The sequence below is a fragment of the Rutidosis leptorrhynchoides genome, chromosome 8 (genome assembly GCF_046630445.1).
Source record: "Rutidosis leptorrhynchoides isolate AG116_Rl617_1_P2 chromosome 8, CSIRO_AGI_Rlap_v1, whole genome shotgun sequence".
NCBI classification, from domain to species: domain Eukaryota; kingdom Viridiplantae; phylum Streptophyta; class Magnoliopsida; order Asterales; family Asteraceae; genus Rutidosis; species Rutidosis leptorrhynchoides.
The window spans coordinates 358,877,309-358,949,397 of NC_092340.1; the positions used below are offsets into that span (position 1 = coordinate 358,877,309).

The 72,089-nt window shown below is 33.7% G+C and overlaps 6 protein-coding genes and 1 long non-coding RNA gene across 7 annotated transcripts; 4 read left to right on the forward strand and 3 right to left on the reverse strand.

The window, feature by feature from the left end:
• Positions 1-26,378: 26,378 nt before the first annotated feature.
• On the reverse strand, positions 26,379-27,830 carry LOC139864664 (UDP-glucosyltransferase 29-like). The gene has a single exon (XM_071853239.1). It carries the CDS (start codon positions 27,828-27,830, stop codon positions 26,379-26,381), a length of 1,452 nt encoding a protein of 483 aa, XP_071709340.1.
• A 3,443-nt stretch (positions 27,831-31,273) lies between these two features.
• Positions 31,274-37,290, reverse strand: LOC139862533 (large ribosomal subunit protein uL22y-like). The gene is made up of 7 exons (XM_071851150.1): positions 37,188-37,290; positions 37,053-37,089; positions 32,344-32,384; positions 31,993-32,223; positions 31,802-31,904; positions 31,639-31,706; positions 31,274-31,489 (listed from the first exon to the last, which is right to left on the reverse strand). The coding sequence occupies exons 1-7, from the start codon at positions 37,188-37,190 to the stop codon at positions 31,445-31,447; spliced, it is 528 nt and encodes a 175-aa protein (XP_071707251.1). The 5' UTR covers positions 37,191-37,290; the 3' UTR covers positions 31,274-31,444.
• Positions 37,291-41,168: 3,878 nt separating this feature from the next.
• On the forward strand, positions 41,169-44,870 carry LOC139864665 (protein DUF642 L-GALACTONO-1,4-LACTONE-RESPONSIVE GENE 2-like). The gene is made up of 5 exons (XM_071853240.1): positions 41,169-41,375; positions 41,461-41,505; positions 42,066-42,117; positions 42,220-42,750; positions 44,248-44,870. The coding sequence occupies exons 1-5, from the start codon at positions 41,169-41,171 to the stop codon at positions 44,868-44,870; spliced, it is 1,458 nt and encodes a 485-aa protein (XP_071709341.1).
• A 2,824-nt stretch (positions 44,871-47,694) lies between these two features.
• On the forward strand, positions 47,695-49,368 carry LOC139864993 (protein BIIDXI-like). Its single transcript, XM_071853546.1, has 3 exons — positions 47,695-47,776; positions 47,901-48,431; positions 48,711-49,368. Exons 2-3 carry the CDS (start codon positions 47,966-47,968, stop codon positions 49,319-49,321), a joined length of 1,077 nt encoding a protein of 358 aa, XP_071709647.1. The 5' UTR covers positions 47,695-47,776; positions 47,901-47,965; the 3' UTR covers positions 49,322-49,368.
• A 4,951-nt stretch (positions 49,369-54,319) lies between these two features.
• LOC139862251 (transcription and mRNA export factor ENY2) lies at positions 54,320-57,359 on the forward strand. Its single transcript, XM_071850823.1, has 5 exons — positions 54,320-54,455; positions 54,564-54,654; positions 54,806-54,900; positions 55,677-55,753; positions 56,973-57,359. Coding segments are annotated over exons 1-5 (339 nt in total). The 5' UTR covers positions 54,320-54,453; the 3' UTR covers positions 57,047-57,359.
• Positions 57,360-67,100: 9,741 nt separating this feature from the next.
• On the reverse strand, positions 67,101-68,595 carry LOC139864667 (uncharacterized). Its single transcript, XM_071853241.1, has 2 exons — positions 68,553-68,595; positions 67,101-67,579 (listed from the first exon to the last, which is right to left on the reverse strand). Exons 1-2 carry the CDS (start codon positions 68,593-68,595, stop codon positions 67,101-67,103), a joined length of 522 nt encoding a protein of 173 aa, XP_071709342.1.
• A 1,243-nt stretch (positions 68,596-69,838) lies between these two features.
• Positions 69,839-71,411, forward strand: LOC139861809 (uncharacterized). Its single transcript, XR_011763973.1, has 3 exons — positions 69,839-69,910; positions 70,297-70,367; positions 71,281-71,411. It is a non-coding gene; the product is annotated as an uncharacterized lncRNA (long non-coding RNA).
• The last annotated feature ends 678 nt before the right edge of the window (positions 71,412-72,089 follow it).

Genomic DNA, 72,089 nt, shown 5'->3' on the forward strand with positions numbered 1-72,089 from the left:
TTAAAATAATTAATAAAAATTAATCATGAATGTAAATAATATTTGAAAATATTATTCGTGAAAAGTTCGTGTGTCACAAAGACGTGTCGGGCAATTAATAGTCAATCGCGGTAACAAGTAAATGTATATAAACAATACATTCATTAAATCACAAGTATTAATAATAAATATTAATAATTAAACGTTGGAAAATCCAGGGTCGTTACATTACCCACCTGTTAAAGAAAATTTCGTCCTAAAATTTTAAGCTGAGGTAGATGGAGGAGTTGGGAAAAGGTGAGGATACTTTTGCATCATTTGATCCTCTCGCTCCCAGGTAAACTCGGGTCCTCGTTTGGCATTCCACCGTACTCGAACGATCGGAATCTTGTTGTGTTTCAAAGTTTTGACCTCACGGTCCATAATTTCAACAGGCTCTTCCACGAAGTGGAGTTTGTCGTCAATCGTAAGTTCCTCCAAAGGTATGACATGTTCCGGTTCAGCAAGACACTTCTTCAAATTCGATACATGAAAAGTAGGATGAACTGAGCTCAATTGTGCTGGTAGATTCAAATGGTATGCAACGGGTCCAACACGTTCCAAGATTTCAAAAGGACCAATATATCGCGGGTTTAACTTTCCGCGCTTTCCAAAACGAATCACACCTTTCCAAGGTGGAACCTTCAACATTACACGGTCACTCACATTGAATTCAAAGTCTTTACATTTACGGTCAGCATAACTCTTTTGACCATCACGGGCCGTCTTAAGTCTAGCTTGAATCTGGGCAATCTTCTCTGTTGTTTCATGGACTACCTCGGGTCCGGTGATTTGCTTTTCGCCTACTTCGGCCCAACAAATAGGATATCGGCACTTGCGGCCATACAATGCTTCAAAAGGTGCGGCATTAATGCTCGAGTGATAACTGTTGTTGTAAGAAAATTCAGCGAGCGGCAAATGCCTTTCCCAGGCCTTCTCGAAATCAATAACACATGCACGCAACATGTCCTCCAAAGTCTGAATCGTGCGTTCACTTTGTCCATCGGTCTGTGGGTGATAAGCAGTACTCATGTCGAGACGAGTTCCCAAGGCTTCTTGCAAAGAACGCCAAAATCTAGAAGCAAAACGGGGATCGCGATCTGAGATGATCGATAAAGGTACACCATGATGAGATACAACCTCCTTTATGTATAGTTGTGCGAGTCTCTCCATCGTATTAGTTTCCTTCATAGCTAGGAAGTGTTCAGATTTGGTAAGACGGTCAACAATAACCCAAATGGTATCGTATCCGCCCACCGTCTTTGGTAGCTTGGTAATGAAATCCATCGTTATCCTTTCCCACTTCCATTGTGGGATTTCCGGTTGTTGAAGTAACCCAGAAGGTCTCTGATGTTCGGCCTTAACCTTCGGACAAGTCAAACACTTACCAACATAATTTGCAACGTCCTTCTTAAGATTAGGCCACCAATACTGTTCTTTAAGATCGTGGTACATTTTACCCGCTCCGAGGTGAATCGAATATCTCGACTTGTGGGCTTCATCTAATATAAGGTTCCGTAGATCTCCATAACGAGGTACCCAAATTCTTCTGGCATAGCATCGGAGTCCAGTCTCCTTAACTTCAAATCGAGAAACGAGAATATTCAAGTATTCATGAGATATATTCTCCTCCTTGAGAGCCTCATCTTGGGCTACTCGGATCTGTCTATTGAGGTTCGAATGAATGGTGATGTTTAGTGCCCGAACACGAAGAGGTGTCATCCTCTCCTTGCGGCTCAAAGCGTCAGCTACAACATTGGCCTTGCCAGGGTGATAACGAAGTTCACAATCATAGTCGTTCAGCGTCTCGATCCATCGATGCTATCTCATATTCAGTTGCTTCTGATTGAAGATGTGTTGGAGGCTTTTATGATCGGTGAAAATAGTGCTCTTAGTTCCATAAAGATAGTGTCTCCACATTTTGAGCGCAAAGACAACGGCTCCAAGTTCAAGATCGTGAGTAGTGTAGTTCCGCTCGTGAATCTTCAATTGACGAGAGGCGTAAACGATAATCTTTGTGTGTTGCATCAGTACACAACCAAAACCACATTTCGATGCATCACAATAAACAACAAAGTCGTCACTACCCTCAGGAAGTTATAAGATAGGTGCGGTGGTTAACTTCTTCTTCAAAGTTTGAAATGCTGATTCCTGTTCAGGTTCCCAAATGAACTTCTTCCCTTTGTGAGTCAGCGCGATCAAAGGACGCGCAATCAGAGAGAAACCTTTAATAAATCTTCAGTAGTAACCGGCGAGACCTAAAAATTGGCGGATGTGAGTTGGAGTAGTGGGAGTCTCCCACTTGCTGATAGCTTCAATCTTGGCAGGATCAACCTTGATACCCTGGTCGCTCACAACATGACCCAGAAATTGGACTTCCTTCAACCAAAATTCACACTTGGAGAATTTGGCGTAAAGTTGTTCTTGTCTCAAGAGTTCAAGTACTAATATAAGATGTTATTCATGCTCTTCTTCGCTCTTGGAGTAGATGAGGAACTTATCTAGGTATGGCTTGCAGACACAATTCATGAGATCTATGAACACGGATCCAGGTATGGCTTGCAGACACGATTCATGAGATCCATGAACACGGCAGGTGCGTTCGTTAAACCAAATGGCATCACGAGAAACTCATAATGACCATAACAAGTTCTGAATGCAGTCTTCATCACATCGCTTTCTTTTACCCTCAACTGGTGATAACCGGATTGCAAATAGATCTTGGAGTAAACGCTCGATCCTTGTAGTTGATTAAAAAGATCGTCAATACGGGGAAGAGGATACCGATTCTTGATCATCAATTTGTTGAGTTCACAGTAGTCGATACACATGCGGAAGGATCCATCCTTCTTCTTCACAAATAAAACAGGCGCGCCCCAAGGCGAGAAACTTGGTTGGATGAATCCACGGTCTAGCAGTTCTTGTAGTTGGCTCTGTAACTCTTGCATTTCGGAAGGTGCGAGTCGATAAGGTGCGCGAGCTATAGGTGCAGCTCCTAGCATTGTCGATCTGAAACTCTACTGCTCTTGGTGGCGGCAATCCAGGCAATTCCTCTGGGAAGACATCGGAAAATTCGTTCACAATTCGAACATCGACCACGCTCTTCACCTCGGTTTCTAACATCTTCACATGTGCTAGCACAGCAAGACCTCCTTTTTTCATGATCTTTTTCTCTTTCACGTAACTAATGAGGTTCAGCTTCGAGGTACATCTCTCTCCGTATATGATCAGTGGCTCGCCGTCTCCGTGCGGTATACGAAGAGCTTTATCTCCACAGATAATGTCGGCCCTTATCTTTGTCAACCAGTCAATACCGACAATAACATCAAAGCTTCCCAACTTAATGGGTATCAGGTCAATCTCGAAATCCACGCCAGCTATGTTGATAATGGCTCCTCGGCTAATATGGTCAACCTCAAGTTTTCCATTGGCTACCTCTACAAGCATACTTTCCTTTAAAGGAACTAACGACCAATTTATCTTATCGCAAAAGTGTCTACATACATAACTTCTATCGGCACCCGTATCAAATAGGACAGAGGCTAATAGATTGTTGATACTGAATATACCTGTCACCAAGTCGGGGTTCTCACGTGCATCCCTTGCATTTACATTAAAAGCTCTGCCACGCGGTGGTCCGCTGTCCTTTCGCTTGTTGGGACACTCATTTCTGAAGTGGCTCGTTTGCCCACATTCGTAACACTTTCTCGGTCCAGTGGGGCTCGGCTTTCCAGTCATGGTGGTGATCTTGCAGTCCCTGCCAATATGCCTGGTCTTTTTGCATTTCTCACAAACAACATTACAGTACCCGGTATGGTGCTTGTAGCACCTCTTGCTCTGTGGTAGGGTACCTCTGTAGTTGGGGTTCAAGTTGTTGTTCGGATTGGGATTCCCACCGTTGTTGTTTCCTTTGAAACCCTCATGTCGCTTCGCCGGGTTTTGATCATAGGCTCTACCCTTGTTGTTATCCCACTTACGCTTATCACTACTACCCGCTTCGGACTTAGCCTTCTCCGGTTCATCGATGATGATTTGGTTCATTAAAGTATGCGCCATGCGCATTGCCTCTGGGACATTAGGGGGCTTAGACGAAGTGACATTTCCCTTAATGGACTGAGGAAGTCCCCACAAGTATCTCTCCATACGCTTGAATTCCGGGGTGACCATGGTAGGACACATCAGGGCTAGTTCCAAATACCTACGATTGTACCCATCGAGATCATTCCCCACAACCTTCAACTGCATAAACTCAATCTCCATCTGATGTATCTCAGTTCTCGGACAATACTCTTCAATCATGGCCGCTTTGAATTCTTCCCATAGCGTGGCATACGCCTCATCAATGCCCTTTACTTGAGCCAATGTGTTCCGCCATGTTAGTGCGCCATCAGACAGCGTACATGAAGCAAACTTGGTTTTGTTCGCCTCTGAGCAGTTACTAACTGGAAACACAGATTTTAATTTTTCAAACCACCTAGTGAGACCAACAGGCCCCTCCGTTCCACTAAAGTTATGGGGCTTGCAGCTTTGGAACTCTTTGTACGTGCACCCATTACGAATGGGCTGAATAACTGGTGGCGGCGGGGCTTGGGGTTGCATTTCTGCTAAAGCTGCGGTGACTCGTTCATTGATCATTTCCTCGATTTGGGCTATGGTCGGTGTTGATCTTCCGTTGGCCATGTTGTTCTAAACAAAAATTTTGACTCAAGTCAAAATCCGGTATTCAAATAGTAATAATACAGTATATGGTAACCAACATGGAATCAACACATCACATGTTTATTAAGTAATGCAACCATGTACAAATACCACATAATCATCATACAGTAACGTAAATAGAACACTGTGCAAGAATTAAATAACGCAAAGTTTCATTCATTAATAATAATAAATTGCATACATTCGCATAGGTTAGTACAATACATAAGTGAAACATGAAACTACAACTAGATTACATAATGAAATCTACTACAAAAGCCCTACGGTGACGGTGGGTGTAGGATGTCCAATACGTGGGACATCTGGTCCTCGAGCTCAGTTACCCGAGCACGGAGGATCTCCACCTCCCTCATCAGTTCCTCGACAGAGGGGGATGGTGGGGCAGGTGGTGCAGTCGGTACAGGTGGTGCTGGTGGAGCTGGTGGTGCAGACGGTCCGGCTCCAAAAGTAGAGGCTACAAAGCGGTAAGGCTTACGGATGAAGGGATCAGCAGGATACGGCACAAGTCGCTTATGGGCGATAACCCTACGACGCCGACCATATGCGTCAGTGAATGCTCAACCTTCATTAATCCCTGGAATGACGGTACCATCGAAATGGTACCGCTTCTTCGGCGGGGTGGATGGTGGCTGTACAGGTGCATCATCAGGGTCCTCATCAGAATTATCGTCACTGAAGTCGTCTGAGGAGGTGTCATCGGATAAAGAGTCAGCGGAGGATGGGTCGTCCGAATCATGTGGAGGTGGCTGCACGGGTGGCTGTACTGGCTCTCCTCGGGCGACCATCATCTGTCGGTATCTGGCGGGTCCGATCGGCACGAGACGTCCATCAAGAGCGCGTCGGCACCAATGGTTATGCTCATTACGGACTGGACCTTCCCCAAGATCCGTAGGAATCACCGCACCACCGGGATGGTGCTGTGGCTCCGAGGGTCCGGGGACAAGTGGAGCTGGAATCTCCTGGAGGTCCTCGGCTCCGTCAGAGGTAACCACTGGGGCAGGTGCATGACTACTGCCACCAGAGGATGAAGCGCTAGGGTCACTGGTGGGTGTCGACGACGGCATCTGGGAATCGGCAACAACGGTCGGTGAAGTGGCGGACGAGTCTGAGTCACTGTCCAAAATGATGACAGGTGGAATATCCGACATCTGAACAAGGAAAAATAACTTTTTCCACGTCAGTAAGTCATAAAGCAAGCACGTATTAGGCAAAGTAACTACGACAATCTAGATCATGTGTAACAGTAAATAGCATGGCAATAATAACGAATCGTACAGAAGTAGCATGCAATCGAAAGCAAATAATAGCATGCAGTAGTGAAAACAAGTAGCATACGGCATATATCAGTAAAAGTAAACAGTAGCATGCAGTAAGTTTCGCGGAAACAAGTAAACTAGCAAGTTATAGATTAGTCCTATTAGTGAATCCTACTCGGGTCGGTCCAGACTCACTAATGCATCCTAATTCCCTACAACCAATGCTCTGATACCAAATGTGACGCCCCGTACTAAATCATCATGTACGGACCATCAACAACAGGATCATTACAAGGTCAAACACTATATGCTATTTTAAAATACGTTTGCATTCATGATAAAAGGTGATGTCTTAACCAACATCAATGTTTAACAACCAAAAGTATGCTTCAATGAATAGAAGCAAGGATAATAGTATGTGACCCATAGGTCGTTACAAATCATTGTTTTAAAAGTATTAAAGTTTGAATGCAAGATAAAGTGTTTCATGCGGTGACATCTCCAGTAAAGCACATCGGAAGTCTACGAGGCATGACTAGTACAACAGCGGAAGCAACCTTAAGCACCTGAGAAAAACATGCTTAAAAACGTCAACACAAAGGTTGGTGAGCTATAGTTTAAGTATAACAGTATGTAAGGTAGGCCACGAGATTTCAGTGCTTCAACAGCGTTTCAAAACAGTATGTAAAGTATATGTTTAACCGTGGGCACTTGGTAACTAACTTAACGTTTATAACCCCCTGAAAGTACACTTGGCGAGTGTGTATGTTTACGAAGTATTAAACACCCATTAAATGCTAGCGCTACTAGCCCGAGTGGGGATGTCAAACCCTATGGATCCATATCTAAGATTCGCGTTCACAGGTTCAAAAACCAATGACTAAACGTTACCGAGCTAAAGGGAATGTTTATGCCGTTGTATAACCTACACATATATAAGTTTAAGTACTCGTGCCTAGTACGTAAAACGTAAAACATGCATGTATTCTCAGTCCCAAATAGTTAAAGTAAAAAGAGATGCTATAACTCACAGTGGTAAAGTAGTAGTAAAGTTGAGTCGGGAAGTAAGCAAGTATGTAGGTCCGGAAAGTCCTCAACCTAAGTTAAATATTACTAAGTCAGTAAATCGTTCCAATAGGTTTAAATGTATGTAAATTAGGTCTTAAGTATCATCATCATTCATCATTAAGTCAAAAGGGTAAAGTAAGTTTTCAATCAAGTAAAGAGTTTAAAACAAAGGCTGACTTCGATCAGTCACCACGGCCTCTATACCTACTGAAATAAGGTGAGACCAGTAGCCATGGCTCCGTATATGAGTCCTTTAGTTTTTGTAAAAATTCCAGAAGCTAACTCGTCTTTGTTTGACCGTGGCGACGGTTTAAGTGCGAGTAGGTCAAAATTTTCAGCACAACGTTAAAAGGACATAGTGACGTTCGGAGGGCCATAGATCCTAAACCGTAACTCAGATTAAGACGAGTCTTGAATGAAAAATTATCTACTCGAACAGGGCTAACTGAAAATCAACTCTACAGTAGCCCAGGTATTCTGATTAGTTCCAGAAAACAGTAAACAGTGTGTTCCGGTGGGTTCTTGGTGCTCGATGCTCATCACGGTTCTCATCCTTGATGCGTATAGCTTCAAGTGTACAACTCGTTGATGTGTTTGCATCATCTTAACCAAGGTTTGACCATCATAAAACTTGTGTAAGTCTAAGACATGTAGCACAACTCATTTAAGTGTTGCAAGTAGCTTGATGAACCAAAGTTACATCAAAATCTTAGATCCGACACATACATGAACTATAAAAGTAATATTGAACTACAAACTTGAAAGTAAACTAACTAATCAAGATCTTAAGTTGTAGAACATAGTTCTTAGTTGGATCTTGAAGATCCTAGACCCAAAAGTCTATATCTAAAGTTATTAAGTTAAATCCTAAGTAATAACACTTGAATCTTTACTTTAATGAAACCATAAGCTATAAAACTTAGATTTTCATCTTGTAAAGTATATGTAAGCTTTCAAGCTTTTGTTTATGACAAAATAAGTAGACCATAAGATATAGAAACTTAGATCTTTCATATGTATGTGAAGTTATAACTAGAAAGTTATACTTCCATGTTCTTGAACTTATAAAGTTAACTTTTGTTCAAGAAAAATGAGATCAAGATTAACTAGTAATACTTGACCACTCAAAACAATAATCACGAATTTAAGATGCAAGAAAATGAAGAAATAAACTAAATAAACAAGTAACAAGTTCATGGTTGCTCATACTTTTAAAGATTCAAGCCAAGGCTTTGATCTTTAAGAAAGTAAACTTTTAAGTTTACAACATGAACTTCAAGTATGATTTTAACTCATGAACTTTCTTTAACAAGTTTTATAGAAGAATCAAAACATAAACTTGATTCTCTTAGGTTCTTTATGTTCTTGAATAAACAAGGTGATATGAAGAACAAACTAGAGAGTTTGATTCTTACAACAACAAACAACAAACTAACAAAGTAAGTGATTAAACAATAACAAGTAATTAAACAAGTGAGAAGTAAATTGATGATGATGATGATGAATGCATATGCTATGGTTTTAAAGAGAGAAAGAAAAGAAAGATTTGTTCAAGTTGCTTACAAGGTAGAGAGAAAAATGAGAGAAAAAGGGAAGTAGCAAGTAAGTGTGTGTGTGAGAAATGAAGATGCAAGAGAATAAGTAATCAAAAAAAAAAAGATTTTGAACTCCTCCACCCCTAAAAGAGGCCAACGGTTTTACAAGAAAGGGGGGAAGGAAAAATCCACTAGTTTCATGCATGTAAAGATGAAGATGCTCTCCAAAAATGGTAATAAAGCTAGTTTGCATGGGAAAGGTGTGTAATGGTACAAGTAACTAGTCTTTCCTTTACTTAATCAATCTAGTTTCATCTAAGTATAATACTTGCATAATAAGATGGGCTAACTTAGTCCATTAAGTGTGTAGGGTGGGCTTCTAAATCCATGTACAAATATAAAGCCCAAGTATGTATGTAAGTAACAAATTAAATAAAATAAGCCCAAGTAATTAACTAGTAACCTTAGTTAATTAAAATGATTAATAAAAATTAATCATGAATGTAAATAATATTTGAAAATATTATTCGTGAAAAGTTCGTGTGTCACAAAGACGTGTCGGGCAATTAATAGTCAATCGCGGTAACAAGTAAATGTATATAAACAATACATTCATTAAATCACAAGTATTAATAATAAATATTAATAATTAAACGTTGGAAAATCCAGGGTCGTTACATCATCAAAATCTGAATTCAGATGATGAACATAGCACTAGCTTTGAAGAACACGATAAAAGTTAATCACATGTGATTGTAAAACACAATCATATGTGATTCTGCATGACAATCACCTGTGATTGTAAAACCCAATCACATGTGATTCTGCCTGTCAAATCCAATCACATTACACATGTGATTGTAAAACCCAATCACATGTGATTGTAAAAAAAAATTGAAAAAAAAATTCGGGAAAAAAAAATTTTGAAATTTTTTTTCGAAAATAAAATTTTTTTTTTTATTCAATCACATATGATTGTCGCGCCACATGTCAATTTCAAGTGATTACAACTCATGAAGTAGATTACAACTTATAAGAAAATTGATTCACGTTGGTCCAAATGACTAACCCATTATTTATTTATATTTTACTATTTTTATACACCAATCTCATGCATAAAATTAGTTTATTGTTTAATTATGTTCAAATATATACTTTCAAGATTATGATTTATGAGTTAACGTACCTGCTAAGGATGAAGAGAGCAACTTTTCTGAAGATAAAGTACCAAACAATGTTAATATTATATCAATTTGAAAAATACTTTGAGTAGCTAGCAACATGCCTAGTACAGATCGAAGACCTTCCCTTTGTGATTTGCTCCCTCAAATCCAACCAATTCAATTCTCAAATCTTATTTGAAGTAACTTGAAATGATTTTTCTCTCTTCCGTTCAGATAAGCCCAACGATAATGGGCCAGCCCATTTCATTTATGATGTAGAAATTTCATATATGCAACCCTTCTTTCTTTCATCAAGGCACTTACATGAAAATTAAAATTTTCATCAATTTTCTTGAAAATTAAGTACTTAAAACGAGTTGAATTTAAATGTTTTTAGACCCTAAGGAATAATATAATTTATTTAAAAAATAACAAATAACAAAATATCAAAAAACATAAAGAATATAACATTTGAATTGAATACCGTAGTAGCTAATCAATGATTCTTGAAGCTCTCCTCGCATCCTTTATATATACTCTGCAACAGTGGCGGATCCAGAAAATTGGATAATAAGGGGCACAAAAGATTATTATAAATTTAATTTTATAAATGTAGAGGCGAAATAAATAGTAAAAGGTTTTAAAGAAACTAAAAACTTACTTAAATACCTACAAAACATTGTAAACTTTCAAAATAATGATTATTGTATTAAAAAAGACAAAATCGCTGAAATGGTCCTTGTGGTTTGTATCAAAATGTTGATTTAGTCCATATACTTTTTTTTGACTGAGTTCATCCTCGTGGTTTACAAATGTTGCTGATTTCATCCCTCAGACTGACGGCCGTTAAAAAAATCTGTTAACTCATGTCACATGCTACGCATGAGGGTAAATCCGTCTTTTAAATTTTCTTCTATTTTTCCTTTTCATTATTACCTGCTCTTCTTCCCCAAATTAAATTGTCACCTACACACACATAATAACCCCAAATTTTGTTTTAATTAAAGCCTTTATCCTTTGTTTTTCTCTACATCTATACAAGAAATAAGGATTAAATCAAAAAGCCAACCAACAAAGATTGAATCCCTGTTAACAATTACAATATTAAAAACCCACCAATCACAAAAATTCCTCAATTTCTCTTATATTAATACCCATCTTAACAATTACAAAATGCGAAGTAATACTTATTGACTAAGGTTCCAGATCTGTAAATTTAGACGAAGCCATGTAATAAGAGCAGTAGCGTTTAATCCCAACATTCATAACAAGATCAAATCAAACCCAAACTTACCGTCACCGCCGTTTTCCAAACTTACCGGCATCACCGTCGCCGCCGTTAAATTTACACGCTGGTACGAAGCTCGATGAAAGGACCCGTCCTAATCCATCCGGACGAAGTCCATATCGATTATAAACGATTCACAACAGTTGATTACATCGCGAGGTACTTGACCTCTATATGATACATTTACAAATATTGCATTCGTTTTTGAAAAGACAATCTTTCATTACATCGAAAGTTGACGGCATGCATACCATTTCATAATACATCTAACTATAATTGACTTAATAATAATCTTGACGAACTCAACGACTCGAATGCAACGTCTATGGAAATATGCCATAAATGACTCCAAGTAATGTCTCTAATATGAGCTAATGCACAGCGGAAGATTTCTTTCATACCTGAGAATAAACATGCTTTAAAGTGTCAACCAAAAGGTTGGTGAGTTCATTAGTTTAACATAAATAATCATTTCATAATTTTAATAGACCACAAGATTTCATATTTTCATTTCTCATAAACATACGTCCCATGCATAGAGATAAAAATATCATTCATATGGATTGAACAACTGGTAACCGACATTCACAATATACATATAAGAATATCCCCATCATTCCGGGATCCTCCTTCGGACATGATATAAATTTTGAAGTACTAAAGCATCCGATACTTTGGATGGGGCTTGTTGGGCCCGATAGATCTATCTTTAGAGTTCACGTCAATTAGGGTGTCTATTCCCTAATTCTTAGATTATCATACTTAATAAAAAGGGGCATATTCGGTTTAATAATCCAGCCATAGAATGTAGTTTTAAGTACTTGTGTCTATTTCGTAAAACAGTTATAAAAAACAGCGCATGTATTCTCAGTCCCAAAAATATATATTGCAAAAGCATTTAAAAAGGGAGCAAATGAAACTCACGCATATAAATATTGTAAAACAGTTAATAAAGCATTTGCATGTATTCTCAGTCCAAAAACATAAAGAGTAAAAGGGAGCAAATGAAACTCACCTAATGTATTTTGTAGTAAAAATACATAGAACGACATTGAACAAGTATAGGGTTGGCCTTGGATTCACGAACCTATATCATTTGTATATTTATTATTACATATAATCGTAATCGAATAAGTTTATATATATTTACTTTATTAATTATAACATTTTTATCTTAATAAAGTATGTATATTTCATATATTCATTCTTGTATATGAAAATATTATTTTTGTTAAGTCATATGTATTAAATATATTGATATGTACATATATATATATATATATATATATATATATATATATATATATATATATATATATATATATATATATATATATATATATATATATATATATATATATATATCTTTTGTTTATCATGCCCGTATTATATATATATATATATATATATATATATATATATATCTTTTGTTTATCATGCCCGTAGTTATAATAATACTAGTATAATTTTAGCAGAAGTAGTTATAATAATGATAATACTAATATTAACATTAATGATAATCATATTAATAATTCTATAAATGATAATTTTAATAATAAACAGTAGTTTTTAATAAAAAAATAAACTTAATAATAATTGTAATGAGAATAATAATTTTTGATAATTAATACCTAATGTTTAATATTAATAATAATTCTAACAATTTTTATTACAAATGATAACTTTAATAATACTTAAGTTAATAATAGATACTAATTCTAAAAATTATGAAATTATTCTAATTTTAGTATTTATGAAATAACAATAAATTTTATTATGTTCATAGTAATAATAATCATATTTATGATAATAATACAAATATTCATAATAATAATAATAATACTATTAATGATAATGGTAATGAAAATAATAATAATAATAATAATAATAATAATAATAATAACAATAATAATAATAATAATAATAATAATAATAATATTAATAATAATAGAAATAATAATAATATTAGTTATACCTTTGTAGCGTTAAAAAGAGTTAAACTGCCCGAGACGGGACTCGAACCCGAGACCTCCCGCTCATGCACAAACACCCTTAACCATCCATCTAGTTCTGTTTATCTGATTTATTTCGCTGCCTAAGTCTATTTAACTCGTTTTAAAGAGCCCAATCGTTAATAATCTTTGGCCGAAGAACAAATTACGACCCAACAACCATTTATGGCCCAACTAGTATAAACAGATTCATGGTCCGATTCAGAAACTGAATAAGCCCAACTCAAAACCTAATTAATCTATCTAGTTCATTAACCAAATAATCCTGTGAAAGTGATCGATGGAAAATGGGATGGGGGTTCGCCTGGGACACCAATGCATCATCATCATATCAAAATCATCGGACATCATCTTTAATCATCATCACGATCACTTCATCATCATTATATAAATTACAGTCGCCATCATCACCATCATGGAACGCTTATCATCATCACATCATTACATCATCGATCATCTTACCTTCTTCATCATATTCGATCCAAAAGCAAAAAGAAGATAGAATTCGGTATACATCGCTTTCACAGAAAATTTTGGCCGATAGAAGTTAAAGAACATACAGCTACCTTATGACCAACTCCCACTCATTTGTCTTGGATTCTAAAATAACAATTTATGTAGGATTCTCAATCAATAAAATTGCCAAAGCATTAAACCATGTTCAATTGGCATCATATGTTACAGCCCACTATCATTATCAATATCAACTTTGACGTTGTATCATAATCACCATCATAAAAAAATTGCACGCCACATATGTGACCCATTATGGGTCGGCCACATCCCTTTGGGTGGGATCCTTGTGGAATAAAAATCATACGCATCATAATATGTAAAGGGTTTTACAGCGAAAAGGAACAAGAATACAAAAGTGGAAAATTCGATTATCATTATTAAAGGAACAAGTGGGTTTTGTATTTGGTAGTTGTTGGTACAAAAAGAATTTTATATATATATATATATATATATATATATATTTATATATATATATATATATAAAGGCAGCTGGTTCCTCGATTTAGGTTGACAGCAAAATAGAAAATAAAACTGAAATAGTTCGGTGGTGAAAAAAAATGACGCAGGTGTAGCAGGCTTTTGTCAATGGTTTTTCAATTGTAATACTCAGCTAAGTGGTGAATTTATGGTGGTGTTGCAGTGGTGGTTCTAACGGTTAGTAACAGAAAATCAAAAAGAAGAGAAGAAAAGAAAATTTGTAGAGAGAGAGAAGTGAGAGAGACGAAAGAGATAGTCTTGCCGGTTGACTGTAACAGAAAAGAGGACAGTAGCGATGACAGTGGGACAACAACAATAATACGCGTATTGCATTAAAACAGAAAGAAGATGAATCAAAGGTTTTGGGCTGCAGAAAGAAAAAGAGAGAGAAATTAACGATGATGTTTGCTCGTGATTTGCAAGGTAGTTCGTGATTGTAGTGGTTTCATGGTTGTTGTTGCTCGAAGTGTACCAGAACAGAAATACATAATCAACAAGTGAAGTCAGATGGTTGTCGATTGATGAATGAAAGTGATGAGGGTGAAAGTGGTTTTGTCAAGGGTGGTGTTCTTGGTTCATATGATTTATGTTCTCTTAACGAATTTGCAGCAATAGATTAGGTATAATATAGGACGTAATCTAGATATTAGCACAGTATTTGATTCATTTGCAATTTGTTTTGTAGCAAGGTGAAATCAACAAGATCATAAATCGTACAGAAAGAATAAAATAAAATAACATAAAGTGTTTAGCAGGTGATATAATTGAATGTATCTAATATATGATTGACTTTCTAACAGACAAAAACAAAAATTGGAAAGAAAAAAATATCCTAATCGATTAAGATGGCTAACAGCTTTTGGTTTGCATTACATTTGATTTGTATTAGCAGCAATCGTACACCGGAACGAATCTTCAACTGAATACGTGATTTATAAATTATTTAAGTATAAATCGTTTATATACATTAATATACTGTATCCTTATTTTATTCATATATCTTATATGTAATGTATATCATCTGTATGATATAATTAACCTTATTAATCAATAATTATCATATTAATATTCTTAATATAATAATAATGACCATTTATAAAAATAATAATATTTTTGGTAATAATAATATCTATATCTATATCTATAAAATTTATAACAATAATATTTATAATCCTGATTTTTAATATTTATTTTACTAATAATACTAAAAATAATAATTATATATATAGTAGCTTACATTGAGTAATAAATCCTTACATATATACATATTATAATAACTATCTATAGAAATCATACATATATATATGAATTCATTTTAAGTACAACATAATGATTTTATATCTTATTTTACATATTAAATTTTTAAATGTTTAAATTATAATTTATAATATTAAAGTATTATATATATATATATTACATTTATGTATATATACATATTTATTTACAAATAATTATTCTTGAATCGTCGGGATTAGTCAAATGTCAAATGTATACATGAACACAGTTAAAAGGTTTTGAGACTTCAACATTACAGATTTTGCTTATCGTGTCGAAACCATATAAGATTCAAGTTTAAATTTGGTCAGAAATTCCCGGATCATCACAGTACCTACCCGTTAAAGAAATTTCGTCCCGAAATTTGAGTGAGGTCGTCATGGCTAACAATAAATATGTTTTCCTGACGAATATGAGCTGATAAATAGAGTTTTATCATTATTGAATAATACAAATAAAATAATTCGATTATTCGAAGAGCACGAATGAAGCTATCACAAAAAAAAAATGAAATGAATAAATGAAGTTTCGTTTTAACTTGTGACGTTGCCTTGGTTGAATTCCGAAATTCAAGGGATTTAAAGAAAATCTTCGAAATCTAAAAGATTTGATTCCTCGGCGAGTAAGGAAATTAAGATCTCTATAATTAAAAGCGATTATCTGTCTCGACTGCTTTGTCTGGTATTATTACTATAAATGAATTTCTTCCGATCCATTATTTTCACCACTCCTATACTTTCTTTCTCAATTCAAACTTCCAAATGATTTTTCAATATGCTTAATCCTGTATTGATCCTTGCTATTATATTAACCATATTTACAATCATTTTTTTTTTCATTTTCCACCAGAGAAATCTGCTTACTTCTACTTTGCCCTTGGAGTTATAATGCTTTTAATCCTCCGGTGTCTTTATGTTGCTATAAACATTGATATACACGGTTTGTAATTTATGTGTTGTTATCGGGATTTATATCTTCCCTTATACTTTGGAGCTTTGTCCCTTCGTTTCTTCTTCTTGCGATTAAACACCGCTTGTAATGGTTCAGAATTCGCAGATATAAACTTCGGAATGAACATTGTTAATGTTCTAAGAAGGAAATCGTAATGACACGATTTGATTTGTCAAATTACCAGAATTACTGAGAATAGAACTATCAAGAATATATTTTCTTGATATGTTCGGAGGTGAAGTAGAATGAACGAGTCGTGTAGCATGGCACATGATGACATTATGATCTGTGAATCATCACGTTCCAATAGAAACTCATCATGACTTACTGTAATATAATCACGTTGATCAAGTGTCATTATATTATACTAACTCATGCATCAATTCCCAACACTACTTCAAAAACATTCATAATTTAAACTCGAATTTTAAAGAATTTTAGAAACTAAAGTAGTTTCCTTTATGATGTACTATAGATAGCACGAAGAGTTAAATAATTTCGGATGAGAATATTTATGAAAATATCTTCAGAAATATCGAAGATATTTATGATGATATTTTGGAATTTCTAAGTTCGATGGTTGATGAGGAAGATTTTTCGCAAGATTTTAACATGAGTACGGAGCAAGATATTCGTTGAAGGTTTCATCGGATCCAGAATTACCTAGATTCTTTGAATATATGGTATGGTCCTTGTATTTGTCCTTGGTCTCCTTCGTGGTTAGCTCAATTCGTTTTCCAGTTCTAACTTTTCTGAGCTTTTCCAACATACTATTCTTTATCATCAAACTTCTGATGATTAAGATCGTTTACCGTCTTTGTTGCTTCATTCAACTTTTCAAGATTCATAGAATTAATTCACAGACTGGGTGTTTTTTTTTCAGAATTTCAGAATGGAAGATCATAGTTCTAAGAGATAAATGTTATATGGATACATATAACTGTTGATGTGGAAACGTTGCGAGACTCACAATACAGATTTGTTGATTCCTGGTAATTGGTATGGCAATTCTCATTACAAGATGCGGATGGGTATAAGATATAGTTTTTAATGAGCAAATATAATAGTTCTTCGGAGAGACTTAAGTAAATGAGTAATGATGTTGCTGGTAAGTTTACTGCTAATGCGGTGGAATATAAACGGTTCTCCGATAATGATGACGAAATGTAGACTTATATAACAAAGTTATAATAAGACTTATTCGAATGAAAGGTCGATGTTAATTTGTTGGAGCTGTGACAAAATTAGCTAATTTGAAAAGAAATTATAAAGTTATTTTTGCTACTAAATGCCAAAGAATCTGACGCGACTACGTGTTAAACTTTTACTCAGTTGCCGAGAGTTTCTCAAGTGCAATACTATATACATAAATCTTTCCTTCCGTAGATGAAGTGCGGTTGGTTCATCCTCTCGATTGAGGTGTTTTCAAGAATCATGAAAGGTTTGAACGCAGAATGTAATCGTGAAGATACTAATGAGGTTTAGGATGAACTCAAGTGGCAAACTTGAAGAAATGTTTAGTTTCATATGTTATAATCAGTATTTTAATTCATTTTAATTGTCCAATGTTTTTAGTCCACAGTCGATAGTCCACAGTTAACAGTCCAATAACTCATATATAGTTTAATTTATAATATTCGAATTAATTAATACATATCGTGACCCGTGTACATGTCTCAGACTCGATCACAACTCAAATTATATATATTATTATAGAATCAACCTCAACCTTGTATAGAGAACTCGATCATTACTGCATATAGAGTGTCTATGGTTATTCCAAATAATATATATAAATGCGTCGATATGATATGTCAAAACTTTGTATACGTGTCCCGATATTTAAAGTGCGTAACATAAATAACAGAAATTAAATGACGATAAATAAAATTGCGAGAATTAAAATTGCGATAAATAAATTGCGATAATTAAAATGTAATACGAAATTAACAGTTAGCTAGGAACAGTTAGCTAGGATTTTGTTAGCGTGAATTCTTAACAAAATTCTTCATAATTAAATTGTTTGTTTCTAATAAATTTTATTTTGTCCAATGTTTTCTTCATTATGCTACTTGTTGGATTCTGATAGATCAAAATCAAAATATGAAATTGAATGAAAATGGTTATTCTGCGGTGAACTGATACGTATATCGGTGGTTGTAAATAGGATAGTAAATGACTGTTGAATTAGATTTGAAAGAATGTACAGTTTACTTATTAATGTGAAATCTAAATATTCCTCGGGTATTACCTAACCGTTAAAATATTTTCACCATTAACAGTTTGTACAAAAGAATTTTTAATTACAATCTTTATGAAAACATATATACATATATTTTTTCTTCAGATGTAATCATGGATTTAATGAGACAATATGATATTAAACTCATTTGATTTATCGTTAGAACCAGAATATATAATCTCTAAAATATTAGAAATTATATAATCGTCACGTAGAATGAAGATAATTGATGTAGAACGATTCGTAGAACGATAATTATATTCGAGGTACAGAATGAGATGTTGAGGCGTGTGATGTTGAAACTTGGGTTGTTGGTGGTACTGGTGTTGCCGGTGCTGTTGCTGGAGCTGGTAGGTTTTGCACCACGTTTTTCAAATTGATTACTCGAGCGCGAAGTTCGTTGACTTCTTCGATTACTCCGGGATGATTGTCGGTAAGAACGAGTGAATGAATAAGGTTTAGAATTTTAGATAGAATATAATCATAGCAAGATATTCGAGAAATGAGGGTGAAAATGGTGTTTCGGACTATTTCACTAGTAAATGCTTCCGGTTCTTCGTCAAGAGGCAAATTTGGTTGGTGAAAAGAATCGCCTTCTTCGCGTCTCCATTGATTAAGTCGACTACGAACCCATCTTCAATTCATCCGGAATAGATGATGGCTAAATGGTTGATCCATTCCGGTTATACTGCTTTCAGAGCTCGAGTGAAAATCCATGTCAGAATAACTGTCGGAATAACTATCGGAATAGCTATCGGAATCTGAGGGGACTCGAACTGGTTGCAGGATTCATCTCGTACGATCAGCTGAAGGATTTTCGATAAGAAATAGATTATAGGATGTAGATTAGTACCCTGCAATACATAATTTACATATGCATATATAATACTAAAATCCCATAAGTTACGGAGGAATCTACGGAATATGTTAGGCAAAGTTTACAATAACAGATATGCTAAGATATGAATTAGCAGATACGCTAAGATATGAATTTATCTATACACTGTCTATGCAATAGAGGCAGTAAGGCGTGTCTAAACTTTAAGGATGATAAGCAATTGATTCTCTAAGAATGATAAGCAGGTAATTTTCGACACGAAATGATAAGCAAAACTTTTAACATGCAGACACGGTCGAAGTCCAGATCCACTAATGCATCTAAACAACTACCAGTTTGACACACTAATGCAAGACTTGGTTCGCTAAGACCACCGCTCTGATACTAATTGAAAGGACCCGTCCTAATCCATCCGGACGAAGTCCATATCGATTATAAATGATTCACAACAGTTGATTACATCGCGAGGTACTTGACCTCTATATGATACATTTACAAATATTGCATTCATTTTTGAAAAGACAATCTTTCATTACATCGAAAGTTGACGGCATGCATACCATTTCATAATACATCTAACTATAATTGACTTAATAATAATCTTGACGAACTCAACGACTCGAATGCAACGTCTATGGAAATATGCCATAAATTACTCCAAGTAATGTCTCTAATATGAGCTAATGCACAGCGGAAGATTTCTTTCATACCTGAGAATAAACATGCTTTAAAGTGTCAACCAAAAGGTTGGTGAGTTCATTAGTTTAACATAAATAATCATTTCATAATTTTAATAGACCACAAGATTTCATATTTTCATTTCTCATAAACATACGTCCCATGCATAGAGATAAAAATATCATTCATATGGATTGAACACCTGGTAACCGACATTCACAATATACATATAAGAATATCCCCATCATTCCGGGATCCTCCTTCGGACATGATATAAATTTCGAAGTACTAAAGCATCCAGTACTTTGGATGGGGCTTGTTGGGCCCGATAGATCTATCTTTAGAGTTCGCGTCAATTAGGGTGTATGTTCCCTAATTCTTAGATTACCAGACTTAATAAAAAGGGGCATATTCGGTTTAATAATCCAGCCATAGAATGTAGTTTTAAGTACTTGTGTCTATTTCGTAAAACAGTTATAAAAAACAGCGCATGTATTCTCAGTCCCAAAAATATATATTGCAAAAGCATTTAAAAAGGGAGCAAATGAAACTCACGCATATAAATATTGTAAAACAGTTAATAAAGCATTTGCATGTATTCTCAGTCCAAAAACGTAAAGAGTAAAAGGGAGCAAATGAAACTCACCTAATGTATTTTGTAGTAAAAATACATAGAACGACATTGAACAAGTATAGGGTTGGCCTTGGATTCACGAACCTATATCATTTGTATATTTATTATTACACATAATCGTAATCGAATAAGTTTATATATATTTACTTTATTAATTATAACATTTTTATCTTAATAAAGTATGTATATTTCATATATTCATTCTTGTATATGAAAATATTATTTTTGTTAAGTCATATGTATTAAATATATATATATATATATATATATATATATATATATATATATATATATATATATATATATATATATATATATTTTGTTTATCATGCCCGTAGTTATAATAATACTAGTATAATTTTAGCAGAAGTAGTTATAATAATGATAATACTAATATTAACATTAATGATAATCATATTAATAATTCTATAAATGATAATTTTAATAATAAACAGTAGTTATTAATAAAAAAAATAAACTTAATAATAATTGTAATGAGAATAATAATTTTTGATAATTAATACCTAATGTTTAATATTAATAATAATTCTAACAATTTTTATTACAAATGATAACTTTAATAATACTTAAGTTAATAATAGATACTAATTCTAAAAATTATGAAATTATTCTAATTTTAGTATTTATGAAATAACAATAAATTTTATTATGTTCATAGTAATAATAATCATATTTATGATAATAATACAAATATTCATAATAATAATAATAATACTATTAATGATAATGGTAATGATAATAATAATAATAATAATAATAATAATAATAATAATAATAATAATAATAATAATAATAATAATAATAATAATAATAATAATAATAATAATAATAATAATAATAATAATAATAGAAATAATAATAATATTAGTTATACCTTTGTAGCATTAAAAAGAGTTAAACTGCCCGAGACGGGACTCGAACCCGAGACCTCCCGCTCATGCACAAACACCCTTAATCATCCATCTAGTTCTGTTTATCTGATTTATTTCGCTGCCTAAGTCTATTTAACTCGTTTTAAAGAGCCCAATCGTTAACAATCTTTGGCCGAAGAACAAATTACGACCCAACAACCATTTATGGCCCAACTAGTATAAACAGATTCATGGTCCGATTCAGAAACTGAATAAGCCCAACTCAAAACCTAATTAATCTATCTAGTTCATTAACCAAATAATCCTGTGAAAGTGATCGATGGAAAATGGGATGGGGGTTCGCCTGGGACACCAATGCATCATCATCATATCATAATCATCGGACATCATCTTTAATCATCATCATGATCACTTCATCATCATTATATACATTACAGTCGCCATCATCACCATCATGGAACTCTTATCATTATCACATCATTACATCATCGATCATCTTACCTTCTTCATCATATTCGATCCAAAAGCAAAAAGAAGATAGAATTCGGTATACATCGCTTTCACAGAAAATTTTGGCCGATAGAAGTTAAAGAACATACAGCTACCTTATGACCAACTCCCACTCATTTGTCTTGGATTTTAAAATAACACTTTATGTAGGATTCTCAATCATTAAAATTGCCAAAGCATTAAACCATGTTCAATTGGCATCATATGTTACGGCCCACTATCATTATCAATATCAACTTTGACGTTGTATCATAATCACCATCATAAAAAAAAATTGCACGCCACATATGTGACCCATTATGGGTCGGCCACATCCCTTTGGGTGGGATCCTTGTGGAATAAAAATCATATGCATCATAATATGTAAAGGGTTTTACAGCGAAAAGGAACAAGAATACAAAAGTGGAAAATTCGATTATCATTATTAAAGGAACAAGTGAGTTTTGTATTTGGTAGTTGTTGGTACAAAAAGAATTATATATATATATATATATAAAGGCAGCTGGTTCCTCGATTTAGGTTGACAGCAAAATAGAAAATAAAACTGAAATAGTTCGGCGGTGAAAAAAAATGACGCAGGTGCAGCAGGCTTTTGTCAATGGTTTTTTAATTGTAATACTCAGCTAAGTGGTGAATTTATGGTGGTGTTGCAGTGGTGTTTCTAATGGTTAGTAACAGAAAATCAAAAAGAAGAGAAGAAAAGAAAATTTGTAGAGAGAGAAGTGAGAGAGACGAAAGAGATAGTCTTGCCGGTTGACTATAACAGAAAAGAGGACAGCAGCGATGACAGTGGGACAACAACAATAATACGCGTATTGCATTAAAACCAAAAGAAGATGAATCAAAGGTTTCGGGCTGCAGAAATAAAAAGAGAGAGAAATTAACGATGATGTTTGCTCGTGATTTGCAAGGTAGTTCGTGATTGTAGTGGTTTCATGGTTGTTGTTGTTGCTCGAAGTGTACCAGAACAGAAATACAGAATCAACAAGTGAAGTCAGATGGTTGTCGATTGATGAATGAAAGTGATGAGGGTGAAAGTGATTTTGTCAAGGGTGGTGTTCTTGGTTCATATGATTTATGTTCTCTTAACGAATTTGCAGCAATAGATTAGGTATAATATAGGACGTAATCTAGATATTAGCACAGTATTTGATTCGTTTGCAATTTGTTTTGTAGCAAGGTGAAATCAACAAGATCATAAATCGTACAGAAAGAATAAAATAAAATAACATAAAGTGTTTAGCAGGTGATATAATTGAATGTATCTGATATATGATTGACTTTCTAACAGACAAAAACAAAAATTGGGAAGAAAAAAATATCCTAATCGATTAAGATGGCTAACAGCTTTTGGTTTGCATTACATTTGATTTGTATTAGCAGCAATCGTACACAGGAACGAATCTTCAACTGAATACGCGATTTATAAATTATTTAAGTATAAACCGTTTATATACATTAATATACTGTATCCTTATTTTATTCATATATCTTATATGTAATGTATATCATCTGTATGATATAATTAACCTTATTAATCAATAATTATCATATTAATATTCTTAATATAATAATAATGACCATTTATAAAAATAATAATATTTTTGGTAATAATAATATCTATATCTATATCTATAAAATTTATAACAATAATATTTATAATCCTGATTTTTAATATTTATTTTACTAATAATACTAAAAATAATAATTATATATATAGTAGCTTACATTGAGTAATAAATCCTTACAAATATACATATTATAATAATTATCTATAGAAATCATACATATATATATATATATATATATATATATATATATATATATATATATATATATATATATATATATATATATATATATATATATATATATGAATTCATTTTAAGTACAACATAATGATTTTATATCTTATTTTACATATTAAATTTTTAAATGTTTAAATTATAATTTATAATATTAATGTATTATATATATATATATATATATATATATATATATATATATATATATTACATTTATGTATATATACATATTTATTTACAAATAATTATTCGTGAATCGTCGGGATTAGTCAAATGTCAAATGTATACATGAACACAGTTCAAAGGTTTTGAGACTTCAACATTACAGACTTTGCTTATCGTGTCGAAACCATATAAGATTCAAGTTTAAATTTGGTCAGAAATTCCCGGGTCATCACACTCGATTCCTTTAAAATCGAAGCCTGATTTTTCATTCTTGGACATGAAGCCTGAATCTGAATAACGAAACCACTTTGAAGTTACAGTACCTGAGTTCGATGATGATGATGATGATGATGATGATGAGTGGTGTTGCAGTTCGATGATGATGAGGAGTGTTGCAGTTCGATGATGAATCCACATATATTGAAGATATAGTACCTAATTTCGTTGAAGATACAGTACCATTATTTGTAAATGAAGTTCTATGATGATATAACAACTGAGTATTATTTATAGGTTATATGAACGTTTAAATTTTTTATTACACTTTATGCTTAGTTCAATTTGAGGTTTTTTAGTTTAAAGTTAGATTTTTCATTTGATTTGAAGGAATAATAAATATGGAACGATTGATTTATTTTCAAACTGACCTCAAACCAATTTTCATGAAATTGTTAAATGAATTTGGATCCAGTGTTCATGTGGAATTAATTTCGTAGGATGAAATAACATTTTGTAAATTGGATTTTGAATTCAGGTATCGTAAATTAGATTTTCGGCCCCTAGTCCTCAAACCCATTTTCATCAAACTCATTTTCTTTGGTTTTAATTTGATTCGGTTTTCTTAATGGGTTATAAGTTGGTTAATTTTCATAAAAACTTAGAGTTTGTTCATCATTTGGGTAGGAGATAAAGATGAAGGGGATAAGAGAGCCAACATAAAATGAATTTTGTTACAAATCATACGGAATTTTTAAACAATTTTGGTACAAACCACAGGGACGATTTTAACAATTTTGTAAATAAAGAAAAGAAATAGATGAAAATACCTTCACATGCCTGGCACATGATTGGAGTTAACGGAATTTTCTGACGGCCGTTAGAAATAAGGATTAAATCAGCAACATTGACAAACCACTGGGACCAAATCCATAAAAAAGCATAGGGATGAAACCAGCATTTTGGTACAAACCACAGGGACCGTTTCAGCAATTTTGTCTTAAAAAAATGTTTAGTCCAATCGAAAAAGACGGAGTAAATTTATAAAAAGAATCACTCTTTACACTAATTAAGTGTAAAATTTAAAGGGTATTGATATTGATGTATGTATTTATCTAAATGGAGTAGTTTGGATCCAAAATAAGATACTATGTATAATTTTATTGATCAAGGCTCAAACTTAGTTAGTTGTTGGTCTTTGTTTAGTTTAGGGTTAGTTTATTGCCCCCGAGCCTTGCAGTGCCTTCAGTTCATTTGTATCTCTGTTCGTCTTTTCATCTATTGATGAATAGACTTAGTTTTAATGTTATAGTCTATTTTAGCAACAACAAAAAAAATGTATAATTTTATTATTAATTGATACACAAACTATATTCACAAGTCACCTTTTAAATGTATATCGTTAGACACATGAATTTACGTATTTATAATTTTCTTATATAAATATATAACTTCAAATTGGGACTTTCATTTAATCACTACGACTTTTTTTACTTTTTACATTGTCTTGGAGATAAACTTTCAGTAGAGTATGAGCCCTTATAAAATGACAGAAGAGTTGAGGTATCATTTAACATTTAAATTGTCTTTACTTAACCCAAATTCGTGTATATTTTATTTATTTTTAGCTAGATTCCATTAATTAAATTGGAGGTCAATCAAATAATACCTCTGGTGTTATTCCTTATTGTCAAAAGATTATGGCAACATTGCATCCACTCGATATATTGAAAGTGATCTATTTCGGAGCAAAAGATCAAAGTTATTAGAAAAAAGTGAGTCTGAGTTCCTCTAATTTTTCTTAATTGTCTGTTAATCAAATAATTTATATCTTTATTTTAGGCTACACTAATTGGATCAAAATAACGTAGTAACCAACAGAATAAACACTTAAATTGACATAAATTAATAATTATAACTGATAATTAGGCTAACATAAAGAGAGGATTGCCTTTTCCTCTTAAAACATATCCCTTAACAATAACTACCAAGAAACAACTGAAAATTTGAGTTTCTTGCAAATACTTCTAAACAAACTTTCATACTCTGAAGAACTTTTTATCGGTCTTCGGTATCTAAGTTTTTTATCGAACCAAAGAGAGGGGAAATCGATCCGGTATCAAGCTTCACCTTCGACGGTTGGAAGACACATACTCATCGCAAATGCTTCACTTCTCGTCTTCTGAATTCCCTTCCCTTCAACGCGACGTTGGCTAGCACCACTTTCACATAGTCGAAAAAGCTCCTCTGCCACCACATTAGTTTCCTCATCCCCTTTCACTTTTAAATTTTCACTCATTTTCTTAGCTTGTTCCCTCACAACTTCACCCAACTTACTAACCACTACATGTTGGACAACTTTCGTTACCTTCTCCCGCCTAAGCCGCCCGTTCCCGTCTCTCAAGACCTCCACGCCAACCCCAACTTCAGCCACCAACCGAGCGTTGACCGGCTGGTCAAGATGCATGGGCATGGCTATTATAGGAACACCATATTTCATTGCTTCCATTACTGAACTCCAACCACAATGGCTCACAAATCCACCTATGTTTTCATGTTGTAATATTTTTGTTTGTGGAGCCCAACCTTCAACCAATAAACCCCTATCTTTTACCCTTTCGACAAACCCTAACGGCAAAGCTTCTGAAATCTTGATCTTTTTTTCGCTCTTTGGAAACCTTAAAACCCAAATGAAGTTCACATTGCTCATTTCTAGTCCGTGTGCTATTTCTTCCAAATCAGCATTAGAAAGAAAATACTCGCTCCCAAAAGAAACAAAAACTGTGGATCCAGTGGATTTCGTGTCAAGCCACTGGATCACACTGTTTTGTTTCGCGTCCACATAAAAAGGGTCTGCAACAAGTGGACCCACCGGTACGACTTTTTTATGTGTCAATTTAGAAAGATAGTCACTATACTTGCCTTCAATCTCATTAAAAGACTTTACAAGAACAATAGTTGAAGAATTACGAACACCTTCCATAACGCGGTCTTTATCTTTAATGTTATTTGCCGAGCTCTCCAGAATCTCGGTTACATGCCCGTACTCGTACGTGCGGAAAAAGATCTTGGAGTAAGGAAATGCAATGCCTTTAGAGTGGTTCAAATAAAGATGAAACATGGTTGAAGCCATAGTGGCACTAGTGGTGATGAACACCACAGAAGGTATACCAAGGGCAGCAGCCGACACAGGAGCCCAATACTGAATCATGTCATAAATGAGCAAATCGGGTTTAAGGGTTTTCAAGATTCTTGTAAACCGATCGTTTGACATGTCGAAAGCTTGTTTGAGAGTAGGCATAAGATGGTGAGGAAGGCCATTTGTGGTGTGAAGATGCGGTGGCAAATCAGGCAGTGTAGGGAGGTGAAGTTCAATGAGTTGAATGTCGGGTTTAGTGTTATTGTTTTCGAACGTTTTCTTGATCGAAGCGAGGTTAGCCGGAGTCGAACAAAGGTAGATGTTGAAGAGGTTTGTGTTGTTTAGTTTCTTGGCTAATTCTAAGAATGGGGAAATGTGTCCATGGCCTAACCATGGGAACATTAAAACAGTTTGCTTTCTTGGTGTAAACATGTTCGAAAAATCAAAAGGTTTATGTTTTTTAATGTGTTTGTGATGAAGAATTGAAGGTTGAAGATAGTTGAAGGAATGAGGGTTTCAGTTTATATAGAGAAATGGATGATACGAAGGTTGCATGAATTAAGGAATCCACAAATTTGGATTAAAATCTTTTATTTACATGCAAGATTTACTTCGGATTTATTAATTATTTTGTATATTGTGGATGTTTTATTTGGATATATCAACCGATAAAACTGTCCCAAAGTTTCTAAATTAGCATCGAGTATTGAATAACTTAATTATTAAAATCAGTTTTGTCGGTTATTTTTGATAATATACATTTAGTAAATGAAATTGTTTCGTCGCAACTTTTGCATATATACACTTGCCGGTTTCAACTTTGGAAAAAACAATTTGGATAAATAATGTGGATAATAACGGGTGATTAATTATGGAAAAGATTAACTTTTTTTCTAATACCAGTATTTGTTATCGTAATTACTAGATTAGTGGATTTGATTGAGATCTACCAAATTTGCATCAAAATCAGTTGTTGATTTTTCGCAAAAATACATAATATAAAAAATCTCCGTTTAATTTATCTCAATAAAAAAAAAACTGTTGATTTTGGCCGTTAAAAATAAATAAATAAATAACACTGTTGACATTAAAATGGATTGTCACGTAAGGCATAACTTAATTACTTAAACTTATACTCATTTTTATCCAAACTTTACATATACTACATCAATTACTTACATTTATACATTATATATATACACAATAATGGATACGAACACAATAACTTTATTAATAAATTTTAACTTATACCCTTAAACATTTATTTATTTATTTATTTATTTATTTATTTTTGAAAGACAAGAAAGTTTTATTATTATAGAGAACCAATACACAAAATAAGACTAGCAAGGAGCTAGACAATACACGATGCAACACACAACCACATATAGGAACGCTCACACAAACATAACTCGAAACAATGGAAACACACAATCACGAGAACATTAGAGGTAGCACGACACGACAATTAAGTAAACTATGATTCCGAGTCTGATGATGCGCAAGAAGAGCAACATGAGCAGCATCCAATATTCTCTTCCGAGTCATTCATCACATTATCGATGAAATATCTTTCGTGCCATCGAAAATTATCCCGACGTCTTTTACGTTTCATATTACTTCTACCACATACATGTTTAATAAAACGACTTTTGATCAAAGGATGCCCTTTTTTTCCTTTTAACACGAAATCGAGCTGTCGCGGTATGTCGCGGTATATGCTGGACATTTATTTAACTTAAGAACTTAAGATACAAGGTAAATAAGCTCAATAAAATGTAAAAACTGATGAGTTAAGTTTAGATGGTATTCTCCATTCCCTTCCCATTCAATAAGAGTATTCATTTAACAAAGAGGACGAGAGGTTAGTAATTTAGGGGTGTTCACGGTCCGGTTTGGACTAAATCTCAAACCAAACCGGCAACTACGGTTTCAACAAATGTAAAACCAGAGCAGACCAAGAAAGTGGTCTAACTGGTTGGTTTGGTCCAGTTTGGTCCGGTCCGGTTTGACGGTTTTGAACTTCACTTTTTTTAATAGAGCATTGAATAAGTAATTTGTTACTTTCCATTAAGAAGTGGTAAAATGGGTAGCTTATATGGGTAGCTTATGTAAGTTCAACGCAAACTTATATGTCAAAGCTTTACAAAACGCTAAATTTAGACAGGAGGGAGGTGATGGGTAGAGCTCACGCATTGATCGAGTTTTAGTGAATATAGAATGGTTAATCTTATGACTTGTTACGGTTTTGATAACTGGAGAATGTAAATTATCGGTTCTATTCGTGGCTGGCTTTTAAGTTTATTTAATATTTGTAAAGTATAGTGATAGCCTTAGTCAGTTTTGGGATACTTTGATTTTGTTCTTGGATGTTGTATGCATTCTTGTCCCTTTCAGTATGTTTATAGCTCAATGTGTTGAGCTTTCAAGTGGCAAGGTTTGTTTCTTGTCACATTCATGTTCTGCAGTGTCATCTCTTTGATGATTTTTCTATTTAATGACCATCATAAGATTATATAAACAATGATGGGCCAATGTCTAGAACAATGATGGTTAGTCCGGTCCGGTCCGGTTTAACCGGTCGGTGGCCTAATGAAACCGTAAACCGGACCGAGTTTCGCGGTTTGGAGATCTTAAAACCGGCGACCGGACCACTAATATTCAAAACTGGACCGAACCAAAAAATCGGTCCGGTCCGGTCGGTTTTCGCGGTTTGACGATTTTGTGATCACCCCTAGTTAGTATACCACAAAACAATAAGATGTAAATATTTTATTTTTTTTTCGAAAGGCAAACAAGTTGTCGGCTAACCTTAATTATATTAGAAATATATTTGCAGTGATTAATATAATTATATAATTATATATTATATTATATGTATTAATTGTAAGCTATAATTATATATGTATTACTTTAAGTATAATTACTTAAATTAAGGGTATATTATATATATATATTTATATATTATATTATATTATATTATATTATATTATATTATATTATATTATATTATATTATATTATATTATATTATATTATATTATATTATATTATATTAATTAGAAGCTAACCTCCCGGTTAAAAAGCTAATCTCAAAGTGATGAAACGAACATCTTTGGCATTTTCGGATAACATGTATGGTTTAAACATTAACAAACTAGTATCAAATATAGTTCAAAAACATTTTTATGGGACAAAATTACACGGGAGGGTCCTTGTGATATATTCAAAACTACAGCCTGGGTCCAAAAGAATTAGACTTGAGGGTCACCGTAGTATGCATTCATTTCACGGGGAGTCCATTTTGCTAACAGCCGTTAATTTTTCTGTTAAATCCCATCATGTGAATTGCACATGAGGGTATATTTGACAATTCACATATTTCCTTTCGCCTATTCCAATTCATTTGCCTGCATCTTGCATTTCCATTTCTTCTTCTCTATATAGCAATTTACAATTTACAATAAAAGATGTGAAGTTGTAAACTTGTTTGTTTGACTTTATAGAGTCAAACTTTACCTCATTCATTACTGTATAATTAGATGGGAGAAACTGAGTTTAAAGGATAAGGAAACGGAAAATGATCAAAGTACCATCATATGCTATGCACATGGTGAAAGTTATCAAAAAAGGATAGCGGTTTTAGACAAATGAACTCCCATTTTGATCATACCACAAGAACTTCCGTGTAATTTTGTTTTTTTATGCCGCCATTTTGAGCAAAACTTAACAAACACATGACAAATAATAATGGTAACAAACCAAAAAAAAGTTAATCCACAAGCTTGTACAGCATACATCATTTTCATAAACTTAAACTATAAACGTAAACTATAAACAATAATAAAGAATAAACAAAAGAGAATTTGGAGCACAACGAATTGATCAAAACGCATAGAACAAAATTTGTCATACAAAAACCTGATATCTTGTACAATATCAATACGCATAGATCAAAATTTGTCATACAAAAACAAATGGGTTTAGCAACACACAAGTAGTTCAAAACAGATAAAGGACCACAGCTAACTATCATATATAGACCACTCATGGTTTCTTCGACTTTCCACTAGCTGCCAATTGAGACTCAGGCTGCATATAAATGTTAAAGATTAGCTAAAGAAAGATTAATACATAAACTCAGACGGGTAAGTTTGGGTTTGAAGGTTATGTTGACAAGTCAGTCACATTTGAATCAAAAATTTTAAGGATGAACACAAACAAGAGATAAGGGAAGTTACCTCCTTTTTCACTGGTTCCTCCTTTTCAGACAAAGTCAATTCAATATGGCAAGGAGATGACATATAGGCTACAAGAAAACAAGATTGTTCAGATCAATTAAAATATTATATGTATGTATATGTTTACATTTATGTAAATCTAAATAATAGCATGCAAACTTACGGTTGATTCGCCCATGGGCACGGTACGTCCTACGTCTTTGCTTCTGTGCTTGGTTCACTTGAATGTGAGATATGAAAAGTGCATCGACATCCAAGCCTTTCACCTACAAAGTTATTAATTATATAAACATTAAAACTCCTTAAGTACTCAACCGTGCAATACACAAGTAATTGTTGAAAAAGTCAATATACCTCAGCATTGCTTTCAGCATTCTTTAGCAAGTCCAAAATGTATTTTGCTGACTTGGCGGGCCATCGACCTTGACCATTTGAATGTCTGTTCTTTGCTTGAGCAGTACGGCCCACACCTCTACAGAAACGAGTGAAAGGAATAGCCTGTTTATGGACCAGTACATCTTCTAAATACCTCTTAGCCTTAATTAAAGGCATTTTCCTGAGGGCATGGGCTGTTTCTCTAGTATTCTGTCACAATTAAGGTATTTATATGAATCAGACAAAAAAAAGAGAGGAAAAACATTGTATATCATCACATAAACTATAACAAATTGCAAGTTTAACATTAAAACGGGTTGATTTTAGTACCTTGAAGTGACATCTGAGATCACCACCCCTAGCCTTGCAGGCTGCAAGCAGATAACAACAGTTATGTATGTCAGATTAAAACAATTTTAAAAGTTGCATAATTTGTTGTACATGATGCATATAAAGATAGATAAAATAAAAACATATGTAAACTAGTCTAATTATGAATCTTTTGTGTTTTCCATAACTATCTCTCCTTGGTATAGATAACCAATGTACTCAAAAGAGTTGAACATGATTCAATTGCACAGTGAAGAAACATACATATGATAGTTGACACGCTATAAAGGGGTGACTGAAAATATTATCTTTTCCTCCAGAAAAATGTTCTAATTTTATAACTAAATAAGCATATTCTTAAATAAAATATTCATTAAACTGTGATTTTTACTTGATAAGATATAGTTACAGTGTTGTGAAAATGGCTATCAACAATAGCAAACCATTCGAGTAAGCATACAGTATTTAACCATGACAATAGACATATCATAGTAGCTCTTTATGTAAAAAAAACATCATCAGAATATTTAAGTGAAACGTTAATGTACTTTAATCACACTCTGAGTTGCAGGTTAACATACATTGCGAGTTTGCGACAAGTGTATGTATTTGAAAGCAAACATATACGTAGAATATTAGTGAGGTTGTTGTGTTAGACTACCTGCCTTTTAAAGTACAAAAGTAAAAAAGATGTGTTTCTAATCCAAACATGCTTTCAAAATTGAGTTAACAACACTATTTGTTTGATTGTTGTATATATATGCATGTTAGTGTATTGGATACAAATGATGTACAAACAGCAATTAATAATTCCCATATAGCAGTATGAACCCTAACCTAATAGTATGATTTAAATCAATAACAATAACTTTCAAGTTAATCAAATTCATTAAAAAATTCACTCGTGTTCAAAAACAGTTTTCAAACATCGAGAAAGTTAATGACTGGGTTCAACTATAGTTTCTAAAAAAAGCAGTTGTTAATCTAAAATTACAGAAGGAAAAAACAATAAAAACAATTAGCTACATCTATATATGAAGTAATACATCATTTAGTGACATGGACTTATTAGCAAATATAATGTATTTCATACATGTGATATTCTACAAGTGAAAGGGGAATACGAAAGGCACGAGAATTGAGATCCCAACTACTAGACATATTAAAACGCTCAAAATCCCGTTCATGTGGGCCAAATTAGCTTACTTCTAGAACGCTGCAATATATAAAGGGGTCGATGAATATGTAAATTGTAGAAATGAGATGTCATGTCATCTCTGCACCCAAGTTTCGCTCCGTACTATTTGGGGTACTATTTGGGTTACACGCCCGATTATGTGGTCTACAACGAGCTAATATTAACCACAAAATAATATATGCAGTGTGCGACTTCAGTTGATTTTGAACCGCGGTGGTTAGCTGTATTGGGTCCTATATTTATTCAGTGGAGGACTCGGATAAGTCAATGTTCGAACATAAAAAGGAACAAAAGAAGAAAAGTAAGCGATGGAAGCAGAATTGGAGACGTTGAGAAAACAAGCAAAAACAACGATCAGAAATAAACGTTGAGAAAACAGGCAAAAACAACGATCAGAAATAAGGCGAAAGAGCGAGAGAAGTAGTTGAAACAGTTTGAGACTAGGTTTGCTATTAAACATCAAACTCTTGAGAAAAAGTTATTTGAAATAAGATTCTTGAAAGACAAATCAAGTAACTACAATAATAAATTAATTTATTTATGTCAAATAGTAAAAGCAGAAAGTTGACTACTTTTCACGATACCATCATATCATTAGCCTTCATATAATCCTCTCAAGTCTTCACCAAATTATTTATCCTTATAACCAACTTTTACATGTCTAACACATTTTTCCATCCTGTAACTACTTGATCTCTTTTACTGACAACTAGATTCGGAACAACTTTTTCCGGCACCAAATCATCTCCATTGATTTGGCTTTTCACACTAACTCAATTTCTTAAAGGATGCTAACGCCACAATAACTCAACACCCCACAATATGGAGAACCTTTCAAAGCCCCATTCGTACAGCTTGTACAATTTGTAAGATACGTGATTGGATGAATAATTTACGCAACGAACATATCGTGATAAAGCCAATCCCAAGTGTCCCAAATAGATTGATTGGATTACCAATATGGAAAACAGCCAGAATAACAACCAGTCCAGTACTTCAAAAATGATGTTGTATCAATGTTGAAAATGATTAGAAATATTTTTCGTCACAGTGCTAAAATTTTCGAAAAACACCCATATAAAACCGGTGGGTTCGTTCAGGATGTCGAGTTACTTATGAAGAGCTGAAACATCATTACCCTCGTAAACTACGATAGATCTATGTAAAAGTTGATTAATAATTAATAAATATTATTAAACAAAGAGAACTAAATGACTGTGGTTCGAAATTAAGTGACTGCTATTATTAGTTAAATTAAATTTGAATTTATGTTTCTGTTCCTTTTTGCAAACAAAGGTCTAACATGCCAACATAGTCGCTCTACTGCTCTACAGCAAACATATTAGAGGTTTGTTTGCAAAAACTAACAAAAATATAAATTCACTCTTAATTAATAATAGTAGTCACTTAATCTAGAACCACAGTCATCTTGTTCTCTTTGTTTTAGTCATTGATGAACTCCCATGTAGCATGCGAAGATAATGATGACTCAACAATTGTTTAATGTGTAGACATATGAACGAACCCGCCAATTAAATACAAGTACTTCCCAAAATTTTCAACAATGTGACGAAAATATTTCTAAGCATGTTCATAAATACATCATCTTTGAAACACAGTCCTGGTTGGTATCAACCTTCTTGTTATCCATAACGGTAATATAATCATCCTCTTTTAGCTCTTTGGAGTTGCCTTTATCAAGAAATGTAACATCGCATAAAGTAAGCTTCCAATCCCGTATATTACAAATTATATAAGTTGTACAAAAGTGGTTTTGTAAGGTTCTCCACAATGTGGGGCGTTGAGTTATTGTGTCCCTAACATCCATAAGAATTTTCAAATAGTGTGTTAAAAGTCAAATTCATGGAGATAATTTGGTGTTAAAAAAAAGTGATGGTTCTAAATATGCTTGCCAGTAAAGAAATCAAAGAGTTATAGAAACAAACGTCTAATTATAAATGTTGGTTGTTTTATCAGTCTTAATTTATTTATGTCAAAACAAAATACCTAAATCCATACCACTGTAATACTAGTAAAAGCTAGTTGTTTTTCATGATAAGATGATATTGTTATCCTTCATCTAATACTGTATAATTCTCTTTAGAATTCACCAAATTATTTATCTTTTTCAACCTACTCCCACATGTTCTGACGTTTTGTTAACATTCTTTAACTCCTGGATCTCTTTAGTAGCAACCGGTTTCAAAATCACTTTTTCTAACACCTGATCATCTTAATGTATTTAGCTTTTCACAAGCTATATTTGAAAACAAAAAATGTATCATTAGTTCCATGAAAAGAATAAAAACTACTTTATCAAAATTTAAAGATATTACGTACTAAACTACTATATATATCTTAAATTTTAATAGAAATTTTTTTATTATTCATGAAACTAATGATAACAATTTTGGTTTTGAATTATAGTGTGTGAAAAGCCAAATCCATAGAGATAATTCGGTGCTGCAAAAAGTGGTTACGAATTCGGTTGCCAATAAAAAGATCAATGAGTTAGAGGATGTTAAGAATGCGTTAGACATATGGTAAGACGGTTAAAAGATAAATAATTTGGTGATGACTCAAGATGATGATATGAAAGCTAATGATATGATGTAATCGTGAAAAACAATTATTTTTTAGCCGTTATTAGTATTACATAGCAATATAGATTTAGTTATTTGAGATTTAATTATTTGGTTTTGAAATAAAATAACTAAGATAGTCAAAGCAAATGGCATTTATTACCACATAGTAAATTTTGGATTTAGTTAATTTGTGGGTTTAGGTAATGAATTATCGTTGATTTAATTATGTCTTTCAATAATCCTATTTCAATTTCAAATAACTTGATTTTTCAAAAGTTTGATGTTTAAAAGAACATGTGTGATCAATTAAAATTACTTTTAATTGTATTATTAAAAGCAAAGAGATGTGCTAAGTCAAGTAATTTTTTGTTATTCTTATTAGACATTTTGATTTTTGTTGTATTTGTGCATTTATGTCATTTGAAGTATTGATTACTAATTTCTTTTTGTATTTAGATTAATTTTATGCGATGATTATTTATTGTCTAGAAAATGTCTCGAGTATTATTATGGCAATCCAACCTTCAGCTTGAGGCTTCAAGTCATACAGTGAGACAAGTGTTTGTATTAGAAGGCAAACGTCCAGTATATATTATTGTGGTTGTATTGGGTTAGACTACATGTCTTTCTAAGTTACAAAAAGTTAATGGGGTTTCTAGATCAAACTTGAGTTAATAACTTGATATCATGATTATTGTATATATATAAATATAAATGTTAGTGTATGAATACAAATACAAATGATGTACAAATAGCAATGATAATTCACATGTACTAGTATGATTTAAATCAATAACAATAACTTTGAAGTTAATCAAATTCATTAAATTTCACTCATGTTAATTTATACAACACAAAAACTCATGAACATTATATTTAACGAGTACTAATTGACATATATAAATGATAAGATATATAAAGCTTACATTTGGTAGGATTATCAGGTTCTTTCGAGTACTTCACCTGCAAAATAATAATTAAACATGAAGTGTAAACATCAAATTGATTATATATGATAACTACATATGCAATTAGATACAAATCGAAATGAAAACTAGTACCATTACTACTCTGCTGCTGCTGTGACGGGGAGGGTGAGCTTTGTTGATTGACTGTTGACGGCGGATCTACACGGAAAAATGGTGTCTGCGTTTATATATATGCAGCATTAGGGCTCAAACTTAACGGGCCATATGGGCCTCTTTGAAAGCTATCAAGAATTCAAGATAAATGTCCGTTTTTAATTTATTTATTTTTATTTTTTTTATTTTTTTTATTTTTTTTATTTTTTTAAAATATTGAATTGAATGCCTAATCGTATATCATATGAGTGTTTTCGGATTAAACAAAAATTTGTGTCGAACCATTCCTAATTGAAATTATCCTTAAACTTAAAGAACCTTCATTTTCTTTGAACAATATGCTAAATTATTCTCATTAATTAATAAGGTAAGTATAAGAAACATATAATGAATTGAAACGTTTTGGCATTTTCATGGATGGACTATATAGGGATGATGGTCCTTTGAACACCAAGTAATTCAGGGTGCGGTATTTGTTTTGTTTCTTGATTGTGGTGTTTGTTTTGTTTCCGTTTTTTCTACCTTTGCTAGGTGGCTTCTCGTCTCCTTAGTTTTATTTTCAATTGCAACTTCGGCCTCCTCTTTTTATTCATTCCTTTTGGTTGCAGATGATAGTTTTTGTTTGCTTTGTTGTTTGCTCTCATTTATGTCCATAATTTTGGTTTAGTGTTGTGTTAGTTGTTTGTTCGTGTTATGTTTTAGTTTGGTTGGAATTTCGAGTCACTCTTAATGCAGAGTTTGCTTGTTTTGTATGTATTGACGTTGCACATCGCATGTTTTAGGGTTTTTTCATTTATTGATGAAAGAACATAATTTTAGTTAGTTTGTTGTTTTTCAAAAAAAAAAGATACATAAATTAAAAACACGATGGCGTCAAAATTTGCCCACTTGAATTTCAACGTTCATTTAACTGTGAGTAGCGCGCAGAAACAAATACTAGATTGTTGTTTGTGAGTCAGATTATGGCTATTAATGTAACAACCCAATTTTTATAAAGTATTATTTTATTGTTGTGGGTAGGGTTAAAATAGTAATTTGGGGTATTTAACCCATTTAATTAAAAGGTGGGCAGCAGCCCTTTCTCCTAATTTCTTGAGGTTTCAAGAGAAAACTAGAGAGTGAGGAGTAGAGAGAGGGGTGACGGTTTAAAGGGGTCAAGTTTGACACTTGTATTTTAAAATGGGTCGTGATATCTTTGTTGTAATCATGGGTCGTTTAACATTCTACGAACGCACGTGATCTGTTAAAATTGATGAAAAGTTGAATCGGATGTAACTATGTCTTTTTAACAGGTTATCTCGAATGGTTGTTTGTTACCAATAAACATTGTTAAAAGGTGTCAATTTGGGCAGAATGCTAGTTAAAAAGGTTTACCATGCGGGTAAACAGTGTACCCGCCGGGTAAAGTAAAGTAAAAAAAAAAAAATGTCGCTGTTCGGTAAATGGTTTGTGGTTGTTTCAATTAACGAACCGAATTTGAGTTGAGCATAAACAATATGAGCTTGACTCCTTTGAACTTTAATGGGTTCGGACTTCGACTCGAACTGAAAATCTATATTTTGTTTGAGTTATTTTTTTCGAACATGATATTTGTTAGAAAAAAATTAAACCAAATTTTTAGTTTCATTTTGATGTTCGTATTTTGCTAGAACTTGACTACAACTTGATCTCGATTAGGTTCAGCTCCGTTACGTTCGTTTTAGATCGTTTAGTTAACAGATAACTCCAGACCGCTTAGGATTTACATGTACTATTTACCTTAAAAAATTTAATGTCTGAATGATGAGTAGTAAAATCGTCGAAAATGATTATTATCTGGCAGTTTCTCTAATTACCTCCGGGACTATCCCGGTGTAGCCGGAATTTGCGTTGAGTATTCGATGATGACGTCATTGTGTTTTTTTTAACAGCAGTTTGGGATCATCGAGGTTGACTAAACCATCCACACTTTCATCTTCCGCAATTGCATAACCCGCCCCAACTGCTGCCCAGGGAGAAACCTGGTCCAATCCGAGAGCATGAGCGATAAACCCCTCCCCCACTGCCTCCACAACGCGATGTGCGGAAGTCACTCTTTGGTGGAATTCAAGGGTTAAGGGGCAATCTTGTGTGCAATGTTGCACGCCACGGGAGTCGAACTCCTGACCTCTCGTTAAGAGAGGCAGACCACTACCTCATGAGCTACAACAGAAGGTTATGATGACATCATTTATGCTATTGAATGGTAATGAGCGTAGTGAAGTGGTTAGGGTTATGGCGATGAGGCTGATGTGTTTTTTGTTCTGTTATTTTGGTCGCTGAGCTTTAATTCGTTTTGAAATAGTATGCAAATCCGAATAATGAATTTGATAACCAATTGCATGTTATAATCATTTTATTGTAGACTGCATTGATATTGCTACATTTTTTGTGCAATTTGTTGCAGTTGAAAAGTGTAAAATGACAAAAGCATACGCAAACAAATAGCTAATGTATCCTTGAATACTTGAGTAGTGTATAAGATGTTGAAATCTCATAAGATTTAGGGTGCGTTTGATAAAACTGAATGATTTAGTGCTGAATGAATCAGAATCTGAATGGTCCAGAGCCTCTGAATAAGATTTGCTCTGAATGAAAATAAGCTGTTTGATAATCATTTAGAATGAAAGATATGAAGTGACTAAAACTACCTTATTAACGTGTGGCATGAATAAAAAATTTAATATGCTTGCTAGTTAGGTGATCAGAATATGATTTGCGGTGAATATTATAGTATTTTAGGCTCTTAATGGTTAAGAGAGTGTTTCATCTCTGAATGGTTCATATCTGAATTCTGGACCATTCAGCACCATATGCCATTCAGAGGTCAGAAATAAACGCACCGAATGCTGAATGGTTCAGCATTCAGTGCTGAACCATTCCATTAAGAGGCAAACAAACGCACCCTTACTTTTTAATCGATGAGGAGAGGATGGTTGTTTATGAAGTTCCTTTTTGTTTTTATAAAAATTGGTCTGCTTAGCAAACGTACAAGTTTCCCAACCTAGTTTAAGTATAATGGAGTTATGGAAGTAGTAATAAATAGTTAATCTAAAACTGTATGTTAGGTGGTTCATAGTACTCTATCTGTCCCATAAAAGTTGCAACACCTATTTTTAATTTTTGTATTAAGGGTTGCTATTTCTATCTTTAACAATGAGGCTTGCTATTGAACTTGCGGGTATAGCCCAACGGTTCTCCTCATGTACTTAGTGTCATGGGATAGGGAGAGGTCATGGGTTCGATCCTTAGAGATGACATGATTTTCTTTAAACCAATTGAACACCAATAATGGTGGTATATATTGACCCTATATGGAGGTTTTACCCGGATTCATTCACGGACCCCTACCCGGAACCACTGCCCGAATGGATGTGTTCCCGGGTACCGTCGATCAGGTTCAGGTTTCTGCCCGAACGTGTGTGTTACGTGCAAATGATGAGGGTCGTTGAAAGAAATGATCTACTGATGCCAAAATATCGCCGTTAAAAAAAAATGAGGCTTGCTATTGAATTATATAAGATTTGTATTTGTATAACCTACAAAAAGATACTTGTTTTGACCCGGCTACATAATTGGCCTGACCCATATGGTCAATTTATCAACAATTTATTTTTCTGTTTCTACCCATTATGGTCAATTTATCAACAAGATCTTCTCTTATTGAAGGATATTGATTTTGATAAATAGTCAAACAATGATGTTAAACTAAGTACATGTACCAATGAGCTAGTAGCTCAGTGGTACTGGTGCCCGTTGCCTTAGAAGTTGGGACCCGTCATACCTTTGCGCTAAATGGGTGCAATTTGAGTCCCATTCTTGGCAAAGATTTACAACCTTTAACAAAGTGGGATGATACTCGTTCCTGTCATATGGGGGTATCGGTGGTATTTTACAGACATCCGGCTCTTATGGGGGTGGGTTTGATGGGTTTCAAAGGACATGTCAACTAAGGACATGTCAAAGTGTCAAATGCTGGTGCAGGAACGCAAAGTTCGGTGCAAGTTGGAAAAAATACCAAAAAGTTATGAAGATGTCCACTTTGAAGCAGGCTATGCTACTGGTGAAGGAATTAATGCAATAAGTTTTGAATTATTGCAGCATGAAACTTTGACCTTTAAAGGTAAAACTATACTTATCTACTTAAATGTACCCGAACGTCCTCTTATCATGTCATGATCATGATAAGATTTAAATTAACACGAATAATCAAAGTTTTATAACTTTTTTGCAGTTTCATCCAAAAAAAGATGATGCTGTTAACATGATATGGGGACAGGTCAGAAATAAAGTTCCAGCTGAATGACTTGCTGCGCATAGAATTCGAAGACTGAAAATTCTGATTGCTGGTGATTAAAGGGCGCCATTATAAATTTTATCACTTCTTCATTGGGGTTTTTTTATTCACTTGTTTATTGTCCAGTTTTAAAGTTTTAATTTGAATGTTCAAAAACGTTCATATCAATCAAAGATTGTGCAGAGATCCACGTTACACCATCTTAAGTTCTCTTACCACTTGGCTTACTAACTTATAACAATAATATATTAACACACATTGACCTCGTACAATTGTGCCATAAAATATTCGAATTCAGCCAGAAGAGCCCATAGTTTTCTGACAATATATTGATCAGTATTCACATATAACATGCCATAAGTTGACCTTTGACATCAACTTAAACTGGGGTTCCATTATTACCTCGAAAATTCCTTGTTAACCTCTTGCAATATTTTGTATATATATATATATTTTTTAATTTATATACATGCACACACACTTTGTTCTTAATCATAGTAAGTTTAACTATGATCTTGGCTCTCGTTATTTTTGCGGTTCAGTTGTGCTTGTTTGCTTCGTCGGTGTCTTCTAAACGTATGATCACAAACCATGGTTTTCTTTCTGCTTATATTATGATAATTAATAATTAATATCTTACCTTATATTGATTCTTGATTAACTTTTTTTTTTTTTACTTCTTTTTGTAAACTGAAGAATCCTCTACTCAACCAATTCCACTCCAGAATTCAGGTTTCGAAACTCGGCCGACAAATGTGACCATAAATACCACCTCCCAATTTGTACTCCTCAATAACAAAATCAATGTTATTCCTGGTTGGGCATTTAATGGTACAGTTTGGTACGTGACAGCAGGTGGAAACATTTCTTTGCCAGGAAATGGTCATGGCGTCCAATTGGGTCCGAATGGTATGATCAACCAAACATTCAAATCTGATGGAAGTTACGATTATGTCCTCACATTCACACTTGCACCAAGTAGTATAGAGTGCGCAAATAACTTTACAGCTGTAAATGTTTCTGGTCCTAGCTCATCGAAAGTATTTAACTTTAAGGAATCACTCGAGATTGAAATGTGGCAAACTTATGCTTATTCAATATGGAGTGCTGAAATACGCCATGGTGTTATGGGAATACAAATTCAAAGTGTCGCGAGTAGTTCAGCTTGTTGGCCTATTGTCGACACTATTTTGGTCAACGGGATTGAGACTTTAAGAATGTATGAAGGTTTGTCTTTATCTATATGTCGCACTTTGACTAACGTTCATAATCAAAAACATGTGATATTCTATCTTTACATTATATTTGTTAAACTGTAACCATCACTAAGAGACCAGTTGTTGGGGGCTAAGATCCTTGTAAAAAGGTCTCTGGTTCTACTTTTATTATGGCTAGGTAAGAGTTCGTAAACGGTCACGAATTTATCTGGTGGTAAATAAAGTAAAAATACCTGCGTTCCCGGGTAACACGTACAGGAAGAAACTATTGGACCGTAAGTTTAGGTTATTTGGATCAAACCCAATTGGGGGCTTAGAGTCCATTATTAATTTACTGTTTATAGAGGGGCTATTGACCAAACGCCCATTTTTCAAACGTACTATAACAATTCGCCCTCAAAATATAAGAAAAAAGAAAAGTGCTAAAATATCATCACAAGTCGCAAGGTGCCTTGCGAGCCTTGCGACTGGATGAAAATGCGAACCCAAGGTCGCAAGGTGCTCTTGCGAACTTGCGACTTGGAGCGGTCCGACACAAGCTTAAATTTTCAAATGGGATTATCACCAAAAAGCCCATTTTTTTTACCTTTTTTGCGTGAGAGCCCAAAAAAAATAAAAATTGCCAATTTGCCCTCGCCAGGCGCAAGGTGCCTTGCTCCCTTGCGCCTTGCGACCTTGCTTCCACCTGGGAGCAAGGAGCAAGGTGCCTCTTGCTCCCTTGCTTCCACCTGGGAGCAAGGACGCAAGGTGCCTCTTGCTCCCTTGCTTCCACCTGGGAGCAAGGACGCAAGGTGCCTCTTGCTCCCTTGCTTCCACCTGGGAGCAAGGACGCAAGATGCATCTTGCTCCCTTGCTCCAAGGTGGAAGCAAGGACGCAAGGTGCACCTTGCGTCCTTGCTTCCACCTGGGAGCAAGGGAGCAAGGACGCAAGGCGCAAGGGAGCAAGGCACCTTGCGCCTTGCGAGGGCAAATTTGCAATTTTTTTTTTGGGCTCTCACGCAAAAAAGATACAAAAAATGGGCTTTTTGGTGATAATCCCTTTTCAAATCGCTATAACATTTGATCCGTAGCTCGTATTTAGGCACCTTATTTTTGGAAAGTGTGTATTTTTTAGAGATCTATTTGTATTATTAATTTAAAAAAACAACCGCATATTACGAGTTGTAATATATGTACAAATGTGATTTTCGAGCTGTATAATGCATTTCAAATTGATTGAGGGGATTCATTTAGTTTTAGTCAATAATGACGAAGAATTAAACTAATCACATTTTAGAAGGTTCTATAACAACTTATGAGCGGTCAAAGTGCGTTTAATGGTCAAAATCAACGAAAAACGGCAAAACTGAAGGTCTTCGAGACAGAATTTTGAAATTTTTTTGGGACAAACCGCCTTCGTAGCTACGGGCGCTAAACATATGGTCTAATTGAAAGCTCATCAATTTTTTTTCACATTTGTTGATCTGTAGTTTAGATATCTGAATAGAAGTTGTATACTTTCTGACAGCCATGGGCTTTGTGAATAGTGGGTTCGAAGTGGGACCTACTTTCATCGACAACTCTTCTCAAGGTATCTTACTCGAACCCGGTTCAGATGAAGATCCATTCAATCCATACCAGTCAGCCCAATCTCCACTACAAGAGTGGACCATTTTAGGTATGGTCAAGTACATCGACTCAAAACACTATGCAGTCCCACGAGGACGTGCAGCTATTGAGCTGGTATCTGGTAGTCCATCAGGGATCGTATATAATACACAATTTTTGAAACAAGGGAAGGTTATTATAGACTTTTTCATGGGTGATGCTAACGACTCGTGTGTGGGAGACTTTATGGTGTTTCTTCAAGTTAAAAACATGATATGGAACTTTACAATGAGGAGCATAGGTATTGGATCAAGTGAGAAACATTCTGTAACGTTCAACGCAAAATTCAGCAACAACGAATGGATTCCTATAAGCTTTTATAGCTTTAATGAGACTCGAACTAGTAACCACCAAGTGTTATGTGGACCTATGATTGACAGCCCGACTATTCAATTTTCTAGTGGGTTACGTTCGAAGAAACTACATCACATATGGTTGGTTTTTAGCCTTGTTTTCGTAGCGGTATTTATAATTTTCATATGAATTTTAGTTACTTACGGATCAAGTTAATATTCAATCCTTTATATTGAAGCTTTTATGCTAATGGCTATTGTATGGCTTTGAACATTTAAAATAATATTGAATTTGTTCTAATATTTTGGCAAATATTTGTGCAAAAAAGTATCATAGGCTAAATCGACTCACAGGCTAAAATGTTTCATCGTTGCTTACTTTAAAGACGTATTTGAGATGGCTCCTTAAACGGATACAGTAGTAAATAGTACATACAGTAGTAAGTTAAAAAGAATAGACTAAATCAATTTTGTTCCAAACAAAACCAGTTACATATTACATATTTGTCATCAGGCACGGAGCTTGAAATTTCATATTACAGGGGCTGAAAAAAATCAACTAAAACATGTAGTTTCAAATATAAAAATAAAACCTCAGCATAGTGGACTGGTGGGTCAAAATTTCTTAAAGCCCAAAATTTCTTGAAGTCTTAAAACAAATTACAAAAGTGACGGTTGTGTATTCAGGGGGCCCAAGGTTTAATTTTTACATATAGTCCTCATAAAATACGAAAAATTACTAATAAGTACAAAAGTTTTTGGGGTGCCCCCCCCCCCCCCCAAAAAAAGTAACCTCCGTCCTTGTTTGTCATAATACTAATACTAAATACTAATCCATCTATCTATCTATCTATATCTATATCTATCTATATAGTCATATAAAACTCTAAAATGATGATGTTATCATTAAGATAATTAACTTTTAATTTTCATAATGATGATGTCATAATTATATATTAATTTAATTAAAAAAATAATACGAAATCTTTTATAAAAGGAAATACTAATATCTCATAAATTGTAATTTTAATTTTCTAAAAAAATTTAAAAGACATTTATTATTACTAATAATTATTATTATTTTTATTATTAAAAATATAAATACTCAACTTTGAACGAACTTTATTATTATTATTTACTTTTGATATAATAATTATAATTATAATTATAATTATTATATTATTAATATTAATATTCAAATATGAATTCTTTTTACGAAATTAATTACGTTACATATATATGCGAAAATATATGTCTCTATATATTTGTAAAAACAACTACAAGTTTCTTAGTCAAACGGGTCATTAAAATAAATAAATTTAGCATTTACATTCATTTAATACCTAAAACATATCATTAAATTGTTTCGTTTAAACAAACCCGTGATTTTACGGATTATTTCACTACTAATGATAATAAATCCCAACGTAAACTAACTGCTAGTAATAGAAACTACTACAAACCAAAAATTGCAACCTGTACTTGTAAGTTTGTAACTAACCAACTCATGTCTCTTTGACTTGGCAATAATCATTATTTGGGCTGGTGCGAACTGGGCCTACACTGTCTTGTTATCCATAATAATGACAGTACCCATGTATGTAGTTGCTTTTGGTCCTTTTGAGTCAGTAAAATATATCGATGATAAAATTAATGAAAAAATCTGGACGTTTAGGCTACTTTATTCGGACTTGCAATTGATTATTTGCATTTTAATAATAACTACCGTACTAACTTTTTAAATAGATTTGCTCTCAATGTATCATAAATTTTTACTAATACAAAAAGTTGACCAATATTTTGGCACTTTTCGGGGGGTTTTAGTCACGTTTTTCATTGTACATTTTGACTTTGAAATGTTCAAAAACGTTCATATCAATCAAACCGAGTGCAGTGATCCTACACGTTACCATCAAATAAATTCTCTTAATTCCCTTGTAATCTATTGATTAATTTCACATTTTTCACATATAACATACCAGTTGACCTTTGACGTCAATCTTATAGATCACACCCATTGACTTTGTGCAAATGTCCAATACAATATTCATTTTCAGCCATAAATGTTTTCATCTAATTAAGTGATCGACTTCACATATAACATGTCACAAGTTGACCTTTGACATCAATCTAAACTGGCGTCCATCATTACCTCGAAATCTTGTTAACAGTGGCGGAACTTGAAATTTTTTATCCAGAGGCGAGATTGATATGAACGGAAAAAATACAAAAAGTTACATATAGCAATAGTAATTTACAAATACAAAAATAAGAAATAACAAGTAGTGTCAAGTAGCATTAACATTTACATATAGCAATAGTAATTAAGGGCGAACTAAACTAGCTGTACAAATGTATTAGATGATAGCAACTGAAGATAAAGGAAATTAAGAAAGTTAAATGCCCTAGAGCTAGATTTTTAATCAAATACACATTCAGGAAGATTCAACAACCTTATACAAATAAAGAAAATTATATGCCCTAGACATTTAATTAAATCAATGAAAGTATGAAAATTAAGGCATTAAGTATCTGATCAGTTGCAAAATGGATTTCATTACGTACACATAAAGCCTAAATTGAATACCATTATAGAAATTAAGAAAAATACCTTAAACAACAAGTAAGTTCGTGTAATTTCATATGCAGAATTGAAACTAGTTTGTGGTTTGCTAGGAATCGTATTCGTGAAGATTAAATAACGGCATCCGTTCACTCATTTAGGTAATGGGCTGTTTTGGATTTATTTATTTAAAGGCTTTATGTTTAATTTTTTAGTGGGCTAAATCTATATAATTATTTTTAGTCTTTTTGGGGTGGGGCAATAAAATAGAAAAATAATACACTAAAGCCCAATACATGTAAAATTCAAGGTTACAAGCTAGAAGCCAGCAGGGGCAAATGCCCATTCCTGTCTTAAGCATCTTCCGCCACTGCTTGTTAACCTCTTGCCATAATTTGTTATTCTGTTAATGTATATATACACATACACACTCCTTCTTATTCATTGTAAACTCAACTATGATCTCATTCGCTCGGCTTTGATTGTGTTCGTTGTTCAGTTATCCGTGTTCGCTCTGTCGGTGTCATCTAAAGGTATGATCACAGATCATGATTTCATGCGTATATTACAAAGGTTGCTTATATAATATATTATTGATTGAAGATTGATTGTTTATTTATTAATGATTTTTTTTCTTTTCTTTTTATCAAACTGAAGGATTCTCTACTCAACCAATTCCACTCCAGAATCCAAGTTTCGAAACTCGACCGACAAATTTGACCATGAATACGACCTCCCAATTTGTACTCCTGGATAACAAAGTGAATGTTATTCCTGGTTGGACATTTAAAGGTACAGTTTGGTACGTGACAGCAGGTGGAAACATTTCTTTGCCAGGAAATGGGCATGGGGTCCAATTGGGTCCGAACGGTATGATCAACCAAACATATAAATCCGATGGAAGTTACGATTATGTCGTTACATTCACACTTGCACCAAGTAGTATAGAGTGTGCAAACAGCTCTACGGCTGTAAATGTTTCCGGTCATAGCTCATCCAAAATATTCTACTTTAGAGAATCACTGGGGACTGAAATGTGGCAAACTTATGCTTATTCAACATGGGGCGGCGAATTACGAGATGGTCTTATGGGAATACAAATTCAAAGTATCGCGAGTAGTTCAACTTGTTGGCCTATCGTCGACACTGTTTTAATCACCGGGATTCCGGCACAAATTATCTATGGAGGTTTGTCTTTATCTGTATACCATACTTTTGACTAATGATCTTGAGATAAAATAATAAACTAATCATATATCTCAAAGTTTCAAATAAAAATCATGGAACTGTATAAAATATTAGTTAGTCACTACTTTAAGCTTATAACTGACTCACACTTATTTTCTCAATCTGACGTGGACAGTCAAACGGATTGCTACATATATATAGGATTTTTTTTTATCTTTAAATTACATTTGTTAATATGTATTTTAGATATTTGATCAAAAGTTTAATACTTTTTGACAGACAATGGATTTGCTAATAGTGGGTTCGAAGTTGGACCTACTTTTATAGCCAACTCTTCGCAAGGTATCTTACTCGAGGCTGGAGCTCGTTTGGGACAATCTCCATTACAAGAATGGACCATTTTGGATGTAGTAAAATACGTCGACTCAAAACACTATGCGGTCCCACAAGGACGTGCAGCTGTTGAGCTGGTATCTGGTAGTCCATCGGGGATCGTATATAATACAGTATTTTTGAACCATGGTAAAGTTACTATAAACTTTATCATGGGTGATGCTAATGACTTGTGTGTGGGAGATTTTACGGTGTCTCTACAAGTTAAAAACATGATATGGAACTTTACGATGAAGAGCATAGGTGTTGGGTCAAGTGAAAAACATTCTGTAACATTCAACGCGAAGCTTGGCAACACTGAATTGATTCCTATAAGCTTTTCTAGCTATAGTGAGATTCGAACTAGTGACCACCAGGTGTTATGTGGACCTGTGATTGATAGCCCGACTTTTCAATTTTCTAGTGGGTTACGCTCGAAGAAACTACAACATGGATGGTTGGTTTGTAGCCTAGTTTTCATAACTTTTAGTTATTTACGGATAGAGTCGTTACTGTAAGTTTATGTTTATAAGTTTTGTAGGTTAATGCCTATTGAATCTTCCGTTGCCAGATAATAAAAATATTGATTTTGGTCTACATAACTAAGTGCAATAAAAGAGTATATACTAATATAGTAATATGTGAGTTATTCGGTAAATATATGTCACACTTTTTTAGGGGAGGCTCGGAGTGGGAATAAGGTGATCGACTGCTCGGGACACAGGGTTTTTAGGGGCTCAATTATATATTATATATACTAGTGAAATGACCCGTGAAATCACGGGTTTGTTTAAACGAAATAATTTAATAATATGTTTTAAGTATTAAGTGAATGTAAATAATAAAGTAATTTAGTTTAATGACATGTGAAATCACGAATTCCGACCATTACCCACTTTTATCTTTAACACGAAGTACTTTTATCATGTCATTTACACAATTTTTCAAAGTTACTGTTGCTTACATCCAATAGCCCGAGTGCAACCCTTGAAGTTACTATTGCTTTTCATTAGATGCATCTAAGCATACAACACAGAACAATGTCAAATTAATTAAAAACAAATTTATAATAAAGCATAATCTAACCATATAATTATTACCATTAGCACTGTATAAATTTGCAAACTTCCCAAAAATACATCAAAACTAACAACAATCTATATATGCAATATTAAAGTAATTGGGTGAAGATTGCTATAAAACACAATAAACACTTTTTCATGTAAAACATAAGGAAACCATTTGAAAATGCGCAAACCCAAATACATCTATAATAAATTTTGATACCAAGATACCAACACCCTAAAAGAAAGAAAAAAATACTCATTCAAACATTTCTTCAAACAACATATATGCAAGAAACAAATACTCATTACTCATAACTATTAATTAAATAAATATAAATTCAACGTTAGTGCATACCTAGTGGTCATTCATGAAACAACAGAAAACACATCCTCGGTGTCATTCTCCAAATAAATTTATCACAAAAACCCAAATAAACATATTTTTGTGAGGTTAAATGGGTATAACTTACCAGGGTTGACATCAATCAGAGATGTGAAAGAATAAAATAAAGGATGATCATAGCCGTTTCCATAAAATATCACATAAAAAAATAGAATCTAATCTTTATTTACTAACATTGTCATTGTTCATGGCATAAATTAGTCATTTCAATAATCATGTGCTAAAAATTCACCAACTACTATGATCAATCAAAATCTTTACTCTAATCATCATATACACATCAATATCTTTACTCTAATCATCATATATAAACTATAAAACGTCAATTCTAACTTTGCATTTTAATAGTTGATGTCTGCATACATTATCTATTAAAAAGTCCAAAAGCTGCATACACATTATATTAATACCCGCAAACACATCATTTTATCTATTACAAATATCAACTAACCAACCAACTTAATTGGACATAGTTTATGAAACCAAAGACTGCCAAAAATGAACACAATCAGTCCATTGGATCCCGACCCGCCCAAATGGAACTGCATGCAAAAAGGAAAACTAATTGATAAAGAACATAATCCTGACATAACTATTGTTAAAAAGGCCTGCACAACAACCCGAACACATACGTTTGACTAAAAAATGAAGGAATACCTCACATGGAGTTAGATATGACTGTATGAGGACTTCATTCAAAGGTAGTTGTGAAGTGCATCTTGAATGTTTCTGCAGCTATTATAAGTGTTCATTGTCTTCTCTATATACATAAAAAAAAAAAAAACAATTGAGTTCAAATTTGAAATTGAAACAAAAGCAACTAACTTTTCATGGTAAATCCACCTTGAACAAAAATAAAGTAAAATTCATTAGGTTGAGGTTGGTACCTATGGGGTAAGATTGTGTTTGAGGTTGACAGACGTGTAGTACTGGATATATCAAACACGTACAACTATACTTTGTTATACATTTGACAAAAAAATGCTAACCTTCAGTAACTACTACTGCTGGAATGCCACCAACAAATATCTTTTTCGTCTTAAAATCGTTCGACTCACCAGAGCCTTTAGGAATAGTTCTCTTAATCTTAACCAATTAAAAACAGTTATTTCAACAGCTAAAATAGTTATTTCAACAGTTAGTAACAACATTATCAACACCTGAACAACACCAAAGGGACTATGTATGTGAGGAATTAAAGCCATATCCCATAAACCAATACCCTATTAATAACTTTATCTACAAAACATCTAAATTCTGTTACTTCAAGCAAAAAAAAAAGAACACTAAATACCAAATTAATAATTTACAACAAAACAAATCTTAAGATGTAAGAAATATCTCAAGTAAATATTCAAATATTATCTATAAGCAATTAAAATTCTACTAATTAAGCAAAAAAGAAGAATGAAACTAATCCCTTTCATATTTTCCATTGATGACACTTTTTTCAGTAATAACAGTAACAGAAGGATCTGCATATGTAATAAACCCAAAACTTCTTGGTCGACCAGTTAATCGATCTTTCATTATCACTGAATCCGTTATCTCTCCATACTTTCCAAAATATTTCACAAACGTATCTATACACACAAATATAAATATAAAGCAAACACATATATAAAACCTTAATAATTTATAAAAAAAACATTATAGGAATCAGAACTAACCCATGGTTGTATCCAATAAAAATTTTCCTGTAACATCATAAATAAAAGTTTCGGTCAAAATCAATAAAGAAAAAAGAATTAAAAGATGAAATATTGTTGATGTTGATGAACCAGAACTGGTGTCGTCGTCGTCGAAATCAGATCGCTTGGAAGCCATTGAATTGATTATCGGTTAGTTGCATTTGGGGTATTTGAGGATTTTAGGCGTGTGTTTTTTATAGAGAAAATTAGGGTTTTTCAGTAGTTGGATCGTGAATGATATATTTTGAAGAACCCCTACCTTCTCATTTAGTTCCCGTATATTAGAGATAGAGATAGAGATTAATTGTATTAATAATTAATAAATAATGACATCATCTAAATTTTTATAAAAATTACATGTGGCAATCTTAAGCAAAATGAATGGTTAAATTGTGAAATGATGACATCATCATTTTAGAGATTTAATAGAAACTATATATATATATATATATATATATATATATATATATATATAATCAGATATTTTGAGAAACATAAGAACTAAAGAAACACAACTGAAGCAACAAAGACGAAACACGATATTCCCAAAAACAAGATTTACAGATCTACAGGGCAAACTCTTAAGTCTTTAAATAATTGAATTCAATTTAAGGTAATACTCCGTATTAACAACCCCTATCATTTCAATCGAGTAAAAGTTTCAATTATTAATGGAGTTTTACAAGTTACAACTATATTTTTTTTCTTTCTTTATTTGATTCTTCATTTGACCTGAAAACAGGGCATAGTCAATGGTCAACCTGTTATTCTTAAATATTTTGCACTTTGATAATTTGAGTGGATATTAATAACGTCTCTTGTAAATGTCATGCACATGAATACTTAAATTATACTCGTACCACTTGCCTTCTAAGTTCTAACCACAGCGTTAAGTTAGAGGCTTTGACTTTGTACAACAAAACGTTAATTCTTCAACTAGTTAGTTAAGGCTTTGTTCCGAGTTATTTTATGAAAGAAATGAAATGAGATGAAGAGGAATGAACGGAAAGAAAGTACGATGTTTTTAAAATGGTAGAACAGTTTCTCAATTGATTTATTATAGACTTTGAATACACAAATATAGTAACAGTTCGTAGGAGCAAGTTTACATAATGTAAACCTACTCCATTTATACTACAAACTAGGTTGCAATCTTATATAACCTATATACTTAATTTCTTATTTCTAAAATTAAGGAGAATCTCATCATACGGGTTATCTTCAAAAGTAAAAGTAAAACATATATCTAAACGTAAATGTAAACCGTAAACATAAACAATAAACGTAATCATAAATGCAAAAGTATATGACCCGTTTGGACTCATTTGATCCATGACCCGTTACCCAACTCAACCCATATAGACCCGTTTAAAAATCTGAACCGTTTGACCTATGGCTCATTTCAAACTAAAACTCTTTTTACTTATTACCTAAATCGATCCATCAAACCAGTTTGTCAGGTATATAGGCTGCCAATGGTTAGGGGCTTATATGCTACGTTTATGTATTGTGTGTCCAATACCAAGGGTGAAGGGTTTATGTGTAGCACTTCTCAAGTGTATTTTCGATTATCCGGACTGCACTCTGATGGACGAAATACGACAAGTTTCAAATAGTCATTGCTCTTCTGATCACAATCCTTTTATATTATGTTTAGCGGATTTAGTGTTAACACCTCGTTCTTTATAGAATACGAAAGAGGAATAAACTATTCTCAAAACATATAACACCATAAATTTAGATGTCATTCGTAAAAACATAACATATCGTTAAAGTTTCAATCTATCATTGTCAAAAAAGTCAATTTATCGTGTTTTGTGGATTGACCTAAAAGTAGCTACTTTTTATGAACGACAATATTAAAGTTACTAACAGGGGCCATAGCCACCAACTCGATCATATCCAAAAGGTTATATGTCATACTCACTTCTTACATACGTTAGAAGAAAGCCTCAGGATATGGCACTCACGGAAAACCCCTCGAGAGAACTTTGCTAGATATGAGCAGAACCTAACATTTACAAGAAACTCACAAAGGACTCCCAATTACTCCATAACCAAATACAAATCATATTATGACAATCCCCAATTAAGACTCAAACTCACAACCTCCAAACACCCAGGAATGAAAGAGCGACTACTCAGCTAAAGCTAAATAAGATATACTTTTATTTTGTATTATGTGATGTTTTCATATATATCTCTGGTCTCAAATAGTCTAATTTTTCCTTCAAACAAACTATTTTTGAAATTAAGTGGTAAATTTTAAGTTACAAAAGAAACAAAAATTTTAGTTACTAAATTAACAATTTTATTTATTATTTATTAAATAAATAGAAGCTGTACAATAATATACTGAAAAGTAAACAAGGCTCTTACTTTTGTTTTTTCGTCTTTGGGTGTGTATATTTCTTACCCTTGTTAAGTAAAGTTAGGAATAGAGTAATCGACATTCTCGTACCTTCATCTCCCAGGGTTTCATCACAATAATGTAAGCCTAAGTCCATTGACCTCCGTTAATACTGATTTCCAGCTCAATGTTTTTGTAATTACTTTACTTTAAATTAATTTGATTTCTATTAAATTAATTATTCTTTAGGAGGGCTTCGATCAAACGCCCACCTACACCTGATGCAGAAGAGGAAGATCAAGAACGAGAGCCAACTCTTCAAGAAATTATTAACATCAAAGTATCAATTTTTATTATTATTACTATATATACGATCTTAATTAATCTTAATTTAGGGCACAATTTTTTGTTTTTAATTTTAGGACTTTAGTACAAAGTGCGTATAATAAATTAATAATAATTCTGGTTTTGGCTTAATTTAATTCGTGTAGTTGATTGAGAGTGGAGAGAAAGAACGATTGAAGGAGCTTCTAAGAGAAAGACTCATTGAGTGTGGTTGGAAAGATGAGATGAAATCTCTTTGCAGGTTTTAATATATAAGGAATATTATGTATTTATTTATGATTTATAATAACTGTGCTGAAACTTGTTAATATTATTTTGGGATGATGATATGTAATCTTAATAACATACTTATACAAACTATCGATCGTGCAAGGTACAAACTTATAAAATCGGTCCACCCTATTGTTTGTTGAACATGTAACAATCAACGTGTTTCATGGTTGTAATCTTGGTTCTTTATGTGAACATTTTAGTCATTGAAGTATAGTTAAAGTTTAATAGGGTTTACACATTTTGGTTGATGCTGTAGGGTTTATGGAAAAGTGTTTTTTGCATAAATGGTGAAATTGCTCTACTTGTTACCCTGTTAATTTGATTAGGAGATTTCAAACCACGCTAATTGTGAGTGATTTGAATCGAGGCGATAATGCCAAATAGAAGGATTATATCATGAACCCAAATATGCGTAGCAATAACTGTTGATAAGTAATTACTATTAGTAATAGTATTGTTTTTAATGTCAAAGGAACTTTGTAATTGTACATCCCGAAAATAAAATTGTTGCAACTTGTATGGAACAAAACAAAGTGAGTGGTCGTTGTGAAATTTAGATGTGAAAGTTGGTTTCTTTTACTTCTAGAGCAACGATAAAAAGTTATGGCCTTATAGGACATTACATAGAGAAACTTATTGCAATATAAGATGGTTAACCAACTGGAATAAGCTGGAAATATAATCATAAATTGTTCATGTACTTAATCTTCTTATTTCTTAACTGATAAATATCTAATTTGACAGATCATATTCAAGGAAGAAAGGAAGGAATAATGTAACAGTTGATGACCTTATTCATCTCATTACCCCTAAGGGCAGAGGTGCGCTATATCCACGCCTTTAAATTTTTTTTTTTTTTCTCGTTTAAAAAAAAAAAAAAAAAAAATCAGTTCTTGATTTGTCACTGCGGTAAATAGTATTATACCATCTTGCATTATTGCTTTCTCTGATTTAATCCACTTCATAGTTCACATGATAAACTTGAATATTATCAAATGCATATAGTATATAGTGGTTGAGGGTGTATCTTATAAAATCAGGGAGAGATTCTCTTGCCGTCAGGAAGGGTAGTTCTAACTTCCTATGATATATGTAGATGCAGGTCATTTGGGTCATTTTTAACGAGTATATTTAAAGGTTGAAAAGAAATGCGTTAAGATTAATTTTATTAAAAGTTTGTGAAACAATGAAATTGCAAAAGTATGCCACTCAACCCTACGAACCATTCGACCCCCTAGTTTGCCATATACACTAGAGGCTTTCATCAATGTCAATAGCATGTCTTAGGGTGCGTTCGATAAAACTGAATGATTTAGCGCTGAATAGTTCATAATCTGAATGATTCAAAGGTTCTTAATGAAGTTGCTTATGAATGAAAATAACCTGTTATGATAATCATTTTGAACGAATAATGTGAATGATGTAAAATTCTCATATTAACCTTTAACATTAATAAAAACTACAATATAGTTGTTTAACAAGTGTTCTTGACATAACTCTAAGAGTATATTACATAAAATTTTGGTGTTTAATGGTTAAGAGATAGTTCCAGCTCTGAATGGTTCAACGCTGAATGCTGAAGCATTCAGCACCATCTGTCATTCAGAAGTCAGAACAAACGCGCTAAATGCTAAATGGTTCAAAATTCAACGCTAAACCATTCAAAAAGAGGTAAACTGACGCACTGTTAGTGTCAATAAAAGAAATAACCATCTCAAGATAGCCTAGTGGTGGGGTTCCCGATAATCTCACAACGGACTCAAGGTCAAACCTCAATAGCAACGGCCTGGGAAAAGGTCGGAACTGGTCACAGGATAACGTAATAAGACCGCGTACATCTGAGTAATATTACTTCCTTGAACAGGGAAAACCTAAATAAAATTAAAAACTTAAATCAATGACGTCTTCATATTGCTGTAATATGTTGTAATAATCTATCTCCATCGGTTAGGTTGGTGATCCATTTTAAAAATACAGTCTTCATTCATGTTTTTGTTTTTTTATGATGATAGTCTATTCCTTTATGTACTTCTTATGCAGCCGCTGTTCCCGATTCAGTAAAAGCCGAGTTATTGCAAAGGATCCGATCTTTTCTTCAATCAGCCGCTCTCTGACTGATGTTTCTTCCTCAACTGTTATTTGGATGTCACGTTGACCTGTGCTCTCACCCTTGTGTCTTTCTGCATTTGCTTTCATTATCAGTTGTACGTCTCTGAAACCCTCATCGAGTCATCCCATGAAGAACGAAACGTAGGAAACCAATTTTTCATTTGAGAATAATTTAAATTAAATTTCATTGCTTGATGCAAGTAATGAAAAGTATGACTTGTGGTTATAGAAGTTTGGTGTTACATGTATAATGTATTAATCACTGCTTCATAGTTTGTGTTGTATAAATAGAAAAGAAAGATGTTTTTTCGTTTCTTATTTGATGTGGGTTTGAACTGAAAGTCGCTATATATATTTTCTAGTTTTGTTGCTATGTTAAGATATATATCCATCTTTTTTTTTTTTTTTAATTTTATTTTATTGAAAAGCAAGCCTGTTTATGCACAAGTAGATGTAACACGACACGAATATAAACTACACTATTATCTTTTTTTTTTTTTTTTCTTTCTTTTTTAATTGAAAAGCAAGTCTCTCAAAATGTACCAGGTGGGGATTGAACTTGGATTCCTTTAAAACTTTCCAAGCATCTTACCATCAAGCCACCAGTGAATTTACACTATTAAATACTCGCATCTTTGAGAATAATTGTATTTCAATTCGTAAATTATGATTGGTTAATTAAAAAGTGAAGACCTTAATAATAAACAACGTAATTGGATTTTTTTTTTTTTTTTTTTTTTTTAAAGCAGAAATAGATTATCATTATTCTCAACATCAAGGTACATCACAACAAGCTGAGGGAATGACCCTACAGCCAACACACAACAAGCCGCAAGAAAAAATATTACCTATACATTACATGCACTAATACATTCACAAGTAAATACAGAAGTGACGAGCTAAATCGCAAACTGCAAGGGATCGGTTAACCACCCAAGCCAATCTATTTTTTTCGATTTGCATCTCTTCGCGACCCACTCGTAGCTTTTTACTTGAATATCGTTAAGCGCGACTGGAGAGCTCCAACATTTATTTTTGAAGACTTTAAGGTTACGATTCTTCCATATTAAATACCCACAAGTCCACTCCACCGCTTGCCACAACTTACGACCCGAGTCCGTCATTTGAATACCCGAATTTCCCAAAAAAAATGTCGTTCATGCTGTTGATTCTATACGACCCTAACTTCCACCAGCTTGCAATCTTTCCCCAAATCTCATTTGCGAGTTTACAACGGAACAACGAGTGATCTACCGATTCCACATCGAGCCCACAAATGGGACAAAGGACCGAATGGAGATCAATACACCTCTTGTCTAGCTCCGTTAAAACCGCAAGACTCCTTTTCCTCGCCCTCCAAACAAAAATCTCGACTTTGTTCGGCACCAAACTGTTACGAATTGTCTCGAAGGTTGCAGGACTACCTTGAAGCGTTCTGTCATTAATGATCTCCGTGAGCCGTTTTGTTGAAAATTTCCCGTCACCACTAAGGGACCAACGCCAAGAGTCATCTTTTGAATGATCTAGAACCAGTCCACGAAGGAGAGAGTTTAACTCATCGAGCTCACCCAAACATCTCCCCCAGGACTTCTGCTCCATTCCCAAGTGCCGACTGTTCCGCCACCTGAAGTCACAATTCTGCTACTGACTAGCGCTTCTAAGTTATTTTCCAGCCTCGACAATCTCTTGAACTTCTCTTCAAGTGCAAAGTCACCGAGCCAATGGTCCTTCCAAAACTTTGTAGACGCACCATTCCCAATAACTTTAATGAATGATTTCCTGAAAGATAAACCAAGAGAATCGATGCAACTACCGATTCGAATAATGTTAGCCCAAGCCGAAGTGAACGAAAACTCTCGATGATCCCCGGATGATACGAAACCACCCGAAGGACCATAAATACTTTTAATAACCTTGAACCACGAGGAGGAAGCTTCGGTATAAAACCTCCACCACCACTTGCCGATCAAAGCATAATTTTTATTTTTAAGTGACCCCACATTTAGACCCCCGCCCCATAAGGAAGTGAAATTTCTTCCCATTTAACCCAAGCCATTTTAGAGTCATTACCCGCCCCACCCCAAAAAAAGGAACGACGAATACTCTCTAAGTTTTTTTATCACACTTGACGGAGCACGGAAGAGCGAGAAGTAGTACAACGGGAGACTATTAAGCACCGATTTTACAAGGGTCAAACGACCCCCAAATGACATCGCATGAGCTTTCCAATCCGCGAGCCTTTTCTCAAACTTATCCACAACCGGTTTCCAATTAGCCGCCACCCGCATATTACAACCAATCGGCAACCCTAAATATGTGAAAGGAAACTCACCCACATTACACCCGAAGGTTCTAGCAACCTGCACAACCTCGACCTTCTCCACCCCAACCCCAAAAATATTACTCTTAGGATAATTGATTTTTAATCCCGACGCACGCTCGAAGCATTTCAAGAGTAACATAAGGTTTCTAATGTTTACAAAATCCCATTCACCGAAGAAAATAGTGTCATCCGCGTATTGCAAATGGGAAATAGGAACCTTGTTACCTCCAATTTTCACACCTCTATAAAGATTATACTACACCGCCGATTTGATCATCAAGTTTATCCCCTCCGCCGCTAGTATGAAAAGAAAGGGAGAAAGGGGGTCGCCTTGACGAACCCCCCTCTCGAGATAGAATTCACACGTAGGCGAACCGTTAACTAGAACCGAGACACTTGCCGATTTGAGGCAAGAAAGAATCCAGCTCCTCCATTTAGCGCCAAAACCCATCTTTTCCATAATCTCTACAAGAAAGTCCCAACTCAGACAATCAAACGCCTTCTCGAAATCAACTTTAAAAATCACACTCTTCCCTTGTTACGTTTTAGGAAATCTAATGACTCGTTTGCAATTAAAGCACCATCAAGGATATTGCGACCCTTTATAAATGCACTTTGCTCGAACCACACGAGATAAGGAAAGACGGATCTCAATCTATTCGAGAGGAGCTTAGCAATAATCTTGTAGTAACTACCAATGAGACTTATCGGGCGATAAACGGGCCAGAGATCCTAGTCAGCGACCAAGAAACGCCTCGAAGGTGGTGTATCGCGGCGTTGGTTGGAGGAGGAAGGGGGCGTCGGTTGCCATTCAACGGGTGAGGCAACGGGTGAGGGATACACATGGCGGCAGCTTGTGATTGGATGTTGGGATATAGCCGTTGCTATATATATATATATATATATATATATATATATATATATATATATATATATATATATATATATATATATATATATATATATATATATATATATATATATATATATAATCAATTTTCCCCCTGTATATACCTTATATTTACTTATTTTTACACACACAACTCATCAATTATTCCTATTATGTATACTTATCCAATTTTTTTTCCGGAATGGATAAAGCATATAAAATGCTCGAGTTTATTCCCGATTCCGATGATGAAAAAATAGTTCATTTTTCCAATAATTTAACGGAAGAAGGAGTGGAGACAGAGGCGGAGACAGTAGGGGGGTTTGTGGGTGCTGAGCCACCCCCAACTGCCCCAACTACATTAACTTTATATTAGTCGTCCATTAAGTTTTATGAAGCGCCGTTGAAATATGCAGATTTATTTTGTTACAGTAGGTAGGTTGAAGATGACATATTAATATGTCTAAGGCCCAATTTTGTATATGGATACATGGGCTTTAGTAAATACAATTTGGGCTTTTGGCATTAAGTATGAGGTTTTGTGTCCAGTGAAAAATTAACTCCGTATTTCCTTTTTTAATTAATGTATTTTATTTTTAAATAAATACAATGTTTTAATACGTTAAACATAATAATAAATTAGCTTAAGTTTATTTATTCAAATGTGAGCTTCTTGATACGTTAAACATAGATAATAATAAATGATTATGGAGTCAAGAAAATTTTAGTTCTTTCAATAAAAGTTCTAATGAATTGTGCTGCTAATAATATTTGAAAAGTGGTTAGACATATAAAAATTAGCTTTAGTTTTGCATAATCCTTTTGAAAAATATTTATACACTGGTCGAATTATATGTTTATAGTATATGTTAAAAGCGATTACGATTGTTTACTTTTTTTACAACTCATAATAATTTATGAAGTCCAGAGAAATTTTAATTGTAATCACCTACTTACCGCGTAAGCCACCCCTATCTTAGAATCCTGGCTCCGCCCCTGAGTGGAGAGAGAGACTAGTAATTCAAGAGTCCCTTCGAGCCCATATCTTAATAGTATGAAATTCGTTCATCTTGCATATATTACATATCTCTGTTAAAAATATTTTGATGATTTCATTTCATAATAAGAATATTTTTAGAAAAACTTTACATCCAATGGATATCCGTTTACCCGCTTCATCCAACGGATATGGATATGGATATGGATGGATATATTATATTTAAATGAATATAGATATGGATATGGATTTTAAAAATTAAATGGATATGGATATAGATATAGGCTAATTCGATCCATATCTGATCCATTACCATCTCTAGTTTCTTGTGTAATTATTATTATTTTTATTTAATTACGAATTACTAAAAAAATTCGTTTTTTATTTAATTTTTTCATGTGTAATTATAATTATTATATTATTTAATTACAAATTATTTAATTTTTTATTTAATTACATTACTAATAGTGTGTGACATTGTGACATCAGCAATATTAATAAAAAATAAAGTACGTGTAAACCTTAAAGAAAAATAATTGTAAATGAAAAATAAATGATGTACGTTGACTCTTTTTTTTTAATTACAATTAACAATTACTAATAATTTATGACATAAGCAATGTTGGTATAAGCATTGCACGTGTATTGATCAAAAGTGAATTAACTTAATTGAGAAAATGACACGTACAAATATTAGCACGCGCTTTATAATATATATATATATATATATATATATATATATATATATATATATATATATATATATATATATATATATATCAATTATTATTATTATAATAGTTTATAATTAGAATATGCATATATACGATTGTTGCAAATATATATGTTTTTTTATCGGTCTAGTTGTGGTTTATTGCTTCGTTAGTGATCTGGTGGTGGTCTGTTGCTCTACTATTGGTCTGTTGGTAGTTTATAACTCAACTGTTGGTTTAGTGGTGGATTATTATATTATTACGTTTTTTACCATCAAAATCCACTTCAAACACTATTAATCTAAAACACGGTTTACAAAAGCCGATTATTCGATTTTAATATATGAAACGCATAATCAATTTTTAAAACGCAAATCCAATACTCCTAAGTCGGTAAAGCCCCAACCGTGTGAACTGAACTGAAAGTTCCAGCTAATATCTTATCCATAAGTATTTTCTATCATTGCATTTTTTTTTTTTGTTCACTTTCTTAAAGAAATTAATTTTTTTCCCAATCACATCTCTTTATTTTCACTTAATATATTTTTTTAACAGTAGTTTGGAATCATCTATGGGGAGTTAAATCATTCACACGTTCATCTCCCATTGTTGCATAATTGCCCCCAACTACTGCCTAGGAAGAAATTCAACCCAATCCGAGAGCATGAGCGGTAACAACTCCTCCCCCACCGCATATTCTAATGTATGCAACCTATTAAGATTACTCCATGCATGAATGTTTTCGACTCTTTCATTATAAGTAAATATTTTCTTTTACTCTTATTTAGTTTTTTATTTTTAAAATATTGTAGTACTTTTTAATTTATAACTAATATGGAATTGTTCTTACATATATGTTTTAGGATTAACAATTACTTTTTTTCAATATTATATTATAATAATATATTTTAATACAATTTTTTTATCCCGTTATATACTTCATACAAGTGAAATCATCTGTGGAACCACGAGTTTGTTTAAACGAAACAGTTTGATGATATGTTTTAGGCATTAAGTGAACGTAAATGCTAAAGTCATTTAGTTTAATGACTCGTGGAACCAACGACGGAGTTTGAACACTAACAATGAGGGGGCCAAAAAATTAAATCAAAACATGTAGTTTCAATATGAATAAAGGGATACATTCGATTTGAACTTGACAAAATTATTCCTTAAAATCGTAGAAATTGCTACAAAGCTTTTTGGAGGGGACCATGGCACCCTCCTGCCCTTATTATCCTCCGTCACTGCGTGGAATCACAGAGTCCGACTGAGAAACTCATCAGCCGAACATTTCATCAAACACCTAAAATGCATATTAAACAATCCACATCCAATCATAAGAGATAATATTGGTTGTCATTTTATTTTAAAAGTATAAATTAAAATATAAATTTAGAATTGGTTTTCTTCTGCCTAGCTTTTATACCTTCTCGTACTCAATTCAAAATAATTAATTAAAATAATTCAAATTTATTTAATTTTAATAATTAAAATAATTATTAATAAGATTTAAAAATAATAATTAATTAATAAGATTTAATTTTAATTTAAAATTATTTAGATTAATGACATCACTCATAATGTTTAAAACTTTTTTCTTTATTTTTTTATTTTTTTAACAAAAGAATTAGTATAATAATGATATCATCATTATAGAATTTTAATAGAAACTATCGATCGATAGATAGATAACAGTATGAATGAAATCTCACGAATTCAAATTTTCATTTTCCTTGAAAACTCAAAATTCTATTTCCTCCTCAAAACTCTAATATTTATTTCCCCTAAATCAAATACCCAAACTAAATACTCCGATAGATAGATAACAGTATGAATGAAATCTCACGAATTCAAATTTTCATTTTCCTTGAAAACTCAAAATTCTATTTCCTCCTCAAAACTCTAATATTTATTTCCCCTAAATCAAATACCCAAACTAAATACAACAACAACACACCCAATCCCATTTTGTGGGGTATGGGGGAGGTGGAACGTAGACAATCCTTCCTCTACCCTAGAATAAAGAGAAGTCATTTCTCCACCCCGAGTGAAACACTCCAAGAGTAGAGAAAGTCATCCCTCTCAATGTTCGACGAATAGAGAGATTGCTTTGAAGAGGACCTCCGGCCAATAGATAAAAAAAAAAAAAAAAAAAAAATGCGCTCTGAAACGAATAAACATACATACAAAAATACATACATAAAATCGTACCTAAACATACAAAACAAACCAACAAGGGACATACCTACGAACATACATACATACAAACTAACAAACCAACACACACATACATACATAAAAACAAAACATACCTAAACAAACATGCATACATACAAACAAAACACAGATACCTAAATCCAAAACAAACAAACCAACGGAACAAAGCAAGTCATAGAAAGAACAAACAACATACACATACAACATTAAAAAAAAAAAAAAAAGGGAAAAAAACTCATTGACAAACCAACGAAAAACAACTCAAGTCAAACACAAACCTACACAAACTTACCAAACCAAAAAAAAAAAAAAAAAAAAAAAGCACCCATGCCAACAGCCGAACCAACGCAAGCAAACAAAAAAAACAAACATAACCAAAAATAAACACAAACACCAAAAACCTACTCGTCTATTCTAATTCTAGTCCTCCACGTAATCCTATCAGAAGTCATGTCCTCGGACAATAAAAGCTCCTTCAAGTCCATCTTTATTCTATCCTCCCACCTACGAGTGGGTCTACCCCTTCTCCTTACACCGTCAACCGTAAGTGCCTCGACTCTCCTAACAGGGGCAGTAAGAGGTCGCCTCCTCACATGCCCAAACCAGCGAAGCCGTCCTTCTCTTAGCTTATCAGAGATGCTTCTAACTTCTAGGTTCTCCCTGAAAACACTATTTGGAATCATATCCAACATGGTTTTAACGCAAGTCCACCTAAGCATTCTCATCTCTGCGACCTCCATCCTTCTCTCTTGCGCCTTCGTCATAGGCCAACACTCTGAACCATATAACATGGCCGGTCTAATTGCCACCTTGAAGAATTTCCCTTTCAGCTTAAGGGGGATCTTCTTGTCGCATAAGACCCCAGTCGCTGACCTCCACTTCAGCCACCCTACCTTAATACGGTGCGAAACGTCTTCGTCAATCCTCCCCGATTTGTGGAGCACCGAGCCTTGGTATCTGAACGAAGTTTGTGGATGCAAGATCTGGTCTCCAATGCAGATGTTCACTCCATCCTCTTGAGCATCGTTGTTCCTATCGAAATCACATCTAAGATATTCCGTCTTTTGTCTACTAATTTGTAGGCCATTACTTTCTAAGGCCACCCTCCATTGCTCTAATCTTCTATTAAGCTCCTCCTTGGATTCTGAAACAAGCACGATATCATCGGCAAAATCAAGCACCAAGGGATGCACTCTTGTATCCCTCGAGAAAGCTCGTCAAGGATCAAAGCGAAAAGAAAAGGGCTAAGGGCCGACCCCTGATGCAGGCCCACTTCTATTGGGAAAACTTCAGTATTTCCCACAGGCGTTCGAACACAGAATTTAGCCCCTTCATACATGTCCCTAATAACACAGATATATCTACTCGGGATACTTCTACCATTAAGGGTCTTCCAAATCAAATTTCGTGGAACGCAATCGTAGGCCTTTTCCAAGTCTAAGAAAACCATCTCTAGGTTCTTTTGTTTTTCTCTATACTTCTCCATAAGGCTCCTAATAATATGAATTGCCTCTATCGAAGAGCGCTCCGGCATGAAACCAAATTGGTTCTCCGACACATTCGTTACGCGTCGAAGTCTAGTCTCAATCACTCTCTCCCAAAGCTTCATAGTATGACTAAGTAATTTTATGCCTCTATAGTTATCGCAAATTTGCGCATCCCCCTTGTTCTTATAGATGGGGATAGTCTCGCTCAGTCTCCATTCCATAGGCATCTTAGAGCTTCGAAACATCTTGTTGAAAAGGCAAGTCAACCACCTAATACCATCATCGCCAAGGCACCACCATGCCTCAGTAGGGATCTGGTCTGGTCCAACAGCTTTATTTCTCCCCATCTTACGTAGTGCCAATCTTACTTCCTCATGATTGATCTCCTCACAATCCCTGTTGATCTGGAATTGTTCTATATCAGCTTCTTGCAGATCTTCGTGATGCTCGGGTCTTCCTCCAACGAAGAGAGATGAGAAATACTCTTCCCATCTTTTCCTAATTTCGTCCTCCTTTACTAAAGTTTGACCAGCTTCATTTTTGATAAACTTGATGTTATCAATATCCCTGCGCCTTCGCTCCCTAGCTTTGGCTATCCTGTATATATCATTTGCTCCCTCTTTGGAGTCAAGCTTCCTATACAGATCTTCATATGCCTTTTCTTTTGCCCGGGCTACAGCCTTCTTAGCTTCTCTTTTGGCTTCTTTATATCTCTCTTCAACCCTGGTTCTATCCGTCGAAGTCCCCTCTTGGCAAGTGATAAGCTCCCTGAACCTTAGTTGCTTAAGCGCGACTTTGCTTTGAACCTCATCACTAAACCACCATGATTCTCTATCAGTCTTATGTCCCCTCGATGTTCCTACTGCCACACCTAAGGCTTCCTTGGCAACCTCTCTAATGGTGGACGCCAGACAAATCCACATCTGATCCGCATCATCATTCGGTGTCATTTCTACTGATGCATCAATTCTTTCTACAACCGATGTTTTGAAAGTCACCGCCTTCTCTCCGATCAGCTTTTTCCACAAGATCTTAGGTTGGATGGGCCTCACACTCTTGGTAACTCGTCTCCGAAGAGCCAAATCCATGACCAACAATCTGTGCTGGGAGGAGCATGTCAAGTCAGTCAGTACCTTACAGTCTCCACAAGTCCTAAGATCCCCTTTGCGAAGTAGCAAATAGTCAATCTGGGTACTATGGCCCCCGCTATGGAAAGTTGCTAACTGAGCATCCGTCTTCTTGAAAAATGAATTTGCAACAGCCAAATCGTGTGCAACAGCAAATTCGAGGATAGAGATCCCTTCCTCGTTTCTTATTCCGAACCCAAAGCCCCCATGGGCTCCCGCATATCCCTCGACATCAGTTCCTATATGACCATTGAGGTCTCCACCAATAAGTAATCGATGTTCCTGAGGGCACATCCTCACAACCTAGTCTAGCGATTCCCAGAAGTGTCTCTTTTTAGCTTCTCCAAGGCCCGCATGAGGTGCGTATGCACTAATGACCGTGTAAGTCACCTCCTGGATAACTAACCTAACCGACATAATCCTATCGCTCCGTCGGTCTACATCCACAACATTCTCATTATAGGGTGGTCCTATAATGATTCCAACCCCGTTTCTAGCTACTCTCGATCCCGAGAACCACAACTTGTAGCCATTGGTCTTGACCGCCCCTCGACCCTTCCATCTAGTCTCCTGGACACACAAAATGTCCACTTTACGTTTACGTAAAGTCTCAACAAGTTCATATCGTTTTCCGGTTAAAGTACCCACATTCCAACTACCCACTCTAATTCTAACCGGCTTCGCTATCCTATTGCCGCTTCTAGGCCCTATAAACCTACCCGCCCCAGAACTAGGAGGACATGATCTTAAGTAACCATGATACAGTCTAGAGTCTATCTTATCTAAAAAACAAAAATAGATAAATACAAAATAGATAATACAAAAAATAAATATAAAGTCCCGTAGATAGGATAGGAGTAAGCTAAAAAACAAGTAGAATCGGGAAAATACAGAAATAAAGTATCAAGAAGAACCCAAAGGGTCTAGCCTCGAAGAAGACGACACAAAAATCAAATAAAAACAGTAACCAAAGTAACTCGAAAATAAAAGCACAAAAAAGTATAAGATAATAATAGAAGGAAAAAAATAGAAATAAAAATAAATAAAAGGATACAGATTCAAAAGAAATCAGGATCGAATATATGAGAAACAGATAAAAATATACGTAAAGAAAAAAGAGCAGGTCAACATAAAGCAGATACCCAAGGATAATTAATACTCCGTAATAAAGATAATTAATATATAATTGGTTATAGTATAGTAGAATTAATAATAAAAATGGCAGTTGAAACAACAAAACACAGTAAGTTTGAGGTAGAAAACGAACACTAGCGGCGGTACTTGACGGCAGCGGCGATACACGGCGGCGGCAGAGGAGTTGCTGTTGCAGTTCAGATTTGAGTATATCCCTGCGCGCTGCTTGAGTCCTAGTTGCGTTGACGGCACCCTCTTAATGGAAAGACCTGAAAAAAGCAAAAAAGTAGACCGGAAAAATATTCCGGCGAGTTAGCCGTGACTGCGCGTGGATGCGCGTGGAGCGCGTGTGCCAACAATCACCGGAAAAAAGAATACGATTAGAATCTGCTAGTTAATTTGGGTTTAATGGAATGGGTCTCTGCTTCTAGTTCGGTTTGAATTAGGAGCAATCGTCAAATTTAGTTTTGGGTTATTTTGAGTTTTGGGATGCAAGATTACGGAGAAAATAAAACGGTCGGGAGGAGAGAGAGAAGTCTTTGATTATTCTACTACCCAAACTAAATACTCCATATAAAATACACAGCTGCCTGATTTTTCCCAAAAAAAAAATTAACAAACGCGCCATTCCGCCTAATTTTTCCCAGATATTAACAAACCCCATTTATTTTCTATTTGGCCTACACTTGCGAGCTCTCCTTTGAATCTTCTTCACAACCGCAGCTTTCGTGAATCATGTCTCTATTTCAGGTTTGTTCTAATTATCTCGAAATCTCAACAATCAATGTTAATAACTGATTGTTAATCGTTAGCTTTTGGATAGTTTGAAATCTCACCCTTATTACTCTCTCCAGAAGCTTCAAACCACCACAAATCTCTTAATAACCTTGTTTAATAACTTTTTTGTTATGATTTAGAATAAGGAAAAACTGGTTGTCATTCCCATGATGTTACAAACTGCAAAATATTACAATTATTTTTCATCATTGCTGTTGAATGATACAAATTTTTCTGTGATTGGTGCAGATTGTTCACCAGAAGACTGCAGCTGCTCTTTGTTTGACTACTGTCAAGAACGAAGACACGATGGAGTTTAGCAAAATATTGGAGGCCATCAAGGTTCATTTCTTGTTTAAACGTTTCTGATTTTAGCAGAACATAATTGTTATTTGTAGAGTTTGCAACTTTGACCTAATTATTATTAAATGGTTGATAACTTGATGCTGTAGTTTATTGCACAATTGTTGATATGACTGGAACTGGTATCTTATATGAAACTAGACTTACCATCAGGCTCATTTCATAGTACGGAATCCTGATAACGATTCACCCGCTCAGTTTGAATATGGGGTCCATCTCAGTTAGAAAAGGAGGTTCATGTTCTTCAATCAGTGCATGGTTTCTGTGTATGCAGATGGATGATAAGTTGTAAACAAACTTGCAAAGTTAAGCATATATTAGGTGGTGCTTGACTGTTAGGATGTGCATTTCGATATTACTTATGAATAAAGGATTGTGTGAAGGAGTGTTGTGTTGATTTATTTGCTTGTATTTATCAGGTTTGAGGGAGTTTCATGGAGCTTTGATGAAAGTCCGGTTGCTTACGTTGCAGAGGAACAAGCTATCCGCAAACCAACATTCAATGATTTGGGTTACAAACATTATGGTGGTCGTGGTTCCAATCCCACCGATAACGATTGTGGTAGTTGGAAAGGTGAAGCCTATGCTGGAAAACGGCATCCTGCTTTTTTTGTCGTGAATATTAACAGGTTCGACCTTTACTAAATTTTGTCAATATGAGAACTCCTGATATAAAATTTATTGTACTTTTATGAAATTTTATTGTATTGCTTATAGTTGCTTCCGTGAGATGTACTGTTTTGATGTGCTTAGTAAACCATGGCTTTCAGATTGTAGTACGATGATATTATCTTCCATTTGAGGAGCACCGGAATTATAAAATCGGTGAACGTTCTAAGGTATATATCCATGAGACTCATTTTTAAATCCTTAACAATGTTCCTAGTTTCTGTAGTTAGTTTAGACACCATAACTTTTATAGGTCATAATATAGTCATGTACAAAAGCAATATTAAGCTTTGATTCTCCTGATTGTAAGTTTGGAAATGTCAGTGGTATTCAAGCGTGAAGTATGATAATATGTATGTTGTATTTAGTAACCTACTTACTAGATTACTGTGTCATGAGGTAAATTCTGTAGCTCCAAGAATCACATGCTAAGATCAATAGTGGTAAAATGGTAAAATGGGCAGACTTTGATTTTGAAATCATGAGTTATGTTTTAATTGACAGAATATATGTAGGTTCACATACTGACCAGTGACCAAATATTCATTTGTCACAGTTAAGTAAAAACACTTGGAACATGTATGCATCAAGATGAGTATGCACCAACACACAAGAAGACTAATGGAGGTAAGCAGCCTTATATTCTTTGTTTAGATATTTGTGTTTCTCGATTGATATATGTGAAGACCCGTCCTAATCCATCCGAACGATGTCCATATCGATTATAAACGATTCACAACAGTTGATTACATCGCGAGGTACTTGACCTCTATATATGATACATTTTACAAACATTGCATTCGTTTTTGAAAAGTCAATCTTTCATTACATCAAAAGTTGACAGGCATGCATACCATTTCATAATATATCCAACTATAATTGACTTAATAATAATCTTGATGAACTCGACGACTCGAATGCAACCTCTTTTGAAATATGCCATGAATGACTCCAAGTAACATCTATAAAATGAGCAAATGCACAGCGGAAGATTTCTTTCGTACCTGAGAATAAACATGCTTTCAAGTGTCAACCAAAAGGTTGGTGAGTTCATTAGTTTATCATAAATAATCATTTCATAATTTTAATAGACCACAAGATTTCATATTTCCATTTCTCATAAACATACGTCCCCTGCATAGAGACAAAAATATCATTCATATGGATTGAACACCTGGTAACCGACATTCACAATATACATATAAGAATATCCCCATCATTCCGGGATCCTCCATCGGACATGATATAAATTTCGAAGTACTAAAGCATCCGGTACTTTGGATGGGGCTTGTTGGGCCCGATAGATCTATCTTTAGAGTTCGCGTCAATTAGGGTGTCTGTTCCCTAATTCTTAGATTACCAGACTTAATAAAAAGGGCATATTCGATTTAATAATCCAACCATAGAATGTAGTTTTAAGTACTTGTGTCTATTTCGTAAAACAGTTATAAAAGCAGCGCATGTATTCTCAGTCCCAAAATATATATTGCGAAAGCATTTAAAAAGGGATTAATGAAACTCACTGTGCTGTATTTTGTAGTAAAAATACATATGACGACATGGAACAATGCAGGGTTGGCCTCGGATTCACGAACCTATATCATTTGTATATTTATTAATATACATAGTTGTAATCGAACATATATATATATGTAAATTTATTAGTTATATTCTTTTTATATTAATAATATTTATATGTTTCATTTGTTCATTTTGTTATATAAAAAAAAAATATTAATTTTAAATATTAATTTTTTTTTTGTTCTATGTATTTAATATATATATCGTTTGTTTGTTAAAATATAGTAACTAATATATTATTAATAATGGTAAAAAAAAATGATAATAAATACAATACATAATATTACTAATAAAGATATTAAAGTTATTAATTTTTGTTAATAATAATATTGATGATAGTTTTTAATTATAAATTTCATAATGACAATAACTGTAGTAAAATGAATAATTTAGTAATAATGGTAGTGAAAATAATCATTTTTAATATTAGTACATAATACTCTTGTTAATAACAGTAATGATTCCTAAATGTTTTAATACTAATATTAATGATAAAGATACTTTATGATATTCATAATAGGAATGTTAATAATAACCATACATATGATATTAATGTTAATATTAATGATGATAATAACCATTTTTATAATAATACTACTAATACATAATGATTTTACATATTAATAACTATATTGATAATAACATTAATTAATACTTAAAGTCATACTAATAATCTTAAAATTCGTCATACTTAATAGTAATACTAACAATTATGATAATACTTACTAATACTTATTTATGGTAGTAATAATAATAATTATTATAATT

Excerpts from the sequence above, each read along its gene's own strand:
- LOC139864664 (XM_071853239.1), bottom strand. The coding sequence starts at position 27,830 with ATGTTTACACCAAGAAAGCAAACTGTTTTAATGTTCCCATGGTTAGGC.
- LOC139862533 (XM_071851150.1), bottom strand. Across the intron at positions 31,707-31,801 it reads TGCCCATGGGCGAATCAACC|CCTATATGTCATCTCCTTGC; the intron begins GTAAGTTTGCAT and ends GTTTTCTTGTAG. Across the intron at positions 31,490-31,638 it reads AGGAACCAGTGAAAAAGGAG|CCTGAGTCTCAATTGGCAGC; the intron begins GTAACTTCCCTT and ends ATTTATATGCAG.
- LOC139864665 (XM_071853240.1), top strand. The coding sequence starts at position 41,169 with ATGTCAACTAAGGACATGTCAAAGTGTCAAATGCTGGTGCAGGAACGC. Across the intron at positions 41,376-41,460 it reads CTATACTTATCTACTTAAAT|TTTCATCCAAAAAAAGATGA; the intron begins GTACCCGAACGT and ends ACTTTTTTGCAG. Across the intron at positions 42,118-42,219 it reads ACGTATGATCACAAACCATG|AATCCTCTACTCAACCAATT; the intron begins GTTTTCTTTCTG and ends TGTAAACTGAAG.
- LOC139864993 (XM_071853546.1), top strand. The coding sequence starts at position 47,966 with ATGAATACGACCTCCCAATTTGTACTCCTGGATAACAAAGTGAATGTT. Across the intron at positions 48,432-48,710 it reads GGCACAAATTATCTATGGAG|ACAATGGATTTGCTAATAGT; the intron begins GTTTGTCTTTAT and ends ACTTTTTGACAG.
- LOC139862251 (XM_071850823.1), top strand. Across the intron at positions 54,655-54,805 it reads AAGAAATTATTAACATCAAA|TTGATTGAGAGTGGAGAGAA; the intron begins GTATCAATTTTT and ends TAATTCGTGTAG. Across the intron at positions 55,754-56,972 it reads CATTACCCCTAAGGGCAGAG|CCGCTGTTCCCGATTCAGTA; the intron begins GTGCGCTATATC and ends CTTCTTATGCAG.
- LOC139864667 (XM_071853241.1), bottom strand. The coding sequence starts at position 68,595 with ATGGGGTTTGTTAATATCTGGGAAAAATTAGGCGGAATGGCGC. Across the intron at positions 67,580-68,552 it reads AAAATTAGGCGGAATGGCGC|ATAAGATAGACTCTAGACTG; the intron begins GTTTGTTAATTT and ends TTTGTTTTTTAG.